This window comes from Nicotiana attenuata, unplaced genomic scaffold, assembly GCF_001879085.1.
Source record: "Nicotiana attenuata strain UT unplaced genomic scaffold, NIATTr2, whole genome shotgun sequence".
Lineage (NCBI taxonomy): Eukaryota > Viridiplantae > Streptophyta > Magnoliopsida > Solanales > Solanaceae > Nicotiana > Nicotiana attenuata.
This window is the reverse complement of record NW_017672441.1, coordinates 130,127-191,905: the sequence shown is the minus strand read 5'-3', so window position 1 is coordinate 191,905 and position 61,779 is coordinate 130,127. Positions and strand designations below refer to the sequence as shown.

The following is a 61,779-nucleotide window of genomic DNA, read 5'->3' as shown; positions in this document are numbered from 1 at the left end:
ATAGGCACTATGTAAGGAACAAACTCCGAAGGCTTTCATTTTATATATTTAATACTTCAAATTAATTTGCAAGTTCTTTTTTTATTTTTTTATTTTTTAACTTACAAATTAAAAGTTTACATCAATTATAAAAAATAAGAAATAGTATATCACATATTGAAGTTTGCATTTAACAAGTAAATTAACGAAAAAAGAGTAAAACTAAATTTTCATGCATAATAACACTTCAAATTAATCTAACAAACTAAAACATTAAGCATAAATATATCTAATAATTTTAAAATAACACAAATTGTCTCAAATCAACTTAAATATGAATTTCTGGAGAACGCTCAAGACAACTCTTCATATGCCTCCTTAAAGAGCCTGTGCCACACTTTGGACGAAGATTTAAGACTAGACCACAATTCTTGCACTTTACTTTCTGAACTTCTTTATTTTCTTCTACCACCTCAAAGTGTTCCCAAACATATGAGCGCACTCTAGAAGTACGGGGCATGATTTAACTTGAATTGAGAATTTGAGTTTGAGAAATGAGAGATGAGTGAAGAAATGAAGAAGAGGGGGGTGTATTTATAGTTTTTCAAAGGGCTAATTGATAGACCGAAACTTGATAGTTGATACTTGATAGTACTTGATACCACACTTCACTTGAATACTTGATAATAATAATTTTGTAATGACTAAACTAAATAATTGATGAAACTTGAAATAATAAGTAATTGAGAATTTGAGATTTGAGAATTTAGGAACAATAATATCAAGAGAGAATTGAGAGAGAATTAGAGTAGTAAGAGAGTAAATTGTGAGAAAAAATGAAGAAGAAGGGGGGCTATTTATAGGTTTTAAAAGGTTAAAAATGTAATTTTTCAATTGTTAGGGGTGAGAGGGCTATATTTTTAATGGGGAGGCCGAAATGGCCATTTCTGCAAAATCTGGCCGTTCCCCAACGGTCATTTCTGAGTTGGCAACGGTCCAAAAAATTTAAAAAATTAAAAAAATTTATAACGGATACCGGGCTGAAACAGGCTGCAGCCCGTTAACAACCCGTTAACGGGTTCGATGCACCGGTATCCAAAATATGTTCGTCCAAAACCCGCCCCCGACCAACCCGTCCCAGCCCGCTCATAAAGCTATAGTAACGGTCTGAACCGGGCTGACCCGGATTAAAAACGGGTCAGCCGGCCCGATTAACACCTCTACTTTGTATTGACGTAGATATAAGCTGATGCAAAAATAAAGAGGGAGAAACGTACGACTACTCATGATAAGTGCATCTTCTTGGCTTAATTATTTAATTATATAACCTGATAAAATTGTACACACGTCTCTATTTTGACAGAGACACGTGTAGGTAAAAATACGGGGACATTCTTAGAGTTTTATAATTAGTACCCTACTCCAATATACTGATCAGTTGTGTGCTTTGTCATTAGTGTCAATTTGGCTGCAATGGACCACCTAAGTCCACCGTCTGCGGCTGAAACGCCACCGCAAAAAACCCAAGAAGTCCCATCCTCAGCCAGAGCCAGCCACAATGACGACCAGAAGAAGTATATGCATGCAATGGAAAATTTCAAAGCTTTGGTCTTGAAATTTGCTGTTGCCTCTGTTCCTACCAATTCACTCTCCTCTACTCAAAGATCACTCATTGAACAGAAGCTTCATCAGTTCTTCCCTCATTTTCATCCTCCCGATCACCCCGCTTACTCTTGGGTAACTCACTCTACATTAATAATTCTTTATGCATGTTTATGAAAATGTATCTACTCTTTCTAATTTATGGATTGAGCCATGTTCTGAGTGTCTTATCTTTTTTAGGGCATTCTTCGAAATTTGTTACTACATTTTATATTGTCAAATTATATTACTTGTTATCTCAGTGCTTCTTTCATCTTTTCTTTAATACACTGGGTCGTTGTTGTTGTATTTTATATTGTCAGAGTATTTGTTTAGTTTCCATTCTTAAAAAGAAATCTAAGAAGTGTATTCGATCTGCTTTTTCTATGCTCTTTACTTTGAGTAGCATTGTCTATGTTTAAGATATAAGTTCTTTATACTCCCATAGATAGATGCATGTCTGGGGGGAAATGAATGTTATTTCGCAGATTTTTTAAATTGAGATATGTTTTTACTGTCCTCTTTTTTACATAACTGAGAAATCCTTGCTTCGAAGCTAGAAGTATATTGGGCCCGCTAATCCACTTAAACACCAGGCTTTTGTTTGTGGCAGGTTTCTAACCCGTTACATGCACCTATGATTTAAGGAATAGTTAATCATATTTAGACTGCAAAGCTTCGGCTCAAACAGTAATTTCATGCTTGATGTTCATCTCTTGATGAGTTACATTCCTGCAGAATTGGTCCTGAACACCCAACTGAATGGTAAAAAGGGAAGAAAGAAGCAGCCCAAGAATTTAGAACAAATAGGCCGGCATAAAAAGAATAACATTTTCTGATATTTGGTGCCAGAGCATTTGCTAAATTACTCTTAACATTGTGCATGATTTATAACGTTTTGCTGAAAATCCTCTGAACTGTTAGATAAAGTTGTCATAGGCGAAAACATAATGATATGCTTTAATAATGGTTAAAAAGTCCTCTGCAGGTGGTGTGTGTGTGTGCTGTATTTGTCTAAACAACCTCAGCAACAGAGGAATATTATATTTCTCCACTATTTTCCAGATTTTTGCTTGTGATCGCAGGCCAACCCTTAGAGGAGCATTTTCTTGGTTCTATTAGGTGTTTCACTTTATGGTATTTCTGCTTTTGCTAGAAATATTGATACTCCGATTGCCTCAGTTAGTAAAGAGGAGAGAAGTTAATTTGAGGAAACATCTGCAGTTCAAAGGGAGCAGCACATAGCTTTTTAATTTCTAAAATTTCAAATTTTATTATGTCTGGTTATGAGCATGTAAATATGAATATACCTAACCATTTTTTCTGATGATTTATACTTATACGATGGAACTGTAAGACAAAGTATTGTTCATTGCAAGTGCGTCTTGAAAAGTTTTCATAACAGGCTTAACAGCTATTAAGGTTTTCGATTTCTTTTACAGATGATTCAGAGAGCAATTGAGCAGTTGAATGAAGAAGGCGGTTCTTATGAAAAGGCAATATCAGAGTACATTTTGAGAGAATGGGGTGACTTGCCAAGGGCTCATGTTACTATACTCAGGCACCATATGAGAAACCTCTGTGAAAAGGGTGAAATTGTAGCGACTCCCTGTGGTCGCTACAGGCTTCATGATGCAGTTGCCGATATTATTACTCCCTATTCTAGCCCCAGTGGTTGCACTAGTTCTGATTCTTTCTCCAGTTTTTGCCTTAGTTCTAGCTGCAGCTTTGCCTGTGTCTCAAGTTCTGACACTAGTCCTAGGCCAAAGAAAAAGGGAAGGAAGAGGAAGCAGAAGAAGGAATCAATGAAGAAAAGGTTTAGGCCACGTAGAAGGGAGCGTAGACAAGTGCTAAGGAAGGGAAGCAATAGGCCATGCTGGAAAGACTCATTGAAAGAAGTTCAGATTGAGGTACGCGATTTGGCGGCAGAAGAGAGGTTAAGTATCAGAGAAGAACCGGAGGCGATGGAAGTAGAAAATCCATTAGACGGAACAGACAGCAAAGACAATCAGCATTGTCCAGCAGCAAAAACCGAGTTACTGGTCCATATTCAGCCTCACAGACAGGAAGATGAAGGAATTATAGAACTAATTGAGCAAGAACTAGTCAATGAAAACCCTCCAGCAGAAGAGAAAAAACAGTTAAACAGGGAGATGGTCCAAGATAGAAGTAGGAGAAATTTGGACAGGCCACGTAAGAAATGGAGCAAAAAAGAAGTCGTTTATGTTCCAAGGCATGCACATAGATGTGGCAGGAAAAGGAGAAGGGCAAGTCAAACAGAATTGTCAGAAGCAGAAATGCCAAAAAGTATGGAACAAAAGATCGAAGAATTTTCAATCCAGGATGGTAACAGAGAGGTTCGTATAGTCACTGGCAACAATCTACAACAGCAAAATGACCAAGTAGAAGAGTAACAGCTGAAGAGGCAGGCAGCAGGGACAGGATTTGGGGAGAAGAATACTGGGTAGACCACTTAAGAAATGGAGCAAAAAGGAAATTGTTTATGTTCCAAACCATTCGCGTGCACGTAGCAGTTAAAGGGATAGGCCACGCAAAAAAAATGTATCACAAGATATTCTAGAAAATGTAGAAGAAAAGAGTAAACAAGAAAGCAACAACGAGGAGCCACGGGGTTGCCAGTTACAATCTTGCACTCCCAGAACTGCACCAGGTAAGCTGCAGCTTCTCTTTAATTTATCGCCATTGTTAGACGTTGGCTGTTATTGTCAAGCACTGGTTTTATTGTTCTTTAACCTGCAGGTCTCAGAAGTTTGTGAATGGTTTTTGTCAGTTCAGCATTAGGATGAGATTTCGCAATCCTGTCAATGAGGACAAAGGAAACTCTCCTCCAATAGACAAGAGCAACTGCAGAAATGTTTTCCTTTCCTTGAATCAGCATAGTGTTCAGATGAAAGAAAAAAAAAAATTAACAGCGGAATATTGTCCTTTAATTTTGAATGTTGATTAACTAGTACTCATCTGTCTTTCCCAATTCTAAGCAAGATTAGGATCTTCATGAACCAAAGAGCTGAGAGGCACATTCCAGATATTAAGTAAAGGAAAAACTAAGAAGGTAGAAAATGTTCATTTCAGAGTGCATCTTCCTTCAGAAAAGGAGAAAATGATCAAAATAGTCCTTAAACGTGTGGGGGCTGCTTTATTTTGGTCCTTGATATACTCCCTACAGATATAGTCTTTAATGTATGTGAAAAGGTGACGCATTTGGTGCGAAATCCTAAATCTAACAGAACTTTCAGAATGGGCTGCTAACTTTAGCATTTCTCCCCATAGATGTGTAATCTGCTGCGGATTTTTAGATGATGGAGAAAGCTGCTGGTTTCATTTGGCTGCTGCAAATTAGCATCATAATCAAGCAAACTAGTTAAGTTTCTTGATTTTAGTGATTTAGACTAGGGTCATTAAAATACAAGAGAGATTACAAATGGGATGGATCTACTTCAGCGATTACCCTATTTGATATTTGTACTATGTCCCCCCCCCCCCCCCCACACCACAAGGTACATCTCACGCCTATGGGCCGCTAGAAGACACTCGAAACTGTAAGGAGAAACAAACCCGCCTATGGGCCGCTAGAAGACACTCGAAACTGTAAGGAGAAACAAACCCACCCGGTGGACTGCCGAGCGGAAAGTCCTACGACACAGGAGCCAAGGTCGTGTGTCGTTCACGATACATAAAATATTCAGCCAGAGCTGCTCCTGTATAAGGAGCAAGGTATTGTAATGTAGGAGGGGAATCCGCCGTTTCGAAGAGACACTACATGGTTGTTATTTGTTACTATGTGTTACTATCACAATAGGGGAAATACTGCCATAAATTACGAACTAGAAAAAGAAATCGTTCATATATTGGAATAACCTACAAGAAAAGTAAATAAAATGCTGAGAGAGAAAGGAGGAAAAAGAAGCGAAAATAGGGGGAAACTGGAATTATGACCCAGTGCTCATTCTCACAAGTGGAAAGCAACTTAGATTTAGCCCTTTCTTGATTTGCTTATGGCTAAATCCATAATACAACATTCACAAACAACCCTCCAATCATCCTCACATAATTCATCCAAATATTATTTGCATCTATGTACAAGAGGAACACACCACACACAGGGGAGAGCACATACGTATCCCCTCCCTCAAATCCCACGAGCTACAACTAGAAATTTTACCAGGGAATAAAAGATCTCTTGATAGGGAGCTCGCTTTATCCATCTCAGTAAATCTATCAGGCGCGAAGTCGGGCAGTGGGAAACCATATACCTAACAGAAAAAAGAACTTTACCAAATTACACCTCGACAGTATTATTACTTGCTTTCTTTGAAAGCTCTTTCAAAGCTTTGAGTTGGAGTCCTTTTGGGGTTACTTTAGGTTGAGGGCATTCTTTTTGACAAACCCTTCAAGACCTCGTTCCCACGTGGTACTCCAAGTTGCATCCTTTATCTTCACATCACAATTTGCATTAGATTTCTCCTCTTCATCATCAGCTGTAAACAAAAATAAACAAAACAGAACATGGTTCAGTTCATATAACATCAGATCCAAACTCGCCAATAACCATATTACCGAAGAATTTATCATATACTTAGCTTCATTAACACGTAGGTTTTAGCTTTTATACCAAAACACAACCCCTCTTACAAGAAAATTGACCAGAATTTCTTTAATAATGATGATTGAGACATCTGGTCTAATTTTCACAATCCATATCCACATATAAACTACAGATGCCATCATTTAACTACTATTTCTTTACATGAGATGAAATTTCCTTCTTCTTCTTCCTTTGTCCCTTGGGAGATTTTCCGCCGTCCAAAAGAGGCAAAAGAAGACCTCAACTTGTGTCTTAAACAGTCAAAATCTAATAAAACCATTCAACTGAGTACTCTTTCTTTTGGTTGTAAATTCAAGACTTAGAAGGTAAAGGTGAGTATGCCACAAACAAAGAAAGAGTACCATTTTCAAGACTTTTACCTTTACTAATATCTAGAAGAGTTGCATTGACTGAAATTGTTACAATTGAAGTTGAAAGTTACTAAGTACTGTAGTATTTTCTAGACAACATTAGGACTGTTAAACTAGTTTTAGAAAAAGTGTACACAAAATTCGTGAAAACATAACTATCTTCTTCACACCCGAAAGGCTCCAAGTCACCTATATATGCTCAGTTATTCAAAACATCTAACCTAGTTACATTCTAAGAATGTCCCCCATCACCATAAAAGAAAAAGAAAAACCACCTTGAAGGAATTCACCACCCAGATTGTCAAAACTTCGAGTATGTTAAGCTAACTCTAGTAATATTACTAGTACTTCCTAAAACATTAAAAAGCCTCCATCTCAAATCACCAAATCTACCGAATGAACTCAGCTAAACTCAACTAAAAAAGCCCAAAAAAGAACAAAGAGAACTTACCATGAAGAACACAAATTCAGTCCTTAAAAATGACAGAATCCGCCATTTCCATCAAGGGTTTCAAGCAATCGGACGAGAACTTCCTGGCAAACATATAGGAATATGTCGAATTTGACTCCCTGAGCTTATAAATCAGCTCGGGCGAAACCTCAACCGGATGATAAGTATGTGGATGCCCATCAACCGAGTCGGTCCAATTCACCCGAGTCAATGTATATTTCGTACACCCATTTGGATCCTCCATTGATAACAACGTAGGAAAATAATGCTCCTCTGGATAACAAGACTCGATTTTTACACAAGTCTTCTTGAATTTCCTCCAAAATTTAACATCCTTAATCACCATTAAAGAATGCTTTCTTGTAATCACAAAAAACTGTGACCCGACCCGGAATTCATCAAAGCTTACTTCTGGTTCCATCACATTTTCCCCTCTAGCATTATATCTATCCAATAGCGAAGTAGATTCATTAAGGATCTCTATATAACTAGGGTACTCCATTTTTTGGGATAATTTTTGGGTATCCAATAGAAAGTTGTAAAAGTAATTAAAAGAGTGTAAAGGGATACAATGCTGTGAAATTAGAGCAAAATAAGCATTATCTGGGTCATCGAGCAGCGCGTGAGCAAGAAGGCGGCGCGTGGCGGAAATGAGCGTCGGCGATGAGCGTTGAGTTCTCTTCGAATGTATAAATCTGTCAGTAAAAACACCCGTTGGAGGTGTGATTTTCACTGTAGGGTCAGCGTGTATGTAGATATTATACAGATGCGGATCGGAAGCATTGAAGAATTTGTGCCATAAGGATTCGAAGTGTAAATCGGAATTTGTTAGGAACATAAAGGCGATTTTGGGGCGGCGGATGGAGGCGGAACCTAGACGGAATTTGTTGGAGGGGCGTTTATGAGAGGGCTTTTTAAGGAAAGTGGAATCAGCGGCGATGGCTTTATGAAAAAGGGAAAGATCGTCGAGTTCGTCGGAGGGAGAAATGGGTAGTTGGTGGGGAGGGAGGATAGTTGGGGCTAAGAGAAAGATAATTGGGATAGAGATGAGAAGTGTAAGAGACGGGATAAGGATGTATAAATTCAACATTGTTGGGAAAAATGAGCAACTGGACAAAATTTAGAGTGAAAATTCCATTGAAGAGTAGAAGTGAGGTTTGAGATTAGGGTTTGAGGGATAGAAGAAGAGTGGAAGTGACGATTGAGAAGAGAGAGAGAAACTAAGGAGCAGATGAACGGTGAAATTGGTTGTGAATGGAGTAGTTGCGAGGGGGTTAGGTGATGCGTAGAATAGGACCCTTTTTTTGTCGGTCAGCTGACGTAAAGACGATATCAGTTTTCTTTTCTCTCCACCTAATGTGCGATATTTACTTTTAAGTCTCAACTAGTAGTCCTATCCGATCAATATTAAAAATATTAATTAAATTAAATTATGATCATATTAAAATTTAATACCGATTGTTTGAACATATTAGATCGTATTGTTTTAATAAATTTTAATTATTATCTTATTTGTCAATACAATATACCTAAATTAAAGTCTTTATTAAATTAAAGGGACTTATATAGTCATTGAATAACTTTTTTGTTCTATATTTTTCTTTATTATACTAGTATCTATGAACGTGCGTTGCACATTAATAATGACACATGATGATTTTAATATTTATTTATAAGAAAGAACAATAAAAGTTAATTTATGAGAGAAATTTTATGTATAATAATACAACAATCAGTAAATGGCGAAAAATATTATTACATTAGCATTATACATGAATTTAAAATAAAAGGACTCATCAGAACACACACAAATGATCAATTTTGTCATGTTAGTTAAATAATTATGTATTATAGTTTAAAAGTATCTAATGTGATGGTATCTTAGTTAACACTTCTTTGTGGACAATATTTTTTTGTGTATGTTTCCTCCTAATGCTTGGTTGCTCTGCCTTAACCAAAACTCTTGTTGTCAATCTTGATATCTCTCTAAAAGTGCAACGTACAGTTGTTCGTGCAAGAAACATATTGCGGTAAATATAGTCCATTATTTAGGATGTTTGTCCTTGTGTTTTATTTATTATATTTGTAAAACATAAACATACTAAAAAATATTTTCACACAAACTAAATCAGATATTTCTTAGTTTCGAAAGACGAGAGTTGAATTCAGGGATAAGAATATAGTTTGAAGCACATTGACCAATATTATAATTTTTGCATGTATGGCGTTATTGTTAAAACTTCTATATACCATTTGTGTGCTATTACATAAGCTATTCGACGTATGTAAGTTTTTCTGTAGCATGACGGACATATTTTTCTTCAAAATCAACCTATATACAATGAAAGATCAATTTTAACTTAGTCTATTATATATACGGTGACACTAACATACGTAAGAAATAATAAACTTGACAACAAACATGTATGGTAGAAGGCCACTTGGTATTAAAGTATTTAGGTATTCTTCTTGGTAATAATTATTAGTATCATTTTCTGCTGAGCCAAAAACAGAAAAATATTTTGTTTTACTATAAAATTTTGCAATCAACCTTTTATTTAATTGATCAACATATTGATTTCTGCTAGCTAAGATATCTTTTTTATTCTATCATGCGATTTGCACAAATTGCATTTTGATCTAATGATAGAAATATTTCTCTTATTAAATGCACTACTATTACCATTGGGATTAAATGCACTAATATTGGATATGTTTTTACTTTATATTTTTTGTCAGTCGAATCTTTTTCATTTAAGGCCAGAAGTATAACTTTGGCAAGCTAGCTTTTACAGTCTTTGCTTTTGTCGATTTTGGAACTACTGGTAGTACTTGACATAAATTACCTCCCAAACCATTGATTTCCACCAAACGGTTCATTAATATCCAATATATCTCTAGAACTCCGGGCAATTATTTCGATTGTTTGACACTTAGTCATATGTGCTTCATCCCATATTATCAATTTTACTTTCCTTACAAATTTAGCATCATTGCTCTGCTTTGATATATTTGTGATGGTTATTTAAGTTGTTTGAAGAGGTATACCAAGTCTAAAGTGGGTGGCCTCAGAATAAAATCGTTATTGGTACATCACTTGTTATTATTGTTAACAGTGTCATGCCTCTTGATATGATATTTGCAAATAATGTGTGACATAGAAATATTATTTCGATTTCTCCAAAGGCATCTACAAAGGATTTATCCAGTTATAGCAGAGTTAACTCTTTATAATATAGTCTTGAAAGTTTGTTATTGTTTAGGATTTAGCTTTGATTGTGCTTCCTCATATACTTGTAAATATTTTGATTCTTAATAAATATACTAACCTTTTTACTTTGTGTTCCAACGCTCTTTTTATGAAATAAATTTATGTACCCTAAGATTTCTTTTTAACTTGAATAAGAATTTTACTCATATGATGAATTTAAAAAATAATTGAATTGGATTCTGTAACGACCCGACTGTTTAGCTCTAGCGCGTCGTTCGACGATTTGAGGCCTTGAGTAGCTTCACTTCAGGTATTATGACTTGTGCGTATAGTCGGAATTGAATTTCGGGAAGTTCGGAGTTGATTCAGATGGAAAATTCTAAATTCGGAAGCTTTAAGTTGGAAGAGTTGAATAAGGTTTGAATTTTAAGTAAACGAACTCGGAATCAGGATTTGAAGGTTCCAATAGGTTCGTATGATGATTTCGGACTTGGGCGTATACTCAGGTTGAGTATCGGGTCGCCCGAGAGAATTTCGGCGCTTATTGTGGAAAGTTAACATTTTGGAGGTTTTAGAATTTCTTAAGTTTGGTATGAGGTGGATTTTGGTGTTATCGATGTCCGTTTTGGGTTCCGAGCCTTGGAATAGGTTTGTATCGTGATTTATGACTTGTGCGTAAAGTTTGGCGTCATTCCGGAATGATTAAGTATGAATCGGACGCGATCGTCAAAGTTTGAAAGTTTAAAGAAAGATTTAGATCGTTGATTCGTAGTTTTGATGTTGTTTGGTGTGATTTGAGGCCTCGGGCAGGTTTGTGTCATGTATTGGGACTTATTGATGTGATTGGACAGGGTCGCGGGGGCCTCGGGTGTATTTCGGAGGGTCTACGGGTCATTTCGCCAAGTTGTGTTGCTGTTTTCTGGCTCTCGTGCACCCTTCTTCGCATTCGCAACGAAAGGGTCGCGTTCGCGAAACGCGTTCGCGGAGGCAAATTCGCGTTCGCAAAGAAGAAATTTCTACTGCATAGGGCTGACTTTGGAAGCTTATATCTTGCAATCTATAAGGAATTTGGAGATGATCCAAAAATGAAAGATGTAGCCCTTGGTGTCTAGTTTTGACAAAGTCGAATCATTTGGCATTTAGAGTTTTTTACGAAAATTTATGACCATTATACTAGAGGCTGTCTGGAGGAGTTGGCAACTTGCTTTTCGCGATCGCGATTGGTTTTCTGCGATCACGAAGGGCAATTTTGAGCTGAGAAAAGTTGTGTTTTGCGATCGCAAAGCGTTTTCCGCGATCGCAATGGGTTAGTACCTCGGAAGAAGCTATATTTTGTGGGTTTGTCTCATTTTCACCTCATTCCTTCCATGGGACCCGACTTTGGGGCGATTTTGTAGTGCCATTTTCATCATCAAACTTTAGGTAAGTAATTTCTACACCTTGTGAGTTGAATACATGGTTTATATGTGGATTAGAAAATAAACATTTATGGAAATTATGGGATTTTAAGAGAAAAATCTAGAATTTGGTATTTTTGGATTTTTACCATGAAATTGGACATGCAATTGGGAATAAATCATATATTTGAGTTCGTAGTGTTAATGGTAAAGTTTATCTTCAAAAAAAATTTGAAATCCGGGCCCGTGGGCCCGAGAGTTGACTTTATTGACTTTTCGAGCGGAGTTGGGAATTGTTATGAATTGATTTATTATGAGTATTAGAGTATATTTTTATTGGTTTGCACATTGTTTGACTAGTTTTGGAGTGACGAGCATCGGCTTGAGGTGTTAGAGTGGCATTGGAGCCGGTTATGGAACTTCGGAGTGAGGTAATTCTCCTGTCTAACTCAAATATATAATTTATTCCAAATTCCATGTCCAATTTCGTGGTCAAATTCCAAAAATACCAATTTCTAGGTTTTCTCTTAAAATCCCAAAATTTTCATAAATATTCATGTTTTAATCCATATATAAACCATGTATTTAACTCACAAGGTGTAGAAATCACTTACCTAAAGTTTGATGATGAAAATGGCACTCTAAAATCGCCCAAAGGTTGCTCCCATTGAAGGAATGAGGCAAAATGAGCCAAACCCCCGAAATATAGCTTCTTGCCCAGGTATTAACCGTTCGAGATCGCGGTAAATGCTTGGCGATCGCGAAGCACAACTTTTCTCAGCTCAAAATTGCCCTTCACGCTCGCGGAAAACCAATCGCGATCGCGAAGAGCAAGCTGCCCAACTCCTCCAGACAACCTCTAGTATAATAATCATAACTGTTTTTGTACAAAACTCCAAACTCCAAATGGTTTGACTTTCCGAAAACTAGACACCAAGTGCTACAACTTTTATTTTTGGATCATCTCCAAATTCCTTAAAGATTGCAAGATATAAGCTTCCAAAGTCAGCCCTGTGCAGCAGAGATTTCTTTTTCGCGAACGCGATTCACCGAGCTTTTTCTCCCATTTTCCGCTTAGCGAACGCAACCCTTTCCTTGCTAACGCGAAGAAAGGCGCACCACACCGCATCAATCACCAAACACTATACCCAGCATAACCATGCTCCTCCGCTAAAATCCCACCATGCACCACATAATCGCTTGACCATAATAACATCCTCCGACTCCAATAGCTGTAATTCTATGAACCCGGTGCCTGCAATACACCTCATAACACATATAAGCCCTGATCCAACTCGGTGAATACTACCGCGACAGAAGAGATGTGTAGAAACTAATAACCACCTGCTGAATCAACAAATCACGGAGTCTCTCCTCTTGACAAGAACCATTACCTTATTCTGAACTGAATAATGATATTTGCTCTCTGATATACCCTACATAACTCCGATCACACTTATCCCAGGCCCAATAACCTCGTCTCGCCCAGTACAAGTTGTTCAGGCAATAAGCTATCTCATACACTACCAAAATCTCATATGACGCCAACAATGCGCCAACAAGCCATAAGTTCAAATATGATACATAAGGAAAACGAACTCCAGGAAAAGAACTACCCAGCCCGCGTAACGAATAAGGCGGTTGGACAAACGCTATGACTCTTCTCAGAGAATGAGAAACAAAATACACAAGAATAGATATAGGGAACTGTACTCAATATCTCACTATTGCGGCGTGCAACCCGATCCAATATGACAATATTGCGACGTGCAACTCGATCCACGTAACATGCCCGTGGCGGCGTGCCACCCGTTCCAAACAATATACCCGTGGCGGCGTGCCACCCAATCCGCACATAACAATCAAGTAGAAAAACACACATCAAGCCATAACGTTTATACTTACGAAATGCCCGAATATCGACCACAAGAACGCCAAGTGCATAATACAAATCCTGGGGAAACAGATAGTGCAATACGCTACAAAACCCAAGCACAACTAAGGTGCGATAAATGACCTGTATCTCGAGAGCCATCCTTCTCATATAGCACCACAAACTACACGGGACCACAACACACGTGCGAATAATCAAGCCGTCTCACAACCCAAATGGCACAATAGAGGATTACATGGAATAGATGATGACGAAAATAACATCCAATGCTCGAAGACCCTCCATAAGCAACGCTATGCTGAATGAACACATCCGACCTGATATAGAGCACACATTCACATTACACCTAACAACGGACCTCAAGCCGATTCTGATCATACCATACTGAGCCAACAACCTACCAAGGATCCACAATAGACACGTTGATGACACAGGCGAGTAGCCCTCCCAATGTGGAACAATCTTCCAAAGTCCACAACCGAAAGAATAGAGCGCCTTCCAGGCATAAACCCTCTCATTAACGATAATACCATAATGTCCATGCTTGGTTTCGATCCTTAACAGTCAAGTGACTACCATGCCACACTTATACAAATTCCTCCGTGGAATACGCTCCCACGAACTTCTGTACCAGGTAGCAAGGTCTGCACCTCCATACCACTAACCCTATAAATTCTATAAAGCAATTCAAGAATCCGCAAATCAATACACAAGGCCTCTTACATAGGACACTGTTCTCAGGTGACACTAAAGAAAATGCCATCTGACTTTGAACATCTAAATTCTTCCCCGCTCATCCGAGCTCATGACATTCCTCTCAACACCGAACCGCAACCTTGATCCTCCACTTTCAATTCCCATGTCGCTCACCGCACCTATCATGCCGCTATGCAAGAATACCAGAATTCATCATAACTCCTGAACTACTAGTAGAATAAACACTTCATTGGCTAGAAAGCCTTTCACTTAGCTCATTTAAGAAGAACCAATGCAACACGCAACTGAATTCCCAAACCGTAGAGAATAAAACCTCGTGATCTAAACCGCCATGACTCTTCTTGTATCCATTTACACCACAATGGCATGTGAATCGAATGCCTCCTAGATCAATCAAGTTATGATGGTTCCTGAGCCTGCATGTACAAACACAAATCACATGTATAACTTCACATGCCGAAGGAACTGATCATTACCACAATCATGCTAATTCAACCATTACTAACCGAGCCAACTTCTTCCAGTTCACTCTTGACATGCCTTAGAAATAATAGTAGCTCTATTCAAGAATCATAACGAAACTCAACAACACTCTTCCCGAGTGACTCACTTCATGAGACCCTCTCGTCTCAATACCCACGAACCATCTCATACCTTCCTCATGCGCACAATGGCATCTCCAACTGGTACACCCATTCTGCAAGACCTTCTATGAATCCGAAGCTATTTCTTCCTTTCCTCTATGCTGCATCGCATACCCGATGATAACATAGAACACTCCAAGTCGCGTTCACAACCCACTACAAAAACTCGATCCTTAACAACACAACAAACCCGAACTCCTTAGACGTTGCACTCTAATTCTTGAACCCACTAGGACTGTTGTTGAGAGTCACCCACTCTAACCTGGTCCCGAATATAATAAAACTCCAACGCGCTGCTAGCACATGAATCGATAAGGCAAAATACAGCACACATTCATCAAATCCTTTGCTTGAATTACCCTTGATATTTTCTTTCCTTAATCATAATAACCCACCAATACACCGATAACCCGAAAACGGCACAAGTAGATACCCACATGATCCAATCATAGACGGTGGGCTCCCCCATTTAGCTTTAAGCTACCATCACATAATGTAGAGCCCACAACGATTCCTCCTCCTCAATTACCATGATCTCGCACCGTCAACCCGCCAAATTTCTCAAAATATTTTTTTTGTTAAACATTTCATGAACATTCTGAATCATCAACCACAATCACATATTCGACCTTTTACCGGGTAGCAAGTAAAATTCTTTGTAGAAGCTTTATTAACATTACGTAACTGCTAACCTGCTCACAGGAGATAACCCACCTGTGGAGTTTCCATGCCGACATCTTCCAATGACCCTGCACTTGGTGCAACTACAACGAAATCATTAACCCTCCTGAGCCTATACTTATCCACTAGTTGTACAAGTCCGTTCATTCCTTATTGACATTAACTGAAAGTCCAACGATACATTCCAAACTTGAAGTCACATCTTATCCAATAACGAAAATCAAGCTTTTACACCCCTCTTCATTCCAAGCCAGCTCATTTCTGCCATATTCAATCTTCCTCAGTGCCGTAGTCTCCATCCCAAATACAATCCGTAGACCTACTCACTTTGAACCACGATTCTCCAAATCGTTCTAAACTTTTCTCAAGGCACGTGGCTATCCTACCACAGAATTCATACGTTAGTCTGCTACTCTCACTTTGGTTAAACCATCTCCTTTAAGCCACTTCTCGACCTCTGCTTTTCATACTTGGCCTGCTAGTAATTCAACCATCGCGAGACACCTCCTAGTATTTCCTTCCTCATACTTTGCTGCCCAAATGTTGCCTCAAATCAAATCCCTTGCTGTAGCGCCTGAACTAATAATTTGCTACCAACTCTAAGCCCCTTCGAGGATCATCTCTCTCGAGCCATTAGCATTAGAAACACCGAGTCGATTCTGAAATTGCTACACACGCCATCTCTGACAACCGATTCTCAGGCACTATTTCACAACACCCTGTCTCGAGGGCAAATTGAAGAAGACCATAACACCTGCGAACCTTAATGCATTCAAACAAGGATGATGACACCACATCGTAGATGAAAATTTCTGCCACGCTGGAAAATATCAAGTCTCGTTACTTCATCCACCAAACCTAGACATCTATAGTCCGATTACCTTTCCTCTGCTGGAATTAAATGCCGAACCTCTAAGCTGTGAACTGAGAAATCCTCCTTTCGAGTCATTCATTACCGCGATCCATAAATAAGCTCCCTACCATTACACCAACACCGCGCGATAGCAACGCAAAAATCATTATAACAGTCAATGCCCAACCTAATAAACATAGGCAATACTGATACCATGCTTAGATGACAGAACACCCTTCCATAAGAAGACGATAACAACTTGCTCGAATACGCAGGAGAAACATCCCGCACCACGTCTACAGTACCACCATAACATACTCGACGCCCCAATAAATAACAAGCGCTTCACATCGCATAAGATTGAGTAGGAAGGAAATAAAGGCATGAGCCTCAATGGAATCAAACCGCACAATGAGGAAATCAAGAAGGGAAGTACTCCTAACAGCCTTGTAGCCTCTCAAAGAAAGTACAGATGTCTCCGTACTGATCTGCAAGACTCTACTAGACTTGCTCATGACTCGTAAGACCTAAGTAAACCTAACGATCTGATACCAAGCTGTCACGACCCAAAATCCACTAAAGGTCGTGATGACGCCTAACACCGCTGCCAGGCAAACCAATAGTGAATGATCAGCTTAATTACTCATTTTAGTATTTTAAAATCGTAATTCTCCTTGATTAAATCGTTCGAAATAGGATTTACAAGGTCAATGATAATATAATCACAACTACACAACCTGTAGGAACCCCCAAAAACCTGGTGTCACAGGTACATGAGCATTTTTCTAAAGAGTACAATAATAATAATATACATCTGTCTAGAATGTAAATAAGACATGATAAAATAGACAGTACGATGGAGACTCGGTGGACTGCAATACGTAGCCTGAGTTGCAGCTCATATAAAGTCTCCTCAACAGATGCGCCTACACGCCAAGGTGATCACCAAATGAAACTGTCAGATCCTGCACATTTAGTGCAAAAGTGCAGCATGAGTACGTAAATCAACGCGTACCCAAAAAAGTATCTAGCCTAACCCCGGAGAAGTAGTGAAGAGGGGTCGACATTGACACTTGCTAGAGATCCAATAAAATAGAATAATAATTCATAACAGATATGAAGTGCACAACAACAGTGGAGTAAGTCTGAAATTTCATAATGTTCCAATTATTTCTTTTAAAGCATAAATTTCTCGATCTTGTATCCTACCTTATACCTCAGAAAATGCTAAATGTAAATATTAGATAAATAAGGAATACCATAAAAATGCCGAGCATCAGTGGAAGGTTTATCTCTTGAATATTCGGACTACTAGCGAAAAACCAATCGCGATCGCGAGTAGCAATCTGCCCAACTCCTCCAGACAGCCTCTAGTATAATGGTCATAACTTTTTGTGCAAAACTCCAAATGACAAATCATTTGACTTTCTGAAAACTAGACACCAAGGGATACAACTTTCATTTTTGTATCATCTCTAAATTCCTTATAGATTACAAGATATAAGCTTCGAAAGTCAGCCTTGTACAAGAGAGACTTTTTCTTCGCGAACGCGAATCCTTCTCCGCGAACGTGATTCACAGAGCTTTTTCTCCCATTTTTCTCTTCGCGAACGTGACCCTTTCCTTGCTAATGTGGAGAAGGGCGCACCAGACCTCAGAAAACAGTAGCTTAACATGGTGAAATGACCCGTAGACCTTTCGAAACACACCCGAGGCCCTCGGGACCCCGTCTAATCACACCGACAAGTCCCAATACATGACACAAACCTGCTCAAGGCCTCAGTTCATACCAAACAACATCAAAAATACGAATCAACGATCAAAATCTTTCTTTAAACTTTCAAACTTTAAACTTCGACGAACGCATCCGATTCATACTTAAACATTCTGGAATGACGCCAAACTTTACGCACAAGTCATAAATCACGATACGAACCTATTCCAAGGCTCGAAACCCTAAACGGACGTCGATAACACCAAATTCCACCTCAAACCAAACTTATGAAATTCTAAAACCTTCAAAATGCCAACTTTCCACAATAAGCGCCGAAATGCTCCCCGGCGACCCGATACTCAACCCAAACATATGCCTAAGTCGAAATCACCATATGGACCTATTGGAACCTTCAAATCCCGATTCCGAGGTCATTTACTCAAAAGTTAAACCTTAGTCAACTCTTTCGACTTAAAGCTTTCGAATTTAGAATTTTCCATCCGAATTAACTCCGAACTTCCCAAAATTCAATTCCGACCACACGTACAAGTCATAATACTTGAAGTGAAGCTACTTAAGGCCTCAAACCGCCTAATGACATGCTAGAGATCAAAACAACCGGTCGGTTCGTTACACTTTCTAGGTTCTACATTATGTAATGGTAGCTTAAATCTATGTGGGGGAGACCATCGTCTATGATTTAGTCGCATGGTTGTCTGGTTGTGTGGTTTCTGGTTATCAGTGCATTGGTGGATTTATAACTAAGAACAGAAAATATCAGGGGTAATACGCAAATAACTTGATGAATGTGTGCTATATTTTGCCTTATTGATTCTGGTGAAGGTTTTGGGAATACTTAGAGTTTGTGCTTCTTGTGGATGTGATGTACAAGGAAAAGAATTCCTCCGGTTGCTTCTTTGAGGGGGTGTTCATATGCTAGCAGGGCATTAGAGTTTGGTCATATTTGGGACCAGGTCAGAGTGTGTGACTCTCAATAACGGTCCTAGTGGGTTCAAGAATTAAAGTGTAGTGCCTAAGGATTTTGAGTCCGTTGTGTGGTTAAGGATCGAGTTTTCTAGTGTGTTATGAACGGGACTTGGATCATCAGGTATGCAGTGCAATATTGGAGGAAAGGTCGCGAAAGATCTTGTAGAATGGGTGTACCAGTTGGAGATACTATTGTGCGCATAAGGAGGGTATGGGATGGTTCATAAGTATTGAGACGATGCGGTCTCGTGATTTGGGTCACTCGGGATGAGTGCGAATTTAGTTCGTTATGTTCCAAACGGAGCTATTATTATTTCTAAGGTAAGTCGAGAGTAAATGGAAGAAGTTGGGTCGGTTAGTAATGGTTGAATCAACATGATTGTGGCAATGATCCGTTCCTTCGGCGTGTGAAGTTATACATGTGGTTTGTGGTTGTACGTGCGGGCTTTACAACCACCATAACTTGATTGATTTGGGAGGTAATTGATTCAACTGGCCTTGTTGTGTAAATGGATTCTGGAAGAGTTATGGCAATTTAGACCACGACTTGAAGTTTGTATTTTCTGTAGTTATGGAAATTTAGTTGCGTGTTGCAATGGTTCTTCTAAAATGAGTTAAGTGAAAGGTTTCTAGCCAATGATGTGTTTATTCTACTAGAAGTTCCGGGGTATGATAAATTCTTGTACTCTCTCATAGCGGCAGGATATGTGTAGTGAGCGATATGAAATTGGAGGATCAAGGTTACGGTTCAGTTTGATAAGAATGTCTCGAGCTCGGAGGAGAAGGGGAAATGAACCAGAAGTTCAGAGTAAGCTGGCGTTATCTTAGTGTCAACTGAGAACGGTGTCCTGTGTAAGAGGCTTTAGGATATTGATTTGCGGATTCTTGATTTGCTTTACTGAATTAGTAGGATTGGTGGTATGGAGGTGCAGACTTTGCTACCTGGTTCGGAAGGTCGTGGGAGCATATCCCACGGGGAAATTTATATAAGTGTGACATGTTAGTCACTTGATTGTTAAGGATTGAAACCAAGTATGGAGATTCTAGTACTATTGCTAATGTGAGAGTTTATGCCTGAAAGAAGCTTTATTCCTTTAGTTGTGGACTGTGGGAGTTTATTCTGGATTGGACTACTGATCGTGTATGTCATGAATAGGGACATTGTGGATCCTTGAAAGGTTGTGGGTCCAGTATGAGATGAACGGAATCGGCTTGGGGTCCGTTGATGGGTCTAATGTGAAGGTGTGCTCTACATCAGGTCGGATGTGTTCATTCAGCATAGTGTTGCTTATGGAGGAGTCTTCGAGCGTCGGATGTTATTCCCGTCGTCAGCTATTCCATGTAATACTCTATTGTGCCATGTGGGTTGTGGGACGACTTGATTATCTGCACATGTGTTGCGGTCCCCTGTAGCTTGTGGTATTATATTAGCAGGATGGCTCTCGAGATGCAGGTCATTTATCAGACCTTAGTTGTGCTTGGGTTTTGTATCATATGGCGCTATCCGCCTCCCAAGGTTGTATTTTTGCACTTGGCGTGCTTATGGTCGATATTCGGGTATTTCGTAGGTATGAGCGTTATGGCTTAATGGGTATTTCCTTATTTATTATTATGTGTGGATCGGGTGGCATTCCACCATGGGTATGTTGTTTGGATCGAGTTGCACGCCAACAGTATCATGTATGGATCAGGTTACATGCCGCAACGGTTAGATGTTGAGTACGATTCCATATATCTATTCTTGTGTATTTTGTTTCTCATTCTCTGAGAAGGGTTCATAGCATCTGTTCGACTGTTTTATTCGCTACGCGGGTTGGGTAGTTCTTTTCCAAAGTTCGTTTTTCCTTATGTATCACATTCGAGTTTGCAGCTTGTTGGCGCATTGATGGCGTCATACGAGATTTTTGGTAGTGTTTGAGATTGCATATTGCCTGAGCAGCTTGTACTGGGTGAGACGAGGTTATTGGACCTGGGATCAGTGCGATCGGAGTTATGTAGGGTATATTAAATAGCAAATATTGTTATTCAGTTCAGAATGAGGTAATGGTTCTTGTTAGGAGGAGAGACTCCATGATTCGTTGGTTCGGCAGGTGGTTATAAGTTTCTACACATCTCTTTCGTCGTGGCAGTATTGCGAGAGTTGGAACATGGCTTACATGTGTTATGTGGCATATTACGGGCATCAGATTCGTGAAATTACAGCTATTGTGGTTGGAGGATATCATTATGGGCATGTGAATTATGCGGTGCATGGTGTGATTTCAGCAAAAGTGCACGATCATGTTTTGGTACAGTGTGTAGTGATTGATGCGGTGTTCGTATGTTAGAATCGGATCTCGTGGAGGATTCCATATGTTGGAATTTGGTTCTTAGGCTTGTTAGCTAAGGTTATTGGGAGGATCTTCAGTCAGGCTCGAGCTAATGTGCTCACACGGGTTGTGGTGGCACGGCTAGGTGCACGAGGTGTTAAATAGTGATTTTGGACAACTCTGGAACATTTCTTGACACGTTCGAGGACGAACATATGTTTAAGTGAGGGAGAATGTAACGACCCGACCGGTCATTTTGAGCTCTAGTGCATCGTTCGGCGGTTTGAGGCCTTGAGTAGCTTCACTTCAGGTATTATGACTTGTACGTATGGCCGGAATTGAATTTCTGGAAGTTCGAAGTTGATTCAGATGGAAAATTCTAAATTCGGAAGTTTTAAGTTGGAAGAGTTGAATAAGGTTTGACTTTTGAGTAAACGATCTCGGAATCAAGATTTGAAGGTTCCAACAGGTTCGTATGATGATTTCGGACTTGGGCGTATGTTCGGATTGAGTATCGGGTCGTCTGGGAGCATTTTGGCGCTTATTGTGGAAAGTTGGCATTTTGAAGGTTTTAGAATTTCCTAAGTTTGGTTTGAGGTGGACTTTGGTGTTATCGATATCAATTTGGGGTTCCGAGCCTTGGAATAGGTTCGTATCATGATTTATGACTTGTGCGTAAAGTTTGGTTTCATTCCGGATTGTTTAAGTATGAATCAGATGCGTTCGTCGAAGTTTGAAAGTTTAAAGAAAGATTTCGATCGAAGATTCATAGTTTTGATGTTGTTTGGTGTGATTTGAGGCCTCGAGCAGGGTTGTGTCATGTTTTGGGACTTGTTGCTGTGATTGGACGGGATCCCGGGGGCCTCGGGTGTGTTTCAAAGGGTCTACGGGTCATTTTGCCATGTTGTGCTGCTGTTTTCTGAGGTCTGGTGCACCCTTCTTCGCTGTTCACAAGGAAAGGGCCGTGTTCTTGAAAAGAAAAATGGACGAAAGGGGTCTTTGAAACGCGTTCGCAAAAAACAAAATTTCTACTGCACAGGGCTGACCATGGAAGCTTATATCTTACAATCTATAAGGAATTTTGAGATGATTCAAAAACGGAAGTACTAGCCCTTGGCGTCTAGTTTTTAGAAAGTCAATCCTTTTGTCGTTTAGAGGTTTGTAAAAAAGGTTATGGCCATTATACCAGATGTTGTCTGGAGGAGTTGGGCAGCTTGCTCTTCGCGATCGCGATTGGTTCCCGCGACCGCGAAGGGCTATTTTGAGCTGAGAAAAGTTGTGCTTCGCTATCACAAAGCATTTTCCGCGATCGCGAAGGGTTAATACCTGGGCAGAAGCTATATTTGGGAGTTTTGTCTCATTTTCATCTCATTCCTTCTATGGGAGCCGACTTTGGGGCGATTTTGGAGTGCCATTTTCATCATCAAACTTTAGGTAAGTGATTTCTACACCTTGTGAGTTAAATACATGGTTTACATGTGGATTAAATCATGAATATTTATGGAAATTGTGGGATTTTAAGAGAAAACCCTATAATTTGGTGTTTTTGGATTTTTACCACGAAATTAGACATGGAATTAAGTAAAGTTTATTAAAAAAAATTTGGAACCGGGCACGTGGGCGCGTGGGTTGACTTTGCTGATGTCACGACCCAAAATCCACTAAAGGTCGTGATGGCGCCTAACACCGCCATTATGCAAGCCAATGGTGATTGATTAACGTAATTACTCATTTTAATATTTTGAAATCGTAATTTTCATTAATTAAATGGTATGAAATAGAATTTACATGGTAAATGATAATATTTACACGATCTACATTAATGAACAACTCGTAGGAACCCCCAAAACCCGGTGCCACAAATGCATGAGCATCTATTAATGAGTACAACAATAATACAACATCCGTCTGAAATACAAGTTAGACGGGGAATATAAATAACTTTGATGGAGACCCTGTATATTGCGGATCGTAAAACGGAAGTGCAACTCACCATAAAGTCCCCGCACCAGCCGCGCCTCTGCACCTATAGGACCACCAGAAACATATATACATACCTGCACAATAAGTGCAGCAAGTGCAGTATTAGTACGTAAATCAACGCGTACCCAGTAAGTATCTAGCCTAACCCAAAGAAGTAGTGATGAGGGGTCGACATCGACACTTACTAGTGGTCCAATAAGACAGATACAGTAAGAAGTAAACAGATATGGGGCAGAGTAAACAAACGAAATAAACAAGTGTAAATACGTAGTACAATCCTCCTCTCAACCGCAAACTCAAAATCTCGATTAGCAGTTACCTCCTCAACCGGAGAATATATATATATAATGGACCTCACCAGATAGATTGTCATGATTCAAATCAGGAAAAATTCTTAGATACAATGGCTTCTTGACAAATATTACGCACGATTCCATAGGAGTATTTTATAGAAATGCCGAGGCATATGGTTCGATCCCATCATAATCTGGTACATAGCCATAGATACATCTATTATATTGCCGAGACGAACGACCCGCTCCTATGAGACAGTGGTACATAATCCTGCCGAGGCGTATGACCGGATCCCATCAATTGTGCGCACTGCCGAGGGTTGAACGACACGGATCATAGATGTACCTATTATACTACCGAGGCTAATGGCCCTATCCCATTAGAATAAGAAGCTTTAATGGGTCCTTGACCCCACTTACCAATAGACTTGTGAGTTATATATTTTAAGGGAAACCTTCCGATGAAAACGTATAATGCAGAAGATTCGTAAGGGGAGTGCAATTATTCCGCGGCTAATCATGAAGTCCATCAAATCTCTACAATAGCAAGTCTATCACTCTACGCAAGTCTAGTCTCAAGTCATAATGCGAAATAAAGGAATTAAACGAGCAAAGATAACCCCTATAGTACAATTATAGCATGGTGTGAACCTAAGTCTACCCGAAAAATAACATGAATCTAGCTACGTACGGACTCTCGTCACCTCGCCCGTACGTAGCCCCCGCAACAAGTAGCACATATCAAATACATCACCTAGGGGTAGTTCCCTCCCCCCCCCCCAAAGAGTTAGATAGGAGACTTAACTCGCTCTGAAGTTCCATAACCGGCTCCAAAGCCTCTCTAACACCTCAAACCGATGCCCGTCGCTCCAAAACTAGTCAAACAATGTGCAAACCAATTAAAATATACTCTAATACTCATAATAAATCAATTCATAACAATTTCCAACTCCGCTTGAAAAGTCAATAAATTCAACCCTCCGACCCATGTGCTCGGATTCTGAAAATTTTCGAAGATAAACTTTACCCATAACACCACGAACTCAAATATATAGTTTATTCCAATTTTCATGTCCAATTTCGTGGTCAAATTCCAAAAATACCAAATTCTAGTTTTTCTACAAAAATTCCACAATTTCTACAAATTTCCATGTCCAAATCCTTATAGAACCCATGTATTAAACTCACAATAGGTGGGAATAACTTACCTTGCCATAATGATGAAAACCTCCCCTTGAAGCTCTCCAAAAATCGCCCAAACCAAGAGAGAATGAAAGAAAATAGGCCAAACCCCGTTCTTAAAAGAACACACAGTCCAACGACCTTTCGAATATGCGGTCCATTAGCCGCTTCTGCGGCTCCGCAGATGCGATGCACCCCTTCGCTTCTGCGCCTTCCTTCGCTTCTACAGCCAAAAGGTCTGCTTTTGCAGACTCGCTCCTGCGGCAACACTGCCGCTTCTGCGAAGCAGCCTTCCCTCACACTTTTCGCTTCTGTGACCGATCCGCAGCAGGTGCGCCTCTGCTTCAGCGATCCCACTACCCGCTTCAGCGACCCCTGCCTTAGTCATGCCTGGCCGCTTCTGTGAAGCCCATCTCACTTCTGTGAGCTCGCACTTGCGAGCAATATTCCGTAGGTGCGATTGCACTAGAAGGCAGAATTCTCCAGCTTTGCCTCAATTCCAAATCTCGATCCGATTTCAATCCGTTTCAATCCCGAAGGCCCTGGACCCCATCCAAACATACCAACACATCCCACAACAGTATACAGACTTAGTTGAAACCTCGAACACATCAAACAACATCCAAACTACGAATCGACGGCCAAAACCTTTCTTTAAACTTCAAAACTTTCAAACTTCGACGAACGCGTCTGATTCATACTTAAACATTCCAGAATGACGCCAAACTTTACGCACAAGTCATAAATCACGATACGAACCTATTCCAAGGCTCGGAACCCCACGGACATCGATAACACCAAAGTCCACCTCAAACCAAACTTAGGAAATTCTAAAACCTTCAAAATGCCAAGTTTCCACAATAAGCGCCGAAATGCTCCGGGGCGACCCAATACTCAACCCGAACATACACCCAAGTCCAAAATCATCATACGAACCTATTGGACCCTTCAAATCCCGATTTCGAGGTCGTTTAATCAAAGGCCAAACCTTAATTAATTCTTCCAACTTAGAGCTTCCAAATTTTTTATTTTCCATCTGAATCCACTTCGAACTTCCCGAAATTCAATTTCGACCACACGTACAAGTCATAATACCTGAAGTGAAGCTACTCAAGGACTGTAACCGCCAAACGACTCACTACAACTCAAAATGACCAGTCGAGTCATTACATTCTCCCTCACTTAAATATATGTTCGTCCTCAAACGTGCTAAGGACTGCTCCGGAGTTGACCAAAATCACTGTTAACACCTCGTGCACCTACCTGTGGCACCACAACCCTGTTGGGCACATTAGCTCGAGCCAGACTGAAGATCCTCCCTATAACCTTAGCTAATAAGCTTTATAACCATATTCCAACATCCAGAATTTTCCACGAGACTCGATTCTAACATACGAACACCGCATCAATCACCAGACACTGTACCCAGCATAACCATGCTCCTCCACTGAAATCACACCATGCACCACATAAGCCGCTTGACCATAATAACATCCTCCGACTACATTAGCTGTAATTCCATGAACCCGATGCCCGCAGTACACCTCATAACACATATAAGCCCTGATCCAACTCTCGCAATATTGCCACGACGGAAGAGATGTGTAGAAACTAATAACCACCTGCCGAATCAATAAATCATGTAGTCTCTCCTCCTAACAAGAACCATTACCTCATTCTGAACTGAATAACGATATTTTCTCCTTAACATACCCTACATAACTCCGGTTGCACTGATCCCAGGCCCAATAACCTAAACCTTGTCTCGCCCAATACAAGCTGCTTAGGCAATAACTGCCAAAAATCTTATATGATGCCCACAATGTGCCAACCAACCACAACTCGAATGTGATACATAAGGAAAACAAACTCTAGAAAAAGTACTACCCAGCCTGCATAACGAATAAGACAGTCAAATAGACGCTATGGCCCTTCTTAGAGAATGAGAAACAGAATACACAAGAATAGATATAGGGAACTGTACTCAACATCTCACGCTGTTGCGGCGTGCAACCCCATCTAATATGACTCTGTTGCAGCATGTAACCCAATACAGGTAACATGCCCGTGGAGGCAAGCCACCCGATCCAAACAATATAACTGTGGTAGAGTGCCACCTGACCACAGATAACAATCAAGAAGAAAAATGCACATCAAGCCGTAACGCTTATGCTTACGAAATGCACGAATATCGACCACAAACACGCCAAGTGCATAATACAAATCCTGGGGAGACGGATAACGCAATACGCCACAAAACCCAAGCACGACCAAGGTGCGATAAATGACCTGCATCTCGAGAGCCATCCTGCTCCCATAGCCACAAGCTACACGGGACCACAACATATGTGCAAACAATCAAGACGTATCACAACCCACCTGGCATAATTGAGTGTTACATGGAATAGATGACAACGGGAATAACATCCAAATCCAAAGACGCCTCCATAAGCAATGCTTTGCTAAATGAACACATTTGACCTAATGTAGGGCACACATTCACATTAGACCTAACAACAAACCTCAAACCGATTCTGATCATACCATAATGGGCCAATAACCTTCTAGGGATCCACAATGGCCCCATCCATGACACACACTAGCAGATGTCCACTTCGGACCAAACTCCCACAGTCCACAACCAAATAACTAGAGTGTCTTTCAGGCATAAACTCTCACATTTAACGATAGTACCATAATCTCCATGCTTGGTTTCAATATTTAACAATCAAGTGACTAACATGTCACACTTATAAAGATTTCCCCGTGGGATACTCTCCCACGATCTTTCACACCAGGTAGCAAAGTCTGCACCTCCCCACCACCAATCGCACAAATTCTGTAAAGCCGACCAAGAGTCCGAAATTTAATACACAAAGCCTCTTACACAGGACACCGTTCTCAAGTGACACTAAAGAAAATACCAGCTTACTCTAAACATCTGACTCCTTCCTGCTCATCCGAGCTCGCAACATTCTTGTCGACACCGAACCAATACCTTGAATCCTCAACTTCAAATTCCTATGCCGCTCACTGCACCTATCATGCCGCTACGCGAGAATACAAGAATTCATCATAACCCTTGGATTACCAGTAGAATAAACACTTCCTTGGCTAGAAAACTTTCACTCCTCTCATTTCAGAAGAGGCAATGCAATATGCAACTGAATTCCCAAACCAAAAAATGCGATCTAAGCTGCCATGACTCCTCCAAAATCCATTTACACCGCAAGGCCGTTTGAATCAAATGCCTCTTAAATCAATCGAGTTGTGGTGGCTGTCAAGCCCACACGCACAACCACAAAACACATGTATAACTTCACGCGCCGAAGGAACTGATTATTGCCACAATCATGCTGATTCAACCATTGCTAACCGACCCAAGTTCTTCTAATTTACTCTCAACCCGCCTTAGAAATAATAATAGCTCCGCTCAAAATGTAACGAACCAAATCTGCACCTCATCCTGAGTGACCCGCCTCACGAGACCACATTGTCTCATACTCATGAACTATCTCATACTCTCCTCGTGCGCACAATAGCATCTCCAACTCGTACACCCATTCTGCAAGACCTTCGGCGAATCAGAAGAATTTTCTTCCTTTACTCTAATACTGCACCGCATACCCGATGAAAACATAGAATATTCTAAGTTTCGTTCGCAACCCATTTCAAAAACTCGATCCTTGACCACACAACGGACCCGAAATCCTTAGGCACTACACTTTGATTCTTGAACCCATTAGGACCATTATTGAGTCACCCACTCTGACCTGGTCCCGAATATAATCAATGTCTAACGCTCTTTTAGCACATAAACACTCACAAAGAAGCAACCGGATAAATCACATCCACAAGAAGCATAAGCTCTGAGTCTTCCCAAAACTTGCACATAAATCGGTAAGGCGAACTATAGCACACATTCATCAAGTTCTTTGCTCGAATTACCCCTGGTGTTTTCCTTTCTTAGTCCTAAATGACCCATCAAAGCATCGATAACTAAAAACTGCACAAGCAACAACCATGCGATCTAATCGTAGATGGTGGGCTCCCCCACTTAGCCTGAAGCTACAATTACATAAATCTACAGCCCACAAAGATTCCTCCTTCTCAATTACCATTATCTCGCACCTTTAACCTGCCAAATTTCTCAAAATCTTTTATTAAACCTTTCATGAACATTCCGAATCATCAATCACAATCACATATTCGACCTCTTACCGGATAGCAAGTAGAATTCTTCGTAGAAGCTTCATCAAACTCACACATCTGCTGACCCGCCCACAGGAGATAGCCACCTATGGAATTCCATACCGACATCTTCCAACGACATTGCACTGTGTACCAATACAATGAAATCAGTAAACCCTCCTAAGCCCATGCTCGTCCACCAGATGTATAACTCTGTCTATTCCCCATTGGTATCAGCTGAAAGTTCGACAATGAATTCCAAACTCAAAGTCATGTTGCATCCAAAACTATAATCAAGTTTTCACACCCCTCTTCATTTCAAGCAAATTCCTTTCTGCTGAATTCAATCTTCCTCAGTACGGTAACCACTATCCCAAATAAAATTCGTAGACTAAATCACCTTCCATCACGATTCCCGAACCGCCCTAAACTTTCTCAAAGCACGTGGCTATCCTACCACAGAATCTATACGCTACTCTGTCACTCCCACTTCGGTCAAACCATCTCCTTTAAGCAACTTCTCGACCTCTGCTTTTCATACTTGACCTGTTAGTACTTAACCACCGTGAAACACTTCCCACTATGTCCTGCCTCATACTTCGCCGCCTAAACATTGCCTCAAATCAATCCATACTTGTAGCACCGGAACTAATGAATTTCTACCAACTCTAAACCTCCTAGAAGATCATCTTTCTCGAGACATCAACATTACAAATAACAATTCGATTTTGAACCGCTACAGACTGCCATCTCTAACAAGCGCTTCTCAGGCACCATTTTACAACACCCTGCCCCAAAGGCCTATCAATGAAGACCATATCACCGACGAACCTTAATACATTCAAACAAGGACAACGACACCACATCACAGATGAAAATTCCATCACGCTCGAAAATACCAAGTCCTATTACTCGATTAACCAAGACCTGAACATACATAGTCCGATTGCCTTTCGTTTGCTGGAATTAAATGCTGAACCTCTAAATCATGCGCTGAGAAACCCTCATTTCAAGTCATTCACTACCTTGACACATATACAAACACCCTACCATAACACCAACACGGTGTGATAGCAACGCATGAACATCATAGCAATCTGTGCATAGCCTCAAAACCATAGGAAATACAGACACTGACCTGAAATGACAAAACATCCTTCCACAAGATGACGAGGATAGCCTGCCCGAATACGCAAGGAAAAACACCCTGCACCACGTCAGTAGTACCACTACTACTCCTCGTTGCCCAATTGATAACAAGTGCTTCACGTCGCATAATATTGAGTAGGAATGAAATAAAAGCATAAGCCTCAAAGGAATCAAATTGCACGATGAGGAATTAAGAAGGGGAGTGCTCCTAACAGCCCTGTAGCCTCTTGAAGATAAGTACAGACGTCTCCATACCTATCCGCAAGACTCTACTAGACTTGCTCATGAATCGTGAGACCTAAGTGAACCTAATGCTTAGATACCAAGCTGTCACGATCCAAAATCCACTAAAGGTAGTGACGGCGCCTAACACCGCCGACAGGCAAGCCAACGGTGATTGATTAACATAATTACTCATTTTTTGTATTTTGAAATTGTAATTTTCATTATAAAAAGTATGAAATAGAATTTACAGGGTAAATGATAATATTTACACGATCTACAATAATGAACAACTCGTAGGAACCCCCAAAATCCGGTGTCACAAGTGCATGAGCATCTATTAATGAGTACAACAATAGAACAACATCCGTCTGAAATACAAGTTAGACGGGGAATATAAATAACTCTGATAGAGACTCTGTATGCTGCGGATCGCAACAAGGAAGTGCAGCTCACCATAAAGTACTCGCATCAGCCGCGCCTCTACATCTAGAGGACCACCAGAAACATATATGTATACCTGCACAATAAGTGCAGCAAGTGCAGCATTAGTACGTAAATAAACGCGTACCCAGTAAGTATCTAGCCTAACCCCAGAGAAGTAGTGAAGAGGGGTCGACATCGACACTTACTAGTGGTCCAATAAGACAGATACAGTAAAAAGTAAACATATATGGGGCAGAGTAAACAAACGAAATAAACAAGTGTAAATACATGGTAAATCCTCCTCTCAACCGCAAACTCAAACTCACAATTAGCAGTTACCTCCTCAACCGGAGAATAAATATATAACGAACCTCACCAAATAGATTGTTATGATTCAAATCAGGAAAATTCCCAGATACACTGTCTTCTGACAACTATTACGCACGATTCTATAGGAGTATTTTATAGAAATATCGAGGCATATGGTCCGATCCCATCATAATTTGGTACATAACCATAGATACATCTATTATATTACTGAGGCGAATGGCCCAATCCATCAATTGTGTGTACTGTCGAGGTTGAAACAAATCATAGATGTACCTATTATACTGCCGAGCTGAATGGCCTGATCCCATTAGAATAATAAGCTTTAACGGGCCCGATCCCATCAATTGTGAGCACTATCGAGGGTTGAATTTCGGATGGTTAACGGATCAAATTTGGTTTTGGGAGAATGGCTGAAGGCACCAGTTCTGGTGTAATTGCACCTGCGCAAGACTTACCGTAGGTGCGAGCCCGCAGAAGCGAGCCAAGGGGCGTAGGTGCGGTTTTGAAGAAAGAGGTCAAAGGTCGCAGGTGCGAAGGTATAGCTGCATCTGTGCATCCGGAGATGCGGAGAGGTGACCGCTGAAGTGGATAAGGCTTGCCTGGTGCAGGGTCGCAGAAGCGGGCCCGCAGGTGTGAGCCCTGGTCTGCAGAAGCGGGATTTTGGACTTTAAGTTAACTCCTCAAGTGTGGAGTCTTCACCGCAGAAGCGGTAATTGGACCGCAGGCGCGAGATCGCTGGGTAGAAAAGAGGGATTTTGAGGGTTTAATCTCATTTTACATTTTGGGACTTTGAGAGCTCGGATTTGAACGATAATTTGGGGTATTTTTAGAGCAAGCTTTTGCATAACGATTCTTAACTTATTTATGGTTATATTCCAATAATCTATAGTTGATTTCATCATTTTATTAAGGAATTTGGTTGAGAAATTTGGGAAAAAAGTTAGAAAGTCCTTCAACCAAGTTTTTGAGTTTTGATTCGGATTTTGATATTGGATTTGGATAATTTTGGTACAAGTGAACTCGTGAGTGAATGGGTGTTCATATTTGTGACTATTACCCGATTTCAGACGTGGGTCTGGGTCGACTTTTTGGGGCGAATTTCTAATTTCTTATTAAAGTCTTGATTTCATTAATTAGATTAGTTTTTTATAGTTATATTTATGGTATGTAATTGCTTTTGGCTAGATTTGGGCCATTCGGAGTTGGAAAAACGTGGAAAAGGCATTCTTACTGATTGATTGAGCTTGGTTCGAAGTAAGTGGATTACCTAACCTCGTGTGGGGGAAATTCCCTTAGGATTTGGTACTGTTGTGATACTTCGGTGATATGTGAGCGTCGTGTACGCGAGGTGACGAGTGCGCACACGGGCTATTTGTTGTAAAATCTGATTTTTAATGAGTAATAACCTGTTTCATCTTAATTGAGTTATACCAGCGTGGTAGTTACCCTGTTTAGACTATTTTCGCATGTCTACTTGCCTTAACTGCTTATTTGAACTCTATGCAGCATGCCTAGTTGAATTCCTATTTTTCCTTGATCTGCATCAGTCTTAATTGTAGAATTTTTACTGTTAATTGTTGTATTTATCGGTTTGAGCTGTGTGCTTACTTCTAGGACTACGAGGCGGTACCTCGGGAGATCTCCCCGTACATCTACTTTTGAGACTACGAGGCGGTACCTCGGGAGATCTCCTTGCATATTTACTTTTGAGACTAAGAGACGGTATCTTAGGAGATCCTCTGCTGTGTTATCCCTGTGTGTTGTACGTTTATTTTGCTGTTGTTTCCTCTTTGTTAAATTCGAGTCTCTTATTATGTCGCTATATTCTTCTGCTTTATTTATTATATACTAGTGGGCCATGTCTTGACCTCGTCACTACTAGGCCGAGGTTAGGCATGGCACTTACTGGGTACCGTTGTGGTGTACTCATGCTACTCTTCTGCACATGTTTTGTGTGCAGATCCAGTTACTTCGTATTAGCCCTGTCATCAGTGACCAGTGAGATTGTGGAGACTTCAAGGTATATCTGCCGCGTCTGCAGACCTCAGAGTCCCCCTCTATTCCCTCCTATGTCATTTACCTTTCCGTACCTTTTGCTTAGACTCTGGTGTATAGAGATACTAGATTTCTTTTGTAGCTTGTGTCTTATGATTTTCCGGGTATTGGGAGCACTGTGTATGCTAGAGTGTTGGTTATTGAACATGCCAAGCGGCATTTTCATCAGTTATTTAATTATCTGGTGCAGTTATTATTAAGTTTTTACTTTCAATTTTGTTATTTCCGCGATTTGTTAGGCTTACCTAGTCGTAGAGATTAGGTGTCGTCACAACATCTTACAGAGGGAGATTTGGATCGTGATAAGTTGGTATCAGAGTTCATAGGTGACGTAAGTCACAAGCAGGTTTAGTAGAGTCTCGCGGATTAGTACGGAGACGTCTGTACTTATCTTCGGGTGGCTATGGAACTGTTAGGAAAATTTCACTTCTTTTGATTGCTTGTCGTGCAAAATTGTTGACTTCGAAATTCTGAACTTCTTTCTTCTATTCTCTCACAGATGGTGAGGACACGTGACCAGGCACCCGTACCCTGCTAGAGCTGCGAGACGCCGGGGCCGAGGCAGAGGCCGAGGACGTCCACATGGTGCAGCCAGAGCACCCACACGAGCTGCGACAAAGGAGCCACCAGTAGCTCCAATTAGAGCACAGGCACCTGAGATGCCTGTTACTGCCGCAGCTCTTCAGGAGACCCTTGCAAAATTCCTGAGCATGTTCGATTCTCTAGCTCAGGCAGGGTTGATTCCCCTTGCTCCTGCCACATCTCAGGCCGGGGGAGGAGTACAGACTCCCGCCGCCCGTACCCCAGAGCAGTTGGTTCAGGTCAACCAGGTTCCAAAGATCATACCGATGCAGCCGGTAGCTCCAGTTCTGCCCAAGGGTAGGGTAGCAGCTTTTGAAGAGGAGAAGCTCAGGCTCGAGAGGTATAAGAAGTAGCACCCTCCTACTTTCAGTAGATTGGCATCAGAGGATGCCCAGGGTTTTCTTGAGGAGTGCCACCGTATGCTCCGTACTATGGGTGTAGCGGAGTCGAGTGGGGTGCTTATGAGTTGGGTAGTCCGGCTGAGGCAGCTTCACTTACTTGGACTCAGTTCTCGGATATGTTCTTGAGGGAGTATGTTCCCAGAGTCTCAGAAATGCATGACGTGCTGAGTTTGAGCAGTTACGCCAGGGTGCTATGACTTTGTCAGAGTATGGGGTTTGCTTCAGTGATTTGGCTAGGCATGCACCAGCCTTGGTTGTTACCGAGAGAGGGTCTGTCGGTTTATCGAGGGGCTCCATCCCAGCATCAGGATTAGCATGGCCCGAGAGTTGGAGATGGATATTTCTTACCAGCAGGTTGTGGGTATTTCTAGGGGAGTGGAGGGCATGCTTGCTCGGGAGAGAGAGGAGAGGAAGGCCAAGAGGTCTCGAGAGTCTGGCATTTATAGTAGTACTCGTTCCCCAGCTGCAGTTCGTCATGGTAGGGGCTATGTGAGTCGCCCAGTTCATTCAGCTCTTCCAGCCTCTAGTGGTATTCTGGCTACTCCTAGGCCCCAGGAGCCTTATTACGCACCGCCAGTATCTAGTGTACCTCCTGCACGAGGTGCTTTCAGCGGTCAGTCCAGCAAACCTGGCCTGAGTTAGCCATAGCAGCCATGCCCTCCGAGTGCTTGTTTTGAGTGTGGCGACACTCGCCATATGGTGAGAGATTGCCCCAGACTTAGGAGGGGTACACCTACACAGACTTCTCATGCACCGCGTGCTCTACCAGGTTCTCAGACTGTGATTATAGCACCAGCTACTACTCCACCTGCTTAGCCAGCTCGAGGTGGAGGTCGGGCAGGTAGAGGTCACCCTAGAGTGGGAGGACAGGCCAGATATTATGCTTTTTTTGCTCGTATAGAGGCAGTTGCTTTCGACTCTGTCATTACAGGTATAGTTCCGGTCTGTCATAGAGATGCGTCGGTCTTATTTGATCCAGACTCCACTTATTCCTATGTGTCCTCTTTGCTCCATACTTGGGAGTATCTCGTGATTCTTTGAGTTCTCCTGTTTATGTGTCTACACCTCTGGGATATTCTATTGTTGTTGACCGTGTGTATCAGTCGTGTTTGGTTGTTCTTAGTGGTTTTGATACCATAGTCGATTTGTTATGCTCAGTGTGGTAGATTTGATATTATTTTGGCCATGGATTGGTTGTCGCCCTATTATGTTTTCCTTGATTGTCACGCCAAGGCCGTGACACTGGCTATGCTAGGCTTACCGCGATTAGAGTGGAGAGGTACCTTAGATTATACTCCCAGCAGAGTTATTTCATTTCTTAAAGCTCAACGAATGGTTTAGAAGGGGTGTAACGCGTATCTAGCTTATGTGAAAGATGTCAGTATTGATACCCCTATAGTTGAGTCAGTTCCAGTAGTGAGAGATGTTCCAGAGGTATTTCCAGCTGATCTTCCAGGCATGCCGGCAGACAGGGATATTGATTTTGGTATTGATTTGTTGCCGGGCACTCAACCCATCTTTATTCCTCATTATTGTATGGCTCCTCCTGAGTTAAGGAATTGAAGAAGCAGTTACATGAATTGCTTGACAAGGGCTTCATTCGGCCTATAGTGTCACCCTGGGGTGCTCCAGTCTTGTTTGTGAAGAAGAAGGATGGTTCTATGCGTATATGCTTTGATTATCGCCAGTTGAACAAAGTTATAGTGAAAAACATGTATCTTTTGCCTCGTATTGATGACCTATTTGATCAGTTAGAGGGTGCCAGAGTATTTTCCAAGATTGACTTGCGTTCAGGATTTCATTAGTTTAAGATTCGGGAGCCAGATATCCCGAAGACTGCTTTCAGGACTCGGTATGGTCACTACGAGTTCCTTGTGATTTCATTTGGGCTGACCAATGCCCCAGCAGCATTCATGCACTTGACGCACAGTGTGTTCCGCCCCTATCATGACTGTTTCGTCATCCTATTCATTGACGACATTCTGGTGTATTCCCGGACTCAAGAGGAGCATGAGCAGCACCCGAGGACTGTGCTCCAGACCTTGAGAGAAAAGAAGCTATATGCAAAAAATTTGAAGTGTGAGTTTTGGATAGACTTGGTGGCATTCTTTGGTCATGTAGTATCGAGTGATGAGATCAAAGTGGATCCGAAAAAGGTTGAAGCAGTTCAGAGTTGGCCCAGATCGTCCTCAACTACGGAGATCCAGAGTTTTCTTGGGTTGGCCGGGTATTACTGTCGATTTGTAGAGGTTTTCTCGTCTATCACAACACCTATGACCAGGCTGACCCAGAAGGGTGCTCCGTTCAGGTGGATAGAGAAGTGTGAGGAGATCTTTCCAAAGCTCAAGACAACTTTGACTACAACCCCAGTATTGGTAATGCCTTCAGGTTTGGGGTCTTATACAGTATATTGTGATGTGTTGCGGGTTGGTCCCAGCGCGGTGATGATGCAGGACCGTAGGGTGATTGCCTACGCGTCCAGATAGCTGAAGGTGCATGAAAAGAACTATCTTGTCCAAGACCTCGAGTTAGAAGCTATTGTTCATGCCTTGAAGATTTGGCGGCACTATTTGTACGGTGTCCCTTGTGAGATCTACACCGATCACCTGAGTTTGTAGCATTTGTTCAAGCAGAAAGATCTTAACTTGCATCGGTGAAGGTGGTTAGAGCTGCTTAAGGATTATGATATCACCATTCTATACCATCCCGAAAAGGCCAATGTGGTGGCCGATGCCTTGAGTCGCACGGCGGAGAGTTTGGGGAGCTTAGCATATCTACCAGCAGTAGAGAGGACATTGGCATTAGATGTTCAGGCCTTAGCCAACCAGTTTGTGAGAATGGATAGTTCTGAGTCGAGTCGAGTTTTGGCTTGTGTGGTCTCCTAGTCATCTCTTTATGATCGTATCAGGGAGCGTCAGTATGATGACCCCCATACGTTTGTCCTTAAGGGCACAGTTTAGCAGGTGATGCTAAGGAGGTCATTATTGGAGATGATGGTGCATTGAGGATGCAGGGCAGGCTAAATGTGCCCAATGTAGATGGTTTGCGTGAGTTGATCCTCTAGGAAGCTCACAATTTGCGGTACTCCATTCATCCGAGTTCTGCAAAAATGTATTAGGACTTGAGGCAGTATTATTGGTGGAGGAGAATAAAGAAGGACATAGTGGAATATGTAGCTCGGTGTCTAAATTGCCAACAGGTGAAGTATGAGCATCAGCGGCCAGGTGGGTTGCTTCAGATGTTAGAGATTCCGGAGTGGAAACGGGAGCGAATCACTACGGATTTCATTGTTGGGCTCCTACGGATTCAGCGGAAGTTTGATGCAGTTTGGGTGATTGGGGATACGTTGACCAATTCAGCTCATTTCATTCTTATGATGATTACTTATTCTTCCGAGCAGCTAGCTCGAGTTTATATCCGCGAGATTATCAGGCTTCATGGTGTACCTATATCTGTCATCTCTGACCGGGGTACGGAGTTTACACCGCGGTTCTTCAGGGCCGTATAGCATGAGTTAGATACTCGGGTTGAGTTGAACACAGCATTTCACCCTCAAACGAACGGCCAATCCGAGCGTACTATTCAGATACTTGAGGATGTGCTCCATGCTTGTGTGATCGAGTTTGGAGGTTCTTGGGATCAGTTCTTGCCACTTGTGGAGTTTGCCTACAACAACAGTTATCTGTCGAGCATTCAGATGGCACCGTATGAGGCTCTGTATGGTAGGCGGTGTCGGTCTCCAATGGGTTGGTTTGAGCCGTGTGAGGCTAGGCTATTGGGTATAGACTTGGTTTATGATGCTTTTGGAGAAGGTTAAAGTGATTCAGGATCGACTTCGCACAGCCCAGTCCAGACAGAAGAGTTATGCGGATCGAAAGGTTTGCGATGTTGCATTCATGGTTGGAGAGAGTGTCCTACTCCGGGTGTCACCCATGAAGGGTGTTATGAGGTTTAGGAAGAAGGGCAAGCTGAGCCTGAGGTTCATTGGCCCGTTCGAGGTGTTGCGGCGTGTTGGGGAGGTTGCTTATGAGCTTGCGTTGCCTCCCAGCCTGGCAGGAGTCCATCCGGTATTTCATGTTTCTGTGCTCCGGAAGTATCACGGCGAACCGTCTCATGTGTTGAATTTCTGCTCAGTCCAGCTGGACAAGGATTTATCTTATGTTGAGGAGCCGGTGGCTATTTTGGACAGGTAAGTTCGAAAGTTGAGGTCAAAGAACATTGCTTCCATGAAGGTTCAGTGGAGGGGTCAGCCGGTCGAGGAGGCGACTTGGGAGACCGAGCATGATATGCGCAGTCGTTATCCTCCTCTTTTCACCACTTCAGGTATGTCTCTATGCTCGTTCGAGTACAAACGATTGTTTTAAGAGGGAGAGGGTGTAACGACCCGGCCGGTCATTTTGAGAGCAATAGCCCCGATCCCCTATTTACTGCCTTCCCCGTATCTTTTTCTTCTAATGTGACTTGCCGGGAGGTTTTATTTTTTGTTTCCGAGTGATTTGGGACACTTAGTCCCTAAAACGGAAGCTTAAGTTCTAAGATTTTTTACCGTAGTCGGAACTGTGTGAAGATGACTCCGGAATGGAGTTTCATCCTTTCCATTAGCTCCGTTGGGTAATTTTGGACTTAGGAGCATGTCCGGATTGTGAATTGGAGGTCTGTAGCTGAATTTGGCTTGAAATGGCGAACGTTGAATTTTTGAGAAGTTTGACCAGAAGTGGACTTTTTGATATCGGTTCAGATTCTGATTCCGGAAGTTGGAGTAGGTCCGTAATGTCAAATATGACTTGTGTCCAAATTTTAAGGTCAATAGGATGTGATTTGATAGGTTTCGGCATCGGTTGTAGAAGTTTCAAAGTTCATTAAGTTTGAAGTGGAGTGTGTTCCGTGTTGATCTTTGTTTGATGTGATTTGAAGGCTCGACTAAGATCGTATAGTGTTTTAGGACTTGTTGGTATATTTGGTTGAGGTCCCGGGGGCCTCGGGTGTATTCCGGATGGTTAACGAATCAAATTTGGTTTTAGGAGAATGGAAGGCACCAGTTCGGGTGTAATCGCACCTGCTCAAGATTTACCCCAGGTGCGAGCCTGCAGAAGCGAGCTAAAGGGCGCAGGTGCGGTTTTGAAGGAAAAGGTCAGAGGTCGCAGGTGCGAAGGTATAGCCGCTTTTGTGCATCCGCCGATGCGAAGAGGTGACCGCAGAAGTGGATAAGGCTGTCCTGGCCTGGTACAGGGTCACAGAAGCGGGACTTTCTCCGCAGAAGCGGGCCCGCAGGTACGAGCCCTGGTCCGCAGAAGAGGGATTTTGGACTTTAAGTTAACTCCGCAGGTGCAGAGTCTTCGCCGCAAAAGCGGTAATTGGACCGCAGGTGCGAGATCGCTGGGCAGAAAAGAGGGATTTTGAGGGTTTAATCCTATTTTACATTTTGGGACTTTGAGAGCTAGGATTTGGGCGATAATTTGGGGATTTTCAGAGGAAGCTTTTGGGTAACGATTCTTAACTCATTTATGGTGATATTCCACTAATCTATGGTTGATTTCATCATTTAATTAAGGAATTTGGTTGAGAAATTTGGGGGGAAAGTTGGGTGAATGGGTGTTTATATTTTGTGACTTTTACCCGATTTCGAGACGTGAGCTCGGGTCGACTTTTTGCGGCGAATTTTTAATTTCTTGCTAAAGTCTTGATTTCATTAATTAGATTAGTTTCTTATAGTTATATTTATGGTAAGTAATTGCTTTTGGCTAGATTTGGGCCATTCGGAGTCGGAAAAATGTGGAAAAGGCTTTCTTACTAATTGATTGAGCTTGGTTCGAGGTAAGTGGCTTGCTCAACCTTGTGTGGGGGAAATCCCCTTAGTATTTGATACTGTTGTGATACTTCTGTGATATGTGAGCACCGTGTACGTGAGGTGACGAGTGCTCACACGGGCTATTTGTTATAAAATCCGATTTTTACTGAGTAATAACCTATTTCATCTTAATTGAGTTATACCAACATGTGTAGTTACCCTGTTTAGCCCAATTTCGCATGTCTACTTGCCTTAACTACTTATTTGAACTCTGTGCAGCATGCCTAGTTGATTTCCTGTTTTTCCTAGATCTGTATCAGTCTTAACTGTAGAATTTTTGCTATTGGTTGTTGTATTTAGCAGTTTGAGTTGTGTGTTTACTTTTGGGACTACGAGGCGGTACCTCAGGAGATCCCCCTGTACATTTACTTTTGAGACTACAAGGCGGTACCTCGAGAGATCTCCCCACACATTTACATTTGAGACTACAAGGCGGTACCTCGGGAGATCTCCTTGCATATTTACTTTTGGGACTACGAGACGGTATCTTTGGAGATCCCCTGCTGTTTTATCCCTATGTGTTGTACTGTTTTTTTGCTGTGGTTTCCTCTTTGTTAAATTTCAGTCTTTTATTATGTTGCTATATTCTTATGCTTTTTTTATTATATACCAGTGGGCCCCGTCCGGACCTCGTCACTACTCGACCGAGGTTAGGCTCTGCACATGTTTTATGTGTAGATTCAGGTACTTCGTATCAGCCCCGTCATCAGTGACCAGTGAGACTTTGGAGACTTCAAGGTATATCTATTGCGTCCGCAGAGCTCGGAGTCCCCCTCTATTTCCTCCTATGTCATTTACCTTTCCATACCTTTTGCTTAGACTCTGGTGTATAGAGATACTAGATTTCTTCTGTAGCTTGTGACTTATGATTTTTCGGGTTTTGGGAGTACTGTGTATGCTAGAGTGTTGGTTATTGAACATGCCGAGCGGCATTTTTATTAGTTATTTAATTATCTGTTGCAATTAGTTGTTAAGTTTATTCTTTCATTTTTGTTATTTCCGCGATTTGCTAGGCTTACCTAGTCGTAGAGACTAGGTGTCGTCATGACGTCTTACTGATGGAGATTTGGGTCGTAACAGAAAGATAGGGAAGGAGAAACAAGGTCTGCGAACATCGGGCAACTACCTTGGAATCTCCCAGAAGATCAACTGTGCGAAGAAATTAACACCCACCGTGTCCGGAAACACCTGGATCTGCACACGAAGTATAGGGTGTAGCATGAGTACAACCAACTCAGTAAGTAACAAGACTAAATAAAGAGATAAAGATAGTGAAGAGCTACACTGTTGTAGTGCAATTCCAGTAGTATCAACATAGGAAAGTAGGCATCCTCTCAAGTCCGGCAATTTAAGTCAAATCAGTTAATTCATGTCAAATTCAACTAAAACAGGATGTAATATCTCTCAGAAATTTCAGATCAGCGATATATGGCAGCTAAGTTCAACAATAATGGAATCAAATGCATCCTCTCAGAGCAACAGTCACTCAGCCCTCTCATTCACTCCAACCTCACAGTCACTCATTGCTCACAGCCACTCATTCCTCTCAGTCGCTCGGCACTCGGCACTCGTACTCAGTAGGTACCTGCGCTCATTGGGGGTGTACAAACTCCGGAGGGACTCCTTGAGCCCAAGAACTATATCAAGCCAATCATGGTATAGATCATAGAAACATATTGCGGCATGCAACCCGATCCCATAAATATCCTCACAATCAAGCCCTCGGCCTCACTCTGTCATAAACCTCTCCAGTCTCTTGGGCTCTCAGAAATCATGAAAATCAGCCCAAACAACAATGATATGATGTATCAACAAGGAATAATAGAGACTGAGATATGATATGCAAGTAAAACTGAGACTGAGTACAAACAACAATTAGGAGGTAATTCAACATGTAACATGGCCTCTGTGGGTCCCAACAGTACCAATACATAGCCTAAACATGATTTCTAAGATGATTTACAGTCAAATTTCTATAACACATGGAGAGCATACAGCTAGCAACAAGTTATTCAACTTCACTGTTCCATGGAATGGACCAGGTCACAATTCCTACTGTGCACGCCCACACGCCCGTCACCTAGCATGTGTATCACCTCCAAACTAATCACAAGACATATAATATGGGGTTTCATACCCTCAGAACCAAATTTAGAACAGTTACTTACCTCAATTCGAGCCAATATCTACTCCAACACGCCTTTGCCTCGTAAATCGGCCTCCAAATGCCTCGAATATAGCCACAAACAATTCGATACAATCAACACTAAAGGAATCAATTCCATAAGAAAATACTAAGATTTAAGTCAAAAGTCGAAAAATCAACTCAAAAGCGGGCCCACGTCTCAGAATCGGGTAAAAGACACAAAATCCGAACACCCATTCAACTACGAGTCCACCCATACCAACATTACTCAAATCCGATATCAAAATTCCATTCAAAAACTCAAAAATCTAGCCTAAGAACTCTTCTTCATTTTTCCCAATTTTCAACCCCAAGTCACAAATTTAATGATGGAATAAAAGGCATAATCATGGAAATTAGCCAAAACTAGATAGGAATCACTTACCCCAAACACCCACGTGAAATTATCTCCAAAAATCGCCTTGTACCGAGCTCCCAAATCAATTGTGTTATGAACTAAAAACCCTCGTTTTTGAAACTTATAATCTGCCCAGTTGAGCCTTCATCACGATCGCAGAACATTTCTCGCAATCGCGAAGCACAATTATGCTTCCCCACGAATTAACCTTATGCGAATGCCGAAACCTCCACGCGAACGCGATGCACTCGCCCTGAGACTTACGCGATCACGAATGACCCCATGCTTCGCGATGAACAAAACGTGTGGCCCAGCTTCTGCCTCAGAAACACTACGCAAAGGCGACCCTGGTCACGCGATCGCGATTCACAGCCTCCCACAACTACGCGATCACAGCCTCGTCCTCGTGAATGCGTAGAACAAATTCCTCTGCTGCTCAGCTAAGCCTACTCGATCGCGAATCATCCTACGCGATCACGTATAAGGAAACCAGGTCAGAGACACCAGAAAACTTCAGCAACCTTCTAAGTCAAATTTAATCTGATATCCATCCAAAACTCACCTGAACCTCAACCAAACACACCAACAAGTCCAAAAACATTATACGAACTTAGTCGAGCCCTCAAATCACCTCAAACAACATCAAAAACACGAATCACACATAGATTCAAGCCTAATGAACTTTGAGCTTCTAATTTACAAATGACGTCGAAACCTATCAAATTACGTCCGATTGACCCCAAATTTTTCACACAAGTTACAAATGACACCACGGTGTCACACCTCCTTTTTCTACCCGAGAGGGTATAGGGGAGTTTTTCCAAGTAAAGTACAATGATCGAGACGGGATTATTTATTCAAATTCAGAGTCGCCACTTGGGATAGTTTATGCTGTCTCAAGTCACCGGTTTAAAAATACCGAATCGAGGAAGATTGACTCTGTTTTATAGTCCGCAAAATACAAAAATCCGGGTAAGGAATTCTGTTAACCTAGGAGAAGGTGTTAAGCATTCCCGGGTTCCGTGGTTTTAGCACGGTCGCTCAACTATTATTATTGGCCTAATTATCTGATTAATTATATATTTAGAACCTATTGTGCATTTTTTTAACTTTTAACCACTTTTAGTATTTATGGAATTATTTTCTGGAACAAGGCACGATTGTCGTACACTTGTCGTTTTGGTGCACACTGCAAACCGCGTTACATGAAATGCACCCGCAATCTACAACATGTGTATTTTATTTTTCGAAGTTGTTATGATCGGGTCACATGAAATGCACACCCGGATTTGGGAATTATGCATCATGACTATGTCACGAGAACCGTACCCATAGTCACGATGATTTATTATAAACGCGCCTAAAGCCAACTACGAAAATTCATGTTTAAACTAAGTTTGAAATGTGATATAGGAGCTACTAATTGTAAATGCATTGGGAGATAAGCTAAGACTTTAATTATTTAAAAAGATTTGGGCCAGCAGAAGGCCCATTACATTATAAAGAACAGCGTTAAGACTAAAGGCTGGTGCCGACTGGGCTCGAAATTGAGCCCAAGAATAAGGACGAGGACACAAGCCTGCCTGACTTTGACTTGGCAAATGATCGGGCCAATACCAGGCCCAGCTTTTTAAGAGAAAAAGCCTTCAATGTTTAAAATCATTTTTATTATCTGAAAAGTAAACTTAGTGAAATAAAAATGTTGAAGTTGATTGGGCTCGGAATTGAGCCCAAAACGGAAAGTAAGTAACAAGCAGAAACGCCCCAGGTTGAAACTCGACCAGGCTGCCTCGTCTGGGCCAATGTCAGGCCCAATTGAGACTCAACTTCCTCTAAATCACATGTGACACAAAGTATCAAAAATTTCAAAAAAAAAATCAAAGGCTAACCATCCATATCATAAGTCTAATTTATTAACACGCTAACAATAAGAGATTAAACCTTAAACTTATTCGTGAATCACCTCAAACTTACATATAAAATCACTTTAACCATGTTGAAATGTGAAATAATTCAGCTAAGCGTACTCAATAATAAAGCATGGCCCATTTGGACATGTACAGTACATATCCAACATCCTCAATAAACGACCAAATGAACTACTGTGATTACTTATCATTCCAAAGTGTCAAAACATTACATGGAACAGCTAAACTATTTTTGAACATTCATACATGCAAATATTTCAACTAAATTATAGATTAGAACACCAGTTTCAGCATGCTTAAACAAAGCTGAAAAGAAACTATAAAGCTAAATAACTAGAAGACATCATAAGCAAAGAAAAGGATCTGAAGTTCAATTTCAAAACAACATGTTATAACTTCATTTTCGTCACTCAAGGTTCATGGGTGCCAGATGCTAAAACTTGAAATGAATTCCCATGTTCTCCAGGTAGGCGCCTGATGCTAAAACTTAAAATGAATTCCCTTGTTTTCCAGGTGGGCGCCTGATGCTTAAACTTGAAATGAACTCCCTTGTCTCCTAGTGGGCGCCTGATGCTTAAACTTGAAATGAATTCCCTTGTTCTCCAGGTGGGCTCCTGATGCTTAAACTTTGAAATGAATGCCCTTGTTCTCTAGGTGGGCGCCTGATGCTAAAACTTGAAATGAATTCCCTTGTTTTCCAGGTGGGTGCCTGCCATTACAACAAAACAGACAAAACAAAAGAAACCTTTCTGCCCCAGTTTGGTAACTGGAACATCTGTGAGTGTTAATCGAATCCTGTTATCCAAACGAGCTCTAAGAATTTAAAAGCTAAATCCCATTATCCAGGAGGGCCCTGAAAACTAAAATTAAATCTCATTTCAAGAGTGAAAACTTGAAAGCTAAATTCTATTTCCTAAAGGTAGAACTTTCGCTAAATCTCATTATCTCTGAGGGTCTTGAAAACTTAAAACTAAATCCTATTATCTAGGAGGGTCCTAACAACTTTAGAACTACATCCCATTATCCAGGAGGGTCCTGAAAACTCAAAATAATATCCCATTATCCTGGAGGGTCCTGAAAACTAAAATTAAATCTCATCTCTAGAGTGGAAACTTGAAAGCTAAATTCTATTTCCTAAAGGCTAAACTTATGCTAAGTCTCATTATCTATGGGGGTCTTAAAAACTTAAAACTAAATCCTATTATCCAGGGGGGCCCTGACAACTTAGAACTACATCCCATTACCCAGGAGGGTCTTGAAAACTTAAAATAATATCCCATTATCCAGGAGGGTCCTGACAACTTTAGAACTACATCCTATTATCCAGGAGGGTCCTGAAAACATAAAATTAAACCCCATTATCTAGGAGGGTCCTGAAAACTTACGGCCGAACATGTCTGGCACATGCTTTCCTTATGGAGGGTTCCTCCAGAACACGAAATTTCCTGCCCCTGTTTCAATCAAAGAAAATCTTATCAGTTTAAAAATGTGGTGGTTAGTTTGCGGCATTGTTGCTGAAGGTGGTCTTTCCACTACCATGCTTTGTTCCGATTAACTGCCTTGGGCTAGCAAAGAATTGTTTGACTTTGACCGAACCTCAACCACAGAACCCTGAATGACCCGAGTAGCTTACACTCAGTCTGTTATTTAACAACTCTATCTTGCCAATTTTGAACCATTATACTTCCTCAAAATTCATGAGCCATTTGACCACTTGAACTCCCACTAAAACTTTATTGCTTATTCTGAATCATGCCATTTGTGATGTGCTCTGGCCGGACTTTTGCTTTGTGCAATTGAAAATTGGTAATAGGCTTTGAAATCCTTTCTTGCTTGCTTAACAAGGCTACCATTGAGAAAGACTTAGAGAAGTAGACCCAAAAGAAAATGAGACGAAGTGACTTCGAGAATTAGGAATAAAGAAGAAAATTTAAAACCAAGATGACTATTTAAGGAAGAATAGAAAAGAGACTTATCTGAGTGAAGCAGCTAGCATCAATGATCATGACATGCATTTCGGATTAATCAGCCCAGTCCATTCAACCAATCACATTTCAGTTCATGACCCGTCTTCATACTTTATGATCGGGATTCCCATAACCAATCTCTCTGCAAAGTCACGAACCTCATTCGGCTTGTGGTGCCCTGAAGGGTTTTCACCAGCAAAACCTCTCTCATTTGTTCATCTCACAACTCACCGCCGCCTTACGGTGCCCACGAGGGTTTTCACCAATAAGACTCTCTCATTTTAATTTTCTCTCAGCTTTCCATTGCCCTACGGTGCCCGTGAAGGTTTTCACCAATAAGACTCTCTCATTTATTCATTTTTCCTTGTGCCTATGAACAAAAAGTGTTACCCATGATGTGGATCATACCTCTAGCTCGCTTGACTTGGCATTTTTCAAATATTGGTCGTAAGGTCTTTCTTTGGACCGTAATGTAGGCTTTTGGACGGGGTTAGAAAGGAAAGGAGGCATGCAGGCTCAAAACAGTTTAGAAAAGGGTTCAAAATTACAACTTTTGGAATCAGATCTTTAACAAAACCACAACTTCTGCCCCAGTTTCTTTGAGTCTGGGGAATTTTGGATTTTATTTTGATGGGACCGAACCGTGAGGCTGCCTACGTATCCTTAAAAAGGAATCAGGTCGAACGTAGTTCAAGACATAAGATGCTTTGTTTTTGTTGCTTTTTCTTTTGCTTTCTTTTTCTTCTTTTTTTTTACTTTTTCTTTTTTCTTTTTCTATTTTTTCTCTTTTCTTTATTTTCTTTATTTTCTTTTTTTCCCCTTTTTTCCCCTTTTTTTTTCTTTTCTCTATTCTTAAGCTCTACTTCCGATTCCAAAAGAGGGGTATGAAAGAAAATAAATAAGGCTCAAAAGGGGTAACAAAGGATAAAAGTGTTTTGATAGCAGAATAAAAGGCCTTCGTCATTCCAATCTTTGAAACATGCCAAATACAAATAACGCAATTGAAGACAACCCAAAGAAATCATACATAATATCTCTTGGCTGCATCCAAATTGACAACCATATCTACGCATTTGCCTTCTATATCTGTTAAATACAAAGCACCATTGGGCAACACTCTCGTTACAATGAACGGCCCCTGCCAGTTTGGGGCGAACTTGCCTTTAGCTTCAGCCTGATGTGGAAGGATGTGTTTCAACACTTGCTAGCCCACTTCAAATTTTCGGGGACGCACCTTCTTGTTGTACGCTCTTGCCATTCTCTTCTGATACAATTGACCATGACATACTATCGCCAGTCTTTTCTCATCAATCAGACTTAACTGCTCCAATCAGGTTTTGACCCACTCATCATCATCAATTTCAGCTTCAGCAACAATCTGAAGGGATGGAATCTCAACTTCCGCGGGTATAACTGCTTCGGTCCCATATACCAGCAAATAAGGAGTTACACCTACTGAAGTGCGAACAGTAGTGCGATAACCCAGCAAAGCAAAAGGCAACTTTTCATGCCACTCCCTAGAACCTTGCACCATCTTTCGAAGTATCTTCTTTATGTTCTTGTTGGCCGCCTCAACAGCTCCATTTGCCTTGGGGCGATACGGAGTGGAATTTCGATGCATAATCTTGAACTGATGGCATTCCTCTTTCATCAGATGACTGTTGAGATTAGCAGCATTGTCTGTGATGATTACCTTGGGGATTCCGAACCGGCAAATGAGATTTGAATGAACAAAATCCACCACTGCCTTCTTGGTCACAGATTTGAAAGTTACTACTTCGACCCACTTGGTGAAATAATCGATGGCCACCAGAATAAATCTATGCCCGTTCGATGTTGTCAGCTTAATTGGTCCAATGATGTCCATGCCCCAAGCAACAAAGGGCCAAGGTACGGACATTGTATGCAACTCAGATGGCGGAGAATGAATCAAATCACCGTGTACCTGGCATTGATGACACTTGCGCACGAAGCTGATACAATCTCGTTCCATGGTGAGCCAATAATACCCTGCTCGAAGAATTTTCTTTGCCAAAACATATACGCTCATATGCGGCCCGCAAACTCCGAAATGCACTTCGGTCATGATCGTCGTGGCTTGTTTAGCATCTATGCACCTCAGCAGTCCAAGATCTGGAGTTCTCTTGTACAAAATTCCCCCTCTCAAGAAAAATCCACTAGCCAGGCGTCGAATTGTTCTCTTTTGATCACCTGTGGCCTGTACTGGATACACCCCCATATTGATGTACTCCCGGATATCATGGAACCAAGGTTCACCATCAAGTTCCTCTTCAACCACATTACAATAAGCATGCTGATCACGAACTTGAATATGCAAAGGGATGACATAAGCCTTATTCGGGTGGTGTAACATTGATTCCAGAGTAGCCAAAGTGTCGGCAACCTCATTATGGATCCTAGGAATATGCCTGAACTCTACCGATCTGAACCGCTGACAAAGATCATGCAGACATTGTCGATACGGTATAAGCTTCAAATCCCGAGTCTCCCATTCTCCCTGAATCTGGTGCACCAACAGATCTAAATCTCCCAAAACCAATACTTCCTGAACGCACATGTCTACAGCTAACCTCAAACCCAAAATGCACGCCTCGTACTCAGCCATGTTGTTGGTACAATAGAAACAAAGCTGGGTTGTGACAGGGTAATGATGCCCTATTTCAGAAATGAGCACAGCTTCTATTCCAACACCTTTCATGTTAGCGGCCCCATCAAAAAAAAGTTTCCAGCCTGGCTTTTCATCCTGCTCAGCCTCATCAATATGCATCACCTCTTCATCAGAAAAATAGGTCCTCAATGGCTCATATTCTTCATCCACCGGGTTCTCGGCCAAATGATCGGCCAAGGCTTGGGCTTTAATCGCAGTCCGGGTCACATAGACGATGTCAAACTCTGTGAGCAGAATCTGCCACTTTGCAAGTCTTCCTGTGGGCATAGGCTTCTGAAAGATATACTTTAGAGGGTCCATGCGAGAAATGAGATAAGTAGTGTAGGATGACAGGTAATGCTTCAACTTTTGGGCCACCCAAGTCAAAGCGCAACATGTCCTTTCAAGGAGAGTATACTTAACCTCATAAGAAGTGAACTTCTTGCTGAGATAATAAATGGCCTGCTCCTTCTTGCCAGTGATATCGTGTTGGCCCAACACACAACCAAACGAATTATCCAGGATTGTCAAATAAAGAATTAAAGGTCTCCCAGGTTCCGGGGGGACTAGCACAGGTGGGTTCGACAGGTACCTCTTGATCTTGTCGAATGCTTTCCGACACTCGTCAGTCCATTTGACCGCGGAATCCTTCTTTAGCAACTTAAAGATGGGCTCACAAGTTGTCGTGAGAGCGATAAACCTGCTGATGTAGTTTAACTGCCCGAGCAAACTCATCACCTCAGTCTTGTTCTTTGGCGGTGGCAATTCCTAGATGGCCTTTATCTTCGACGGATCCAACTCAATACCTCGCCGACTGACTATGAATCCCAACAGTTTTCCAGATGGGACACCAAATGCACATTTTGCAGGATTGAGCTTAAGGTTGTACCTGCGGAGACTCTGGAAAAACTTTCTCAAGTCCCCGACATGGTCGGACTGCTTCCTTGACTTTATGATCACATCATCTACATAAACCTCAATCTCCTTGTGTATCATGTCATGAAATATGGTAGTCATTTCCCTCATGTAAGTTGCCCCAGCATTTTTCAGACCAAATGGCATTACCCGGTAGCAATATGTTCCCCATGGCGTGATGAACGCTGTCTTTTCCACATCTTCCTCATCCATCAAGATCTGGTGATATCCCGCATAGCAATCCACAAAAGACCCGATTTCATGCTTGGCACAGTTATCAATCAAAATGTGAATATTTGGCAAGGGGAAGTTATCCTTTGGACTTGCCTTGTTGAGATCCCGGTAATCAACGCACACCCTGGTCTTACCATCCTTCTTTGGTACTGGAACAACATTAGCTAACCAAGTGGGATATCGAGTAACCCGAATGACCTTTGCATCCAACTGCTTTGTGATTTCTTCCTTGATCTTCACACTTATGTCAGTCTTGAACTTCCTTAACTTCTGCTTGACAGGAGGGAATGCTGGATCAGTTGGCAATTTGTGAACTACCAAGTCAGTACTCAAACCCGGCATGTCATCATACGACCATGCAAAAATATCTTTATATTCAAATAGTGCTTTGATTATTTCTTCCTTGATTTGTGGTTCCAGGTGTACACTTATCTTGGTTTCTCTAATATTATCTAGATCTCCTAAATTGATTGCTTCAGTTTCATCCAAATTAGGCTTGGGTTTCTCTTTAAAATAATTTAGTTCTTTACTAATTTCCTCAAATGCCGCTTCCTCATCATATTTTGTTTCATCATCACACTCTACTTCTTGGATTATTATTTCAGAGTTAGATTGGCTTTTAAGACTTGGCTGAAAATTCCTCATGCATGTTATGTCATTGAAACCAGCATAAAAAGAATTGTACAAAGAAAGACAAAATAACACTATCAGGAGTAAGGGAAAAAGGGAAATTGTATTTCATTGAAAATAAAGGATAGAAGGGTTTGTACATCAAAACAAGCGAAAAATAAAAATCTGGATTACAACCCTGGAATAACCCAGATAACAGAAAGGAAAACAAAGCAAACTACCAAAACTCCTTCCGAGTAGGGAGAGGAGTAGCCTTCCAATTGTTAAGCTTCACTTTTTGCCCAATAAACTGCACATCTGCTTTGCTAGAACCTTCCCCAATTTCCACCATGTTCACCTCATCAAATAAACTCTGGAACCTTTCAATTAGCTCTTCATCGAAGTCAACCACGGGCTTTGGGACTGCTGACACTGGGCGCTTCTTGACCCCTGGCTAGACGAAGGACCTGGAGAGGCGTGGGATAGGCTTAGGGAGTGACCATGCCTCTTCTGCAACCTTTTAGCCCTCTTCACCTCGTCCCCTGTGGACTTGAATCCCAGACCAATCGTACCCAGATTTTCAGGTAGAGACATTGCTGCACGATACCTTGTAAAGATGCGCCTAGACCTTTGCCCGGCACAAAACCATTCTTCAGCATTTCAGTTGCTACCATGACGGATGCGGAGGCTAACTTTGGACCTGGAATACACTCCCCCTCCGGAATCTTCTCAACTGGCACTGTTTCAGAAACATGGTAGACCCAAGGCCCTTCATCATATTCAGCTTCAATAAATGGGACGGATGTATCATTGTAAGCACATAAGTTCTCATCACCATGCACAACGATTTCCTGTCTGTCCCACTCGAACTTTACCATCTGGTGCAGGGAAGAAGGAACTGCCTTAGCAATATGTATCCAGGGCCTACCCAACAGTAAATTGTAGGAAACGGCCACATCTAACACCTGGAACTCCATGGTAAATTCAACGGGTCCTATTATCAGTTCAAGCACAATACCGCCAACAGAATATTTTCCCCCTCCGTCAAAACCTCGAACACATATACTATTCTTGTGGATCCTTTCGGTATCAATTTTCAACTTGTGCAGAGTGGAGAGAGGGAAAATGTTTGCACTGGAACCATTGTAAACTAGCACCCTCGTGACCACAGAATCTTCGCATTTCACTGTGAGATAAAGAGCCTGATTGTGTTCTGTACCCTCCAAAGGCAGCTCATCATCCGAGAAGGTGATCCTGTTTGTCTCGAATATCTTGTTGGCAATCTTCTCCAAATGGTTCACTGTGATCTTATCAGGGACATGAGCTTCATTCAGAATCTTCATGAGGGCCGGCAGTGCTCGTCTGAATGTATCAACAACGATAGAAGAGAAATCTGAGCGGGTGTCTTCCTCAACTGTTCCACGATGGAGTAATCCGGTACCTTCATTTTTCTCAAAAATTCTTCCGCCTCCTCTTTGGTAACTGGCTTCTTTACCGGAATCGGGTTGTCTTTGAGTGGCTTAGCTTTCCTTAATTCCTCTGGAGTAAAGCATCTCCCCGAACGAGTCAAGCCCCGGGTTTCATTAACTTCTTCTTCCACTTCTTTCCCTTTATAAGTTACTATCACTTGCTTGTAATTCCATGGAACAGCCTTAGTGTTATCTACCGGCATCTGGGTCACCGGTTTAATAATAATAGGGTCAATGTAAGCCCCTTCCACGATTATGACAGGCTTACTTGCTACCCCCGGCACAACCACTTTCGGCTTTCCTTGCTTTGCTTCAACATCATCTGGGAACCCTTTCACGACTAATACAGGCGGCTTAACATTGGGCGGGCTTAGCTTATCCGTCAGCCCTTCAGCTATCGAGGATGTTGCATTTGTAATAACTGGAGTTTTGACTGAATTACTTTCACTGGCACGAATCATCATGACAGACTGTGAAGGCTTCTTGGGCTCCCCATCCTTTTACACTATCTCAATCATATGCGTTTCAGCATGGGCTGGCAATGGATTTTGATTGGTGTTTGGAGCTTCCGGCTTTGGACCACAATTTGGTTTGTATCAATAAGCTCTTGGATGGCGCTTTTCAAATGCCAACACTTTTCTGTGTCGTGCCCCGGAGCATCAGAATAATATGCACATCTGAGGGAATAATTCAGGTTCTTTGGAGGGGGATTTGGTAATTTTGACTCAATCGGCCTCAGAACATCCAACTGCCTCAACCTCTGAAACAAACTGGATAAGACTCCCCAAGCAGGGTGAAAGTTTGCTTCCGCTGCTGCCTTTCCTTTCTATACTCCGTCCTGGGTCGAAAACTTGGACCAGTAGGGTTTCGGTATGTTTGTGGAGGTGGGTAAAGATTTTGTGGAGCTGGTGCACGCCATTGCGGGTAAGGAGGGGGTTGAGCATATGACTGTGCATGGTGGACGTGGTATTGGGGTGGTCTGACTGGATATTGAGGGTGTTGTGGTGGGAAGTAGTGTTTGGGTGGATTATATGAAGCTTGGGTGTAGGTTTGTGGTTGGGGTCGAGGCTGGGTGTAATGGTGTGGGGAACCCCTTGGGCCATGCCACGATCCTGAGACGACCATAGCAATATCTTCTTTTTTCTTTTTCCCTAACACGCCCCCGGTGCCATTCTGGATTGCTTGTGTAGTTGCTTTAATGGCAGAGTAACTCATGATCTTGCTCGATTTGAGTCCTTCCTCTACCATTCCTCCCATCTTCACTACTTCATTTAAAGACTTACCTATGGCCGAGATCAGATGACCAAAGTAAGTAGGCTCCAAGGCCTGAAGAAAGTACTCCACCATTTCATCTTCCTCCATTGGAGGATTGACTCGTGCCGCCTGTTCTCTCCATCGGAAACCATACTCCCTGAGACTCTCACTGGGATTTTTCTCTATCTTAGTCAAGGAGAGGCGATCTGGGACAATTTCTATGTTGTACTGGAAATGTCGAGCGAAAGCCTGGGCCAAGTCATCCCAGGTGTACCACCTGTTGTTGTCCTGGCAGTTGTACCACTCCAATGCTGCACCACTCAAGCTTAGACTAAAATATACCATTAACAATTCACTTTTCCCACCTACACCCCTCATTTTGCTGCAAAATCCTCTTAAGTGGGCCACGGGGTCTCCATGCCCGTCGTACAAGTCAAACTTGGGCATTTTGAATCTGGCAGGTAGCTGGACATCAGGAAACAAACACAAATCTTTATATGCCACACTCACTTGGCCACCTAACCCTTGAATATTTCTCAGCGACTGCTCCAAACTCTTTACCTTCCTAAATATCTCCTCTTGCTCCGTGTTTTTGGGCGCCTTCTCAGTTTCGACAGGAAGTTCAAAGTGAGGAGTGTAGGAGTAGTGATCCGGGACTTTGAAGGTGGGCTCTGGGGCATAGTACTGGTTATCTTGGGCTTGGAATGCCGGCTCACTAGAAGATCGATGGAGGAGGTACTACGAAGACAGGGGTAGCTGGCGGAGCAGGGTATGTGGTTGCTTTGGTTGGGGGGTCTTGGATGGTTTGGGAAGAGGTGCCAGGATAGTGGTGGTAAGGGGTAAAGCTTGGTGCGTGTTGCGGGGATAGATCAACAATGGTGGGATCTTGAGATGGAGCTAGTGGTGGGATGAAAGAAGGGTTGGCAGGGTATGACGGTGGAGGATGCCCCTTAATCCATGCCTGGTACATTTCGGCCATTTGGTGCTTCAGCTTATGTAACCTCTTCTTTCAAACCAGACTCAGATTCCTCCATCTCTCTCGGCGGGTCAATAACACTCGCGTCCAATTCTTTTCTAGCCATGATCGCCTTGTGTTTAGACCTGGTATTATATGGGTGGCTTGCCAGAATGCCAAACAAATAACCACCTTCCTGTACTCAATGACAACAGCAAACTTGTTAGTGTTTAAGAGTTTAACAGATAGGCAATCGCACGTTTGGTATGCATGCACCTAAATAGTTGAACGCTTCTATCGTGTATTTGAACGGTTGCATGCTTCATCCCGGCCTTAACTAACTCTTTTCACTTTGCACTTTCTTTTCTTTCATTCATCACTATTAATTTTCTCACTTGGTTCCTGTCGCTTCCCTTTTATTTTTGCACTTTCTTTTGTTCTCTTGTTTTGCCACTCTTACTTTCCACTCAATTTTCTTTCCTCTCTTTTCATTTTATGGTTATGATCGAATCCTATTGGGATTGCCTACGTATCATGTCGCCGCATGAATCAGATCATTACGTAGTTCAGGAGGATCGGGAATAAAGTAAATAAACTAACTCTCTTCTTCTTTTTTTTGATTTTGAAAAAAAAATATTTCTTCTTTTTTTTTTCTATTTTTTCTTTTTAATTTCAAAAGAAAGACTTATAAAGAAAAGAAAATATTTTTGGATTTCGATTTTACGTTTTTTTTTTGAATTTCAAAATAAAAACTTCTAAAGAAGAAAAGAAATATATTATTTCTGTTTTCTGGACTTTTATCTTAAATTTATAAAAGAAAGACTTCTAAAGAAAAAGAAAATATTTTGAATCTTGAATTTTTGTTTCAATTTTCGAAAGAATGAAATTTTTTTTGAGATTTTGGGAAGAAAATATTTTTGGATTTTTTGTAAAAATTGGGGTCTAAAATAAAGACTTTCTACAACATGAGAATATTTTTTTGGATTTTTTGAAAATTGCGGGCCGGAACCGATGAGTCTTGCCTACGTATCTCACATCCGGTGAGAATTAGACCCTCGTAGTTCGGCAAATTTCGACGTAACAGCAAAATACGATTTATTTTCAGAATTTCGGCAGAGTTTCGGGGTATTCTGGATACCGAGGTTTTCAGAAACGGATGATTTTATTTCTCTTACCTCAATTTTGGGTTTTCTTGATTTTTCTTCCCTATTCTAGAAGTCGGTCAACATGCAAGCCGAAGCAAATAAATGCACAAGTAGCACATAAAATGCATCAGGATGGTCCTTTTATTTTGGGTACACCTGTCCTAGATGGACCCAATACCTGTGTTGAGTCCCCAAAGTCAAATGCACGTGATGCAAACAAACGTTCCTACTAGGGATCCGGCATGAGGCTATGTTATTCTAGGTTTAAAACATGGGTGTATTGTTCTAGACCTGTCTTACCCGAGCGGGCAACTCGAGCCGAGGGGGGGGGGGCAGCGTACCGGGAATACAGAAGCTTCACCGGCTTTGCAACTTGTCCGAACCTCGCTCTAAAATTGGGATATGACTCTAACAGAAAAGAAGTCACACGAAGTGCTCACTTCCCAGATGATTTAGAAGACTGAGAGACAAGAAGGTTTCGTAACAATTTATATACAGTTCAAACAATATCAAAGCGGTAAAAAACGGCATTTAGCACATTACGCTCAAACATGTAAAAAATCAGATAATAAATAAAAGCCAACTATAACAATTATTCTAAGCTCGAATTCTGAACCCTGACCAGAGGTTCTGGGTTTGGTTCCCCAGCAGAGTCGCCAGAGCTGTCACACCTCCTTTTTCTACCCGAGAGGGTATAGGGGAGTTTTTCCAGTTAAAGTGACAATGATCGAAACGGGATTATTCATTCAAATTCAGAGTCGCCACTTAGGATAGTTTATGGTGTCCCAAGTCACCGGTTTAAAAATTCCAAATCGAGGAAGATTGACTCTGTTTTACAGTCCACGAAATGCAGAAATCCGGGTAAGGAATTCTGTTAACCCAGGAGAAGGTGTTAGACATTCCCGGGTTCCGTGGTTTTAGCACGGTCGCTCAACTATTATTGACCTAATTATCTGATTAATTACATATTTAGAACCTATTGTGCATTTTTTTAACTTTTACCCACTTTTAGTATTTATGGAATTATTTGGAACAAGGCACGATTGTCGTACACTTGTCGTTTTGGTGCACATTACAAACCGCGTCACATAAAATGCACCCGCGATCTACAACATGTGTATTTTATTATTCGAAGTTGTTATGATCGGGTCACATGAAATGCACACCCGAATTTGGGAATTATGCATCATAACTATGTCGCGGGAACCGTACACATAGTCACGATGATTTATTATAAACGCGCCTAAAGCAAACTACGAAAATTCATGTTTAAACTAAGTTTGAAATGCGATATAGGAGCTACTAATTGTAACTGCATTGGGAGATAAGCTAAGACTTTAATTATTTAAAAAGATTTGGGCCAGCAGAAGGCCCATTACATTATAAAGAACAGCGTTAAGACTAAAGGCTGGTGCCGACTGGGCTCGAAATTGAGCCCAAGAATAAGGACGAGGACACAAGCCTGCCTGACTTTGACTTGGCAAATGATCGGGCCAATACCAGGCCCAGTTTTTTAAGAGAAAAAGCCTTCAATGTTTAAAATCATTTTTATTATCTGAAAAGTAAACTTAGTGAAATAAAGATGTTGAAGTTGATTGGGCTCGAAATTGAGCTCAAAACGGAAAGTAAGTAACAAGCAGAAATGCCCCAGGTTGAAACTCGACCAGGCTGCCTCGTCTGGGCCAATGTCAGGCCCAATTGAGACTCAACTTCCTCTAAATCACATGTGACACAAAGTATCAAAAATTTCAACCAAAAAAAAGGCTAACCATCCATATCATAAGTCTAATTTATTAACACGCTAACAATAAGAGATTAAACCTTAAACTTATTCGTGAATCACCTCAAACTTACATATAAAATCACTTTAACCATGTTGAAATGTGAAATAATTCAGCTAAGCGTACTCAATAATCAAGCATGGCCCATTTGGACATGTACAGTACATATCCAGCATCCTCAATAAACGACCAAATGAACTACTGTGATTACATAACATTCAAAACTATCAAAACATTACATGGAACAGCTAAACTATTTTTGAACATTCATACATGCAAATATTTCAACTAAATTATAGATTAGAACACCAGTTTCAACATGCTTAAACAAAGCTGAAAAAAACTATAAAGCTAAATAACTAGAAGACATCATAGGCAAAGAAAAGGATCCGAAGTTCAATTTCAAAACAACATGTTATAACTTCATTTTCGTCACTCAAGGTTCATGAGTTACCTGGATACAGCAAAGAACGGAGTGAAGTAAGAACTTCAGCAAGAAATAAGTCGAGGACAATAGAAAATCACAACAGTACACAGCTTCAACTTAATCCATACTCGAATTAGAAAACCAGAAATCCTAGAGAAAGTTTTCTAAGTTTTTTTTGCTAAAAATCAGAAGAAAATAGAACCTAATACCAATGAAACAGTAGCTGAACCTTTGGAGTGTTTTTAGGGTCTGAATCTCTCTCTAAAATGGAAGAAAGGATCTTTATATAGGTGCTTCTAGGGCAGCCCTAACCTGATTTCCTAATTCACCTTTCTACCCCTTTAACTTTTGTTATTTCACCTCTTGGACCCTGAAAAATAGCTGAACTGTCTCTATTTTTTGGCATACAAGCTTTATCTTATCCTCTAGAAACTTCTATTCTAACAAAAAATATTCCTTAAGCCTCAAAATACCCAAAATAACTCCTGACACCCCTGTATTTACCCCCTAGACTAGACCAACATGGGCCATCTGACCCCAGACTTGGGCCCAAATGAGCAGGCTTCTACTGCCCAAGTCTGGCTCACATAGAAGCCCAATAGGCGACCCCAAATATGTAATTATGTGACACGAAACGAAATTTAGAGACAGTATCATTATGGCTACAAACTACTGGTTAAACAATCCAAAGAAAACTCTAATTAAACAGTAATCAACAAACACAAACTAACTGGTTAACCAAAACAAGTTAATGAACCTAGAAACACTAATTGAAATTAACTAATGCTATGACTGGTTAATTAATCGAAAGGAAAACCTAATGAAATAGCAATATGACAAATCGATAACACTTTTCTTTCTTTTCTTTTAATTTTCTAAGCATGAATCAGAATACTAAAACGAAACAAACGAGGATAAGGCTATACCTATTGAGAAAACAAGGGGAAGATCCGAGGCGGATCTCTGCTTGAGCTTCGATATAGCTCGAAATTGACCCCAAATGATTGTTCTTGTCAAGAACAATCAATTTGGGGTGAGCTTCGAACTACACGAACGAATAGATCGCGGAGGAACGAGACATGCAAGAACAGTTGCTTTTTGTTGATTCTCAGATTTGAGATTTGACTGGTTGTAGGAGGATTTGGGGAAAGTCATTCATGGATTTGGAAAGGAGGGGGAAGGGTGGTTATAGGGTGAAGATTTGAGTGGCTTTGGAGACTGGCCGCCGCCGTGAAATGATTTCCGGTGGGCGGCGGCTAGGGTTTGGGGCGTGGAAGTTGAGAGGAAATTAGGGCGGCTAGGGTTGGTTTGGCATAGAGACGGGGTGGGAAATGGGTAGGCTCTAGGGTTTGGGGGGGGTTTTGGACATATATATGGATGGGGGATGGTCAGTTCTCGTCCGTTCGATCAAATGAAATCAACGGCCAAGATGACCGTTACTAAACGACGTCGTTTAGGGGGTTGAAGGGGCGAGCCGGACCGAGTAAAGGATTGGGCCAGGGGCGGATGGGGTAATTTGGGCTCAGAGATGGTTTTGGCCCAATTTCGGGTCCAAACCCAAATTTTTTTCTTCTTTTTTTTGCATTGACTTGATTTCTTTTTAATTTCCCATTTTTAAATACTAATAACTTGATTAAACCTAAATTAAATCCTAAACCAAACCTAGCAATGTAAAATTAACTTAATTATCTATTTTTAATACTAAAATGATTAATTGATTTAATACTACTGAAAGCAAGGTACTAATTTATAAAACTAAAGCTAAAATATGGAATAATTTATGTAATTTTTTTATTTTTGTTTTATTGATGCAATTTATTGACAATTGTACTAAAAATGCAACTATCAACCTAAGAATGCAATGCATGAGACTTAAACATATTTTCGGGTATTTTCTATGCAAAAATGCAAACAATTAAGCAAATATTCCTAGAAATTCTATAAAAAATAAAATAAACTATAAAAAATCCATTTTGTGATTTTGTAGGAGTATTTTGGTCGGGCAAAAATCACGTGCTCACACACGGACCTACTCCAACTTCCGGAGTCGGAATCCAACCCCGATATCAAAAGTCCACTCCTAGTCAAACTTCCAAAAATTCAACTTTCGTTGTTTCAAGCCTAATTCAACTACGGACCTCCAAATCAAAATTTGGACCGCTCCTAAGTCCAAAATCACCCAACGAAGCTAATGGAGCCATCAAAAATCCATTCCGAAGTCGTTTATACATAGGTCAACATCCGTTCTACCTTTTCAAATAAAGCTTCCAACTTTGAGACTAAGTGTCTTAATGCATTCCGAAATCCCTCCGGACCCGAACCGACTAACCCCGCAAGTCATATAACAGCTTTAAGGCACAAAATGAGCAGCAAATGGGGGAACGAGGCTACAACTCTTAAAATGACCGGCCGGGTCGTTACAACATAAGAAATCTAAATGGAGACTTTAAATCTTAGAATCCTCAATCTCAGCTCTATTTAAGACAATTAATATGCATAATTAAGTAATAGTGCCAACAAAGCATGATGTAAATCTAATACTACCCGGACATCACATGGAATATAGCTACGCACGGACTCTCATCACCTAGTACGTACGTATCCCCACACAAGTTATTCACAACAAAATATACCAAAGGGGATGGGTTCCCTCTTACAATGTTAGGCAAGAGACTTACCTCGTTCTCAAGCTCACTTCTGGCTCCACAAATTTGCTTTAAATCCTCGACTTGGTGCCAAACGACCCGAAACTAGCCAAATATTGTATAAATAAATCAATATATACTCAAAAGTTCATAATCTACTATTGGAGTAATTACCCAACCCAAATTGGAAGATTCCTAAAATTCACCCCCAAGCCCACGTGCCTAGATTCCGGAAATTGTCGAAGATAAATGTTACCCATAACCCCACGAACTCAAATGTATAATTTTTATCCAATTCCATAATCATTTTCGTGGTTAAATCTTATGTTATCGAAAACCTAGGTTCTTCAGTATTCCCATAAGTTTCCTAATCTTTCCATGTTTAATCTAGCTAAAACCCGCATAATTAACTCAAAAATAGATGGGAGTTACCTACCTTAGGATATAGATGAAAATCCCCCTCCAATGAGCTCTAAAAATCCCCCAAGACTAAACGAAAATGTCAGGAAAAAGGCCTAAGTCCCACAATGAAAGCCCTCACTGCCTCCAGCAGTTCCGCTTTTGCGGACCTTGGGCCGCACTGTGGTGCCGCTTCTGCGGATAGAGGTCCGCTTCTATGGAGAGCACCAAGACCAGCACTGAGCGCACCCGTCTGCGGAACTCGCTCCGCTTTTATGATCTACATGCCACAGTCCCAGGCCGCTTCTACGATCAAAATCCCGCACTTCACCTTCGCAGATGCGGTCCATTCCCCGCTTCTGCGACCACAAGGCAGTCCACTCTCCTTGCGCTTCTGCGGCCCTTGGCTTGCTTCTTCGAGCTCGCACCTGGAGCTAGCCCTCCGCAGGTGCGATTGCACCAGAAGCCTTATGCTTCAGCCTTTTCCCCAACTCCAAACGATGTTTGCGCATCGTCCGAATAGCATCCGAGGCCCCCGAGGCCTTGCCAAACATACTAACAAGTTCAAAAACATAAAATGGACTCGCTCGAACCCTCGGAATGCATAAAACACCATCAAAACGAAGAATCACACTCCAAACCAAACCGAATCAACTTATGAACTTCAAGTTCTTCCAACTTACTCCGAACGCGCCGAATCATACTTAAACTACTCGGAATTAC

At 41.4% G+C, this 61,779-nt stretch overlaps 2 protein-coding genes across 2 annotated transcripts; one reads left to right on the top strand and one right to left on the bottom strand.

Annotated features, from left to right (window-relative positions):
* Positions 1-1,443: 1,443 nt before the first annotated feature.
* Positions 1,444-5,047, top strand: LOC109213213. The gene is made up of 3 exons (XM_019376975.1): positions 1,444-1,716; positions 3,063-4,291; positions 4,381-5,047. The coding sequence occupies exons 1-2, from the start codon at positions 1,453-1,455 to the stop codon at positions 4,032-4,034; spliced, it is 1,236 nt and encodes a 411-aa protein (XP_019232520.1). The 5' UTR covers positions 1,444-1,452; the 3' UTR covers positions 4,035-4,291; positions 4,381-5,047.
* Positions 5,048-5,544: 497 nt separating this feature from the next.
* Positions 5,545-8,361, bottom strand: LOC109213216. Its single transcript, XM_019376978.1, has 2 exons — positions 7,049-8,361; positions 5,545-6,119 (listed from the first exon to the last, which is right to left on the bottom strand). Exon 1 carries the CDS (start codon positions 8,136-8,138, stop codon positions 7,065-7,067), a length of 1,074 nt encoding a protein of 357 aa, XP_019232523.1. The 5' UTR covers positions 8,139-8,361; the 3' UTR covers positions 5,545-6,119; positions 7,049-7,064.
* Positions 8,362-61,779: the final 53,418 nt, after the last annotated feature.

What these genes read in the sequence shown, in the direction of transcription:
- LOC109213213 (XM_019376975.1), top strand. Translation starts at nt 1,453, where the DNA reads ATGGACCACCTAAGTCCACCGTCTGCGGCTGAAACGCCACCGCAAAAA. An exon ending in ATCACCCCGCTTACTCTTGG is followed by an intron (nt 1,717 to 3,062) that starts GTAACTCACTCT and finishes TTTCTTTTACAG; the next exon opens with ATGATTCAGAGAGCAATTGA.
- LOC109213216 (XM_019376978.1), bottom strand. Translation starts at nt 8,138, where the DNA reads ATGTTGAATTTATACATCCTTATCCCGTCTCTTACACTTCTCATCTCT.